Consider the following 71,510-nt stretch of genomic DNA (forward strand, 5'->3'; position numbering starts at 1 on the left):
GTGAGATACAAAGCTCGATTGGTCGTCAAAGGCTTTACTCAAAAGAAAGGTATTGACTTTGATGAGATTTTTTCACCAGTTGTGAAAATGAGTTCTATTCGAGTTGTGCTAGATCTAGTAGCCAACTTAAATCTTGAGTTAGAACAGCTTGATGTAAAGACCGCATTCTTGCATGGGGATCCAGGGGAAGAAATTTATATGGAACAACCAGAAGGTTTCAAGGTCAAGGGAAGAGAGGACATGGTTTGTCGCTTAAAGAAGAGCTTGTACGGGCTGACACAAGCGCCGCGACAATGGTATAAAAAGTTTGATTTTTTCATGGTGAATCAAGGATACAAAAGGACAGATGCAGATCCTTGTGTATATGTCCAGAAATTCTCTGATGGTAAATTTATCATTCTTCTCTTATATGTTGATGATATGCTAATCGTTGGACCAAATGCACATATGATTAGCAAGTTAAAGAGTGATTTGTCAAAAGCATTTGACATGAAGGATTTGGGATCGACAAGGTAAATTCTCGGAATGGAGATTATCCGAGACAGAAAGTCCTGCAGGTTATGGTTATCGCAGGAAAAATATATTGAACGAGTTCTAGAGAGGTTCAATATGAAGAATGCTAAACCAGTTAGCACTCCGCTTGCCGCTCACTTCAAGTTGAGTAAGAAATCTAACCCATCAACAGAGAAGAAAAAAGAGATATGTCAAATGTTCCATATTCTTCAGCGGTCGGAAGTTTGATGTACGCAATGGTGTGTACAAGACCAGATATCGCTCATGCAGTTGGCGTTGTGAGCCGATTTCTGTCAAATCCCTAGAAGACAAATTGGGAAGCAGTGAAGTGGATTTTTAGATACCTGAGAGGAATTTCAAAGTTATGTTTAACTTTTAGAGGTGAAAAGCCTGCACTTATTGGTTACACAGATGCAGATATGTCCGGTGATCTTGATAAAAGAAAATCTACATCAGGATAACTATTTACATTCTCAGGAGGAGCTATTTCATGGCAATCAAGATTACAAAAATGTGTTTCGTTATCAACTACCGAAGCAGAGTACGTTGCAGCAACGAAAGCAGGAAAGGCAATGCTTTGGTTAAAGCGATCCTTTCAAGAATTGGATATGCAGCAGGAAGAATAAATTGTTTATTGTGATAGTCAAAGTGCGTTAGACTTGAGCAAAAATACTATGTATCATGCACGAACGAAGCACATTGATGTAAGATATCATTGGCTTAGACTTGCCATTGAAGAGAAGTAGTTCCAATTGCGAAAAATCCACACAGACAGAAATGTTGCGGATATATTGACAAAGGTCGTTCCGAAGGAGAAGTTCGAATTGTGTGTCAAAGTAGCAGGAATGGAGAGTCCCACCATGTAGTCGGGAGAGGGAGAATTGTTGTGGGATCCCTCCAACATGTGGGACCCACACAAGTTTGAAGAAAGAAAAAAAAAGAAGCAACAAACACGTTTTGTTTTGGGCAGCCAAAGAAGACTATGAAAGAAAGAAAAAACGAAGAAGAAAAAAGGAAAATGTGTACGCACGTTTTTTTTGAAGAAAAAAATTTTTTCAACAAAGATGGCTTGAAGGCGGTGGATGTGTTGATTACGCGTCTTTCATTCTTTATTTATAGAGAATGAATTGCAGCTCACAATGTACAAAAACAAAAGAATAGAAATACATAGAGTGTATAGAATTTTGGGAAATGGTTCCTAAAATCAAATGGTTCCTAAAATTGGGAAAGAAAGAAAATATTGAGGATTATAATTTTTGGGGTGTTTTTGGGAAACACTTAGAGTACTACTATTTTTGTAATCTCTTTTGTACCTACTATTTTTAGTGGAAGAATTATTCGGAGTTTTTGTCCCGTGGACGTAGCCCATAACACAAGTTTGAAGAAAGAAAAAAAAAAAAGCAACAAACACGTTTTGTTTTGGGCAGCCAAAGAAGACTGTGAAAGAAAGAAAAAACGAAGAAGAAAAAAGGAAAATGTGTACGCACGTTTTTTTTGAAGAAAAAAATTTTTTCAACAAAGATGGCTTGAAGGCGGTGGATGTGTTGATTACGCGTCTTTCATTCTTTATTTATAGAGAATGAATTACAGCTCACAATGTACAAAAACAAAAGAATAGAAATACATAGAGTGTATAGAATTTTGGGAAATGGTTCCTAAAATTGGGAAAGAGAGAAAATATTGAGGATTATAATTTTTGGGGTGTTTTTGGGAAACACTTAGAGTACCACTATTTTTGTAATCTCTTTTGTACCTACTATTTTTAGTGGAAGAATTATTCGGAGTTTTTGTCCCGTGGACGTAGCCCATAACAGTTGAAGGGTGAACCGCGTAAATCTCGGTGTCCTTATTTTTCATTTGGCATTTACGGTAATTATTTAATTTTTACCGTAGTCATTATTTCTGGTGGATTTGATCGTCAATATCCAATACGTAATTATTAGAGTATTTTTCCGTGGGCCCACTCAGAATCAATTATAATCCCAACTCGAAGTGTATTTATTTAAAATCATTTAATTTTTTTCCTTAATGCATAACCATCGTTAAACTGAAAAAGTTACTGTACCACAATATTCATCAAGTAATCATTATAGGTCACCATTAATATTAATATCAAGAATATAAAAACATTCAATAAATTATCGTTTTAACAATACTCACTACTAATATTTTACTAAACACAATATTTATCGCGTAATTATTATCACTCATTAGCTAATGGCTATCAACAATTATTATCGGCTATCAATTGATATAAATAACTAAATCAAAAATCAATTTTAATTTACATAATGCTGGAAATTAAAAATATGAATTTTTTTAGAGCGATAATAATTAATAGAATTGCTTTTTACGATCGAGATTTTATTTTTGCTAATAATGAATAAATAGTACGCAAAACTTTTCTTACTTAACTATAAAAAAAATGGAGGATATAGTCTGATATTATTATATATAATATAAAAAGAGAAAAATAATTTATAAAAAAAAAAAGTGTAAAATTTTAGCTGGGTGTATAGCATATGCTGGCACGAGACTGCGCAGAAGAGAATCATATACTTATAAGTTATGCATTCAAAGTGTACGTCTGCATGCACTCCGCGTGAGACACGTCCATTGTCTTCCTGATTGCCTAAAAATCAGCCAATTACCACCAACTCTCCTGTGGTTTCCTCAAAACCACAGGTTGTAGTCAAATTTATGATCAAAAGCTTTGCTCGTGGTTTTCCAGTACTGCTACGCAGTCGTTTTTGGTTACTAACAACCGCCAGCGACGGCTACCAGTTGCCAAACGCGGGTTTTTAAAAAACCGGGGCGGAGCTGGGCGACACAGCCCACTTTTTTTACATCTTGACTTCACCCTTTTTATTTTCTTTCAATTCACAAATGAAATATTCTTAGGTCTCAAAATATAAATTTTTGTTTAAAAATATTAAATGTTTTGAATATTTTTTATTTAAAAAATAATAAATGAGATTTTCATAATTTTTCCTTATCAACATTATACAATAATTATTTTAACAAGTTATCTTTTGTGTTGAGATAAAAGTTAATTCCATGAAGTTACCTTTTACTTTTATTAGTATAATTTAAAAATTTATTATGTTTTTCATTATTGTGAAAAATTTTAAACAATTATATTTCGGGAAATAAACACCCGTGGGTCCTGATTGCATAAAATTTTGGTTTTCCACTTTTTTTTTTTTTATTTTTAATTGAGAAAAGGAAGGATTCTAGAATCTAATCTGCTTAACAAACTCAATTTTTAAAAATATTAATTAAATTAAAATTTTGTTAACAAGTAACCTTTTTAATAGATGATTACATTTTCAAATGTTTATATAGTTGATAAGACCATTAGGCTGAACTTAATTGGTCACACTGGTTATCTCATTTTCATTAACTTTGACATTTTTATTTTTTAATTTTTACTCAATTAGTTTATGATTGTGCATTTTAAATGTGAATTGTACAACCAATTGACTAGTTTATGTTGTTTATCACGTGTATTAGGACCCAAGTGGGAGAAGTGGCAAGGATTGCAATAGATTGCTCTACGTAATACTGTGGACGATGGTTGGCTTTGAACAAATAAACCAACAACTAGATTCAGAAAAAGGAGGAGAAATGAAGGGAAAAAAAATATTATTAGAGGCAAATTTTTAATGACCACTTGCTTAATTAGGCTTTGAGTGATAATATTCTTCTACATTTTCATGTTCCAATACCCTAAAATCAATGGCTAATTAACTTGTTGATTCATTTTCAAAAAAAAAAAAAAATGTGAGTTGTGCTTAACAACTTGCTTTTTGCCTTTTCCAACCAAAAACTATTGCAGCACCTGACATGACACACTAATGTCTACACGGTCTCTCTTTTTCTTTAGCAACTGCCGACTGTGTGGCGTCGCTGACTAAAACGTTTTAATATCTTTTGTGACTATAAGGGCGTTCATAAACGGTTTAAGTCGTCATAATCAATTGGTATCGTCATTTTGAAAAATTGACCGTTTAATTGAGAATTAAAAAGGGAAAGGGCTACACGTCAATGTAGAGACAGGTGATAAATATATATATGACTTGACAATTAATTTAAATTTGAATCTAGTCTTATAATGGTTAAAAAAAAGTGAAAGACTTCTCCAATTCTTTTTCAATCAATTTAGTGTCGTTGTATTAGGTGTAGATAAATTTTATGTTAAACAACTAAATTTTTTTATTTTTTTTATTTATTCTCCACACAAAATTCACATTCAAAACGTGTTAAGTTTAAGCATAAAAAAAAATATATATATAAAATTTGATACAAAATATTTTAACCTTTCTTGGATAATGTAATGAGTTTTGATAGTGAATGATTTCCCAAAAAAAAAAAAAAAAGATTACATTTTAAATCGAGAACCGAAATGTGAATTGAATCAAACCATATTCATAAATTGAATTAACTTTGAATCTCTTACGTGATTTTATAGGTTTGAATTTTTTTATAAATTACAATTGTAAATCTAGTTTTTATAAATATTTAAAATCCAACTGTGAATACTGATATTGACTACTATTGACTACTTCTAATTTATAGAACCCTAATTTAATCATATAATATTCAAACATTATTTAAATTTAATATTCAATTCATAGTACTTGATGATATCATGAAAAATTTACTTAGTCAGCAGTTGTTTTATAGTGGATTCTCAGTGTTTGAATATACGCTTGACACTATATTAAATATAGAGAATAAACATAAGTAATGTTAAAAAAACAATTGAATGATTTAAAATTCAGTTTTCTATTTTAGGCCATGTTTTTTTAGTAAAAAACAAAAAACTTGATGGCTACTCATACGTAATTATGTTTGCTATTTCGTTTTGGATTCTAATTAAAAATGAAAATAACCCTCATTAAATGAAAATTGTACTACTAGTTTAGAAAAAAGAAATCCGATTTCTAAAATATATTTAAGATTAATACTAGTAATTAATAATTATAATAATCTAATTATAAATAAAAAATTTTAATGAGGAAAAGAATTACTTGCGCAACATTTTTTCTTTCCAGTAGTTTCAGTCCGAGAGAAATATGGATCTTCGTACAACTACCATCCACTGAGCACCGCCATTTCCCAGAAAACTTTCTTCCAAAACCGCCCCCGGTATCTTCCCTCTCCACTCTCACTAGACCCATATATAAAACCCTTCCATTCCCTCTTTGTCACTCACAATTCACTAACAAACAAAAATTCCAATTTCACGTCAAGCCACAGAACACTTTCTCCTTTTCTGCCTCCTTCGTTAACAAAAGATTCTCTTCCTTCTCCTTTTCTATGGACACCAAGATTGGATCTCTTGACACCTGCAAGCCTACGAACGGTGACCTGTGTAGTCCACCAAACAGTACCGTTTCCACTATCCAAGGCTCTGTTTCGCCTACCTTTCACACCCCTCCTGATTCCACTCTCGGTCGCCACCTTGCTCGCCGGCTTGTGCAAATCGGTGTCAGTGATGTTTTCTCTGTTCCCGGTGACTTTAACCTTACTCTTCTTGATCATCTGATCGCTGAGCCTGGGTTGAACCTCATCGGATGTTGTAATGAGCTCAATGCAGGATATGCTGCCGACGGTTATGCTCGATCGCGTGGCGTTGGCGCGTGTGTTGTTACGTTTACTGTTGGTGGGCTTAGTGTTCTCAATGCGATTGCTGGAGCTTATAGTGAAAATTTACCGGTGATATGTATCGTTGGTGGACCTAACTCCAATGATTATGGGACTAACAGGATTCTCCATCATACTATTGGGTTGCCTGATTTTAGCCAGGAACTAAGGTGTTTCCAGACTGTTACCTGCTTCCAGGTAAATAATTCTCATATTTCTTTCTTTTTTTTTTTTTTTGTGCTTTTCTTTAATACTGGCTTTGGAGATACAATGGAGACAATATCTGTGCCGTGATTTTCTTGTTAGTTTTTGATGATTATTTATGGTTTATGTGAAATGATCTTTTTTTAACATGCAAAAAGATTTTTGTAGATGTTGTTCTGTCTCGTTCTTTATTAGTTATTGATAGGAGTTATAGGTTTTGGTTGTTTTTGATAGGCTGTGGTGAATAACTTGGAAGATGCTCATGAACAAATTGATACTGCTATATCGACTGCTTTGAAAGAAAGCAAGCCTGTTTATCTCAGTGTTAGCTGTAATTTGCCTGGGATCCCTCATCCTACTTTTAGCCGAGAGCCTGTTCCATTTTCACTCTCTCCCAGGTAGTTTTTTCGCATTCTTTATTTCTATGTAGCGGTTAGTTAGTGATAAACAAGTATCATATTGATGGTTAAATATTGAGTAATAAATAGGTTTTTCTTGTAATAGATTGAGTGATAAATTGATTTTTCTTTCTTGGTACAGATTGAGTAATAAATTGGGTTTGGAGGCTGCAGTTGAAGCAGCAGCAGAGTTCTTGAACAAGGCTGTGAAACCAGTTTTGGTGGGTGGGCCTAAATTGAGGGTTGCAAAGGCAACTGAGGCCTTTGTGGAATTAGCTGATGCTTCTGGTTATGCCCTGGCTGTTATGCCATCAGCTAAAGGGTTTGTGCCGGAGCACCATCCCCACTTCATTGGGACTTATTGGGGTGCTGTGAGCACTGCTTTCTGTGCTGAGATCGTGGAATCTGCTGATGCTTACTTGTTTGCTGGACCTATTTTTAATGACTATAGCTCTGTTGGATACTCTCTCCTTCTCAAGAAAGAGAAGGCAATCATTGTGCAGCCTGACCGTGTGGTGATTGGAAATGGACCTGCATTTGGATGTGTTCTAATGAAGGACTTTCTCAAAGCCCTTGCAAAGAAGCTCAAGCTCAATAATACTGCTTATGAGAACTACCGTAGGATTTTTGTTCCTGATGGACATCCTTTGAAGAGTGATCCTAAAGAACCATTGAGGGTTAATATTCTGTTCCAACATATACAGAATATGTTGTCTAGTGAAACTGCTGTGATTGCTGAGACTGGGGACTCATGGTTTAACTGCCAGAAGCTGAAATTGCCAAAGGGATGCGGGTAAGAAAACAAAATGTTTGTTTTTGATGTGTATAGTTATATGATTTTTGTTCATTAATTTAACCAATAATCTGAAATCAAATTTGCAGGTATGAGTTCCAAATGCAATATGGATCAATTGGATGGTCAGTCGGTGCAACTCTTGGGTATGCTCAGGCTGTGCCAGAGAAGCGTGTGATTGCTTGTATTGGTGATGGTAGCTTTCAGGTATATAACAACTCCTGAATTCTAATCTTCTAATCATGATCCACATTTTTTATTCTGATGTCTTTCGTCATATTCATTCAAAAAACACAATTGATTGCATTGCACCAATACACTTACAAAATTTTTGGATGCCTTATCTAGTATGAGTTATGATTTGAGTCTCATGACAAATTTTTTTACGTTTGTACATTACTTGCTAAATACCTAATAGGTGACTGCTCAAGATATTTCAACAATGCTGCGATGTGGACAGAGGACTATCATCTTCTTGATCAACAATGGTGGATACACCATTGAGGTTGAGATCCATGATGGCCCATACAATGTGATCAAGAACTGGAACTACACTGGCTTGATTGATGCAATCCACAATGGTGAAGGCAAATGCTGGACAACTAAGGTGAGTTTGCCAACCTGGGTAACTTTTTGCATTTTCAAAACCCCATAAATTCCTAATGGGAGTTCAAAATACAAATTTTGATCCTATTTCTGAATACTGTGATTACAGGTTCTATGTGAGGAAGAACTCATAGAAGCAATTGAGACTGCAACAGGGTCGAAGAAAGATTGCTTGTGCTTCATTGAAGTCGTTGTTCACAAGGATGATACTAGCAAAGAACTCTTGGAGTGGGGCTCCAGGGTCTCCGCTGCCAATAGCCGACCACCAAACCCTCAGTAGACTTGAAAATGTGATTGATTGATTCATGATGATTTTTAGTTCCAAAAGTTGATAGTCTATCCTTCATCCTTTTAATCTCTAAGTACAAGAGTTGAGCTTATGATCTTAAATCAGTTAAGCGAATTCTGGAATGTTTTGCTGATGTCTGTGTATATTCAAATTTCAATTTGATGTTCTATATTTTTAATCCTTGTGCTTCTATTTTTCCTTGCTTTCTGTTTATGGATAAAAAGTCTCGAAACATGAATGAAAGACGAAAGACGGATAACGCGCATTATTATAATACCCTGATTTGACATTTGACAATGAAATTTATCGGAAAAACTCCAATAGCCTCTTCTTTGGCTGGTTCTGCCTCTGTCCTTGGATATATGGAGCGGTGGAATTTGTTATCGGAAAAATTCCAATAGCCTCACTGCACAAGTGTCTTTTCGGTTGCATTCGGAGAATGCTACACCAACATTTTAGGTTGCAATTTGTTTCTTAAAAAGTGGGTGCTGCAAGGCATGTTCCTTTCAATCCCTTGGCCCGTTTCTTATAAACATAATATGATAAATATCTTGCTGGATTTTGGCTGTATAGAGTTCCATTCCAGCAAAAGTTTTTGACTAAGATTGGAATTTGTTAATTTTGGAATTTAGCGATGAGGTATTGGATGTCCCCATAATCATAATACATTCAATTGATACATATTTTCTAATTTTATTTACTATCCCTTTTTATCTAGTTTTCAGGCTTCAGATGTTCAAATCCATGAACCAAATTACTGAAATTAGATCCTCAACTGTAGGAAGTTTATTTTGTAATTTCGTTTTATTATTTAACAAAATAAAAACATGAAATTTGAATTAGTTAAAAAACAATACAGCATTGAAAAACTCTAGTTTAATTAGGCTGAAACCTTTTTACCTAAATTTATAATATTTTCAACTTTTACTTTAATTTATTAGACAGTTTAATTTATAAAATTATATGTATATTCAATTTGTAAAATTAAATCAATTAAATACTTATTAAATTATTGAAAATTATAAAATCAAATTAATATTTTATATTATAAAAATGAAAAACACCTAACAATAATAGACTATTACTGTTAGTGAAAAAATATTATCAAATTTTGCAAAAATGTACTAGATAAGCCATTAAACAAATTTAGATTATCACAATATTGAAATTGTGAAATTTAGAGTTAGACTTTATGTGTTATTAACTGGGGACAATGTTAAATTAGGATTAGACGTCCCATAATCTCCATTCACCTCAAACTCCATCTAACGTAACCGTGTCCATAGGTTCTACTTTTCCGATTAGTGGGGAACAGAAAACTCTAGAAAAAATAGCCTTTTTAGGTCATATAACTCCAGGGAAAAAACATTCATGCACCCAACATAAAGAAATGTAAATGTTGATAGCCTCCTCTAAAGTCTAACAGGCTAAAATATCCAAAATAATTTGAAATTCCTCCCCATTTTAATTACCCTAAATTGTAACTTTGTTGTTGAAAAATGGATCGCAGTTTGAGTTAAACGCAAGCATATGCAACGGACTAAAAAAAGAAAGGCCATGCTTTTCTTCTCAGCTTTTTCTCTTGCATCCAAACACAACAAATCCAAAAATCATACACCATGGCTAATATATTAATTTAACAACCATAAACAGAACATATCCATAAAATTTGATAATTTGAAATTTTATTTACTCCTCTTAAATTCTGCAAAATTTTTGAAATTCATTTATAAATCTAACTTTTGGTGTTTAAGAAGAAAAAAAAAATTTGAATTTTACAGACATTAATTATATGAAATTGAATATAATTAAATCTAGTTCTATTAAACTAGCTTAAATTTTTAAATGCTTTTTATAAAGCCAAACAATCCGAATTTTTATAACAAATCCTCTAACGTAATTATATATTTCCATATATTGTATTATTACTGTATTTGTTTTATTTATTTATTATTAATAATAAAACATCATTATATTATTAATGAAAAAAAAGTATATTGAAGGAAAATAAAATTAAAATACACATTGGGTTAATTTTAATTGGTATAAGTGGGTTAAGCTAAGTTTAACCCATGTTAAGATCCTCAAATTGCAATTAAAGATCAAAATTGGGATGAAATTGACAAAAGATTCAAAATAGAGTGCAATTGAGAAGCTCGTAAAGTTCAAGATATTATGATACATTAGGTGAATTTAGGGTATACATGTCAAAAAGAAAATAAGATACAATTTAGTAGATAGCAAAATTCAGGGCTCGCATAAAATTGGGAAAGTATCTAATGCAGCTCATGCTCAAAAAGCCAAATTGTGAAGAAGTAAACTCTAGATGTGTTGAGACAAAGTACGGACTTCTCTACACTGCCTTCTTTGAGCTAGAAAATAAAACAACTGTTATATACAGCAAAATTTTGACAAAGAATGGTTCACGGTGACGTAGTATCACTCCTTGCAATCTTGATTAAGCACTAGACGGCAGTTTTCAAGTAGAATGGGAGGAAAGGGGGCTCGGCAGTTCTTAATATGTGATTTCAGCCTTGGTATGTTAGGGTGTGCACTTCTACATCGGTGGCAGCGCAACTCCGTTGACAAATAGCTGTCATCATCTTTTAGTGTTGCTTTCCCATGATTCCTAATTTCTTCAATCACATCAACTGAATCTCTAAAAAAAGCGGTAGTAAAAGAGTTCCAGTGTTTCTTGTTCTTAAGATTGTCTGAATTGAAATCCTGGCTAATAACATGCAAGTGAAGCTGTCGCATGGAAGGGGCCTACAGAAGAGACGATCCAAAATACTAATTAGAATATCCCCTTTCCTGCATTCAGTGGTCAGAGAAGTTTTTTGGCAGAAAATAAGCAAAAAAAAGGGGAAAGATAGGTGAATAAGTTGAAAGGCTGTGGCTGTTGTGGTTGATATTAAATAATATATAAAATTGGTGAAGATTCACAAACACAATTATGTGCAAGTAATAAAATGCAACAAAAGTCTCCCCAGCATAACAGGTCCCTAAAGATGTCATATATTACTCCCACTTAACTATTGTCACAGCTGGAACTAAGAGAAGCAATTTCCAACACCAAATTTTCAATCTAGCACTAGGAGAAGCAGCTGAGTTCAGTACTTCAGTTAATTAATGGAGATATAGAAAGGAAAATGAATAAAATTGGCTAACAGCTGAGTGAGACTGCATACCGAGTGATATCCAAGGCGAAAGATCATTGACAAGTCTTCACACAAGAATTTTTCAGCCCATTTCAATCCCACAGCATGCATTGTTGTTAACAATTGAAGGTGTTCTTGATTCACATCAGCTAGTCTATCAAGACCTTCATATCGTGCCACAACCAGGAGATGCTTTTTTGCCTGTAAAGGCTTCAACTTAGTCAAAGAAAGACAGTGATGAACCCAAAAGAGGAGACATTTACCTTGGGGTAAAGATCATTCAATACAACAGCATCATCTGATATCTCTAGCAATTCACCTTTATGCCTCTCAGGATGCATGGCAATGTGATAAAGAGCTTGAGCCCATGAACTCCAGCTCTTTGCAGGGCTTTCATCAATCTTACTGTTGTCTCCGCATGCATTTCCATGTGTAGAGCCAGAACAAGTACTCTCAACTCCAATCCCATTATGAGATTCCTTGCACTTTTTGCTTCTCTCAGATACACAATCACCATCTCTCTTAATCTTTTGATCACCATTTGTCAAACGATTCCCAAGGACAACATGAGAGGTATCTTGCAAAGATTGCTCTGAAACAAGGTTTTCGCTACTTCTAGTCATTAAATTTGGTAGTTCCCTCAAAATAGATACAAAACCATCAAAAAGTGATGTGTAAGCATCACGGAGAATTTTGCAGCCTTTAGTATAGTCACCATTAAGACAATTAGGTCTACGTGGATTCATATTTGGGCCAAGAACATGTATGACATGGGATACCCCTTCTCTGCTATACAACGGAGAATTTGAAGGAAGGGGTACAACCACAGCATGTCCAGGCATGAGAGATGATGCTCGTTCCTTGGTTGCCATCTCTAGGGCTGGACCTGCAGCACTGAAAATTGCAGCATTTACACCTCCACCACCAGGTTTCAGTCGCCTGCATAATCAATTACATAATCAGAATACCAATCGTCCAGGGAAGGATTGAAAAAGCACAGACAGAACTCACCATTGCAATATGAAAGTTTATGAAAATTGCATCAACACATTTATGTTGTCCCAAAGTTGGAAGTTGGAACAACCAAACCAGTAGGTTATTAATGCTTCAATAACACACCTTATAAACATGGTTCAGAATGTACAAATTTTTAAACTGTAATTTCATTAAATGACATTTATGAGTCGCCAGAAAACTAAATTTAGATAGACTCATTGAAATACCCATTCCGATGCAGATCCCACAGATATATCAGAATGACGAGTTTAAAGGAAAATGTATGGATTCCAATGCAGTTTCCTGATTGAATATTTTAAGCCTCTGTGCTGGCTTCTTATTGAATGCTTTCACTTTGTATAATAAATCTTTTACTAATAATAATAATAATAATAATAATAATAAGGTACAAAGCAACTATACAACTAACAAAATCATAGAGTTTACCAATTGGCAGCATTAGCTATTACATTGCAGCGTAAACCTCCTTGTGAATAAAGCTGTGTTATATCTCCAACAAATGTGAAGAACTTCTTCATGTCAATGTTCCTTTGTATAGCTTTAGTCCTAACCAAAGATAAAATCTTTGATCCATGACTCAAATCCACAAGAACAAGCCTGGCATTTCCAGGCTTGTTCAGAAATTCTTCAACTTTTTCAACAATGATATTAGATGCCTTCTCATTGTTGAACTGAAAATCTGCTGTTGAAATAGATGGAAATGCAAGAGTGGGAATGCTGTCAGGGGAAACATCATCTCCAATGGAGCCTTTAGGCTGGTTTTCACTTCCTTTTACCTCCTTACAAGCTGTAGACGATGATGACGACACATTATCTAGCCCCCTGCAGGAAGGATTCTTTTCCTCACCAATTTGAGGACACACAGCATCTTGAGTGCTACCTGAATTTGATACAGAATTGGATGGAGCATCTACTTTCTTTAAGAACTTCATAATACCGAGTTGGACCTTAGCATCTGATTTCTTCTGACCAAAAGAACCATTTGGAAGGGTGTCCGATGGACCAAGCGCGGTATAAGTGTTAATTGCAGCTTGAACATCACTCTCACTCTGGCAAAACATGATTCGGGAGAAACCTTCAGAAAGCTTAGGCAATTCTTTCTTTTGAAGCATTTTATTGACAACAGCAGCAGCCTTTCCACCTTGTAAATTTCCTTCATGTGCAGTACGCTTCACAGAACGGGATATACAAAGCTGAGCAGGAAGATCAAGCACCACAGCATGCACATCTATTTCAGAACCACCAAGCTTCACAAAGTCTGCACGCTGTTCTTTGTCAAGATTGCATCTGTCAATAAACACACTTTTACCCTCTTTGAGCGCACTGGCTGCACTCTTTAGGCACTGAGGCTTAGTTCCAGATTTACCATTATTAATAGTATCCTGCAAGCCAAAGTAAAACTCCATGATACACAAAAGTAAGTTGCAATATCATGGCCTAAATACAACAATCATCATAGAAAAACCCAATATAAAATACAATTAATTTGTACTTCCAGCATAAAAATATCAGAAAGTGATAAATGCAGGAAATTTTCCTTTAGGATGTGATTTCCAATCAAAAAACCATTAACCATATTGCAATTCTTCAGGGGAAGTGGCGAGTCCATGATCAGAAGACAATAACGAAAATCAATGAGCATATAGTTTCTGCCATTTGTTATCTCAGTCACATTTACATTTCAATTTTAGGTTATAAGAAGTCGTAATTCCTCCAATTCTCACTTATGAACTTGAAGGCCACAAGGCATTGCAACAAACAGGTCCATTATATTGAAATACAGAGAGTGAGAGAGAGAGACCTGACAGATACGAGCCCAGAGACGAGAAGAGGCTCGTATAACGTGGTCGCAGAAAGTGGACTTTCCACTGCCCGGTGCACCCACCAATATGACCACGATTGGCTTTCCCTTCTCTGCTGCACCTGTTTGTTTACCAAAGACACCCCCAAAAAAAAACCCCATGATATTAAGAATGAGGCAAAATTGGAAACCCTAAGACAGAGATTGGATTTAATTATACGAAAGTGAATACCTTGAGGTTTTGAAGTGTCGTCAAAATCCATGTCCATTCTTTCTATTCACCGCCAGTATTGCGTTAGTGACCTGTAAGGGAGGCAGCCTATTTAAGTCTCGTTTTTTGGCTCTTTGTAACATGAGAAGGGGGAAAAGAGACGGTTACTCTTGAGAGCAAATGAAGTTAAACCCTTGCGGTTAGCTCCACCAGTGCGTTTGCTCCCATGAGTGTTTTGCAAAACAGTGAACAAATCGAACCAGTTAGAGGATCGGCTCCATAAAAGTCCATTCGAATTCATTCAATAATCTTATCAAACTGCCCATCTGAAACTCTAATATTTTGAGACCAATTTAATAAAAAATAATTCAAGATTAAGAGCTCAAAATTTTTTATTCACGTTTGATTTGTTTAATTTTCAAGCGAGCTTAATTTATTTATTCAAGAACTTATTATATTAATTAAAATCATAGGTTTTGATATTATTTTTTTTCTGTCTAATAATAATAATTTTTATCTCTATATTACCTGTTATAACTATTTTGTATATTAAAATTTATTTTATAATTTTGATTCTTGTATTTGGAATCACGATAATTAATTTGTATTTCATAATAAATTTTATAAGATAAAAAATTACTTTTATAATATTACTCTATTAATTTTTTTTAAGTTGTTCACAATCTTCCCAAACAAATATATGAATAATCGGTTTTGTTCATGAAAAGTAGTCGAATTTCAATTTATATTTAAACTTAATTTATTTTGTTAATGGATAGGTTTCTATCAAACTTTTATTTAATTAAATTGAAGCGAATTTCTAGCAGCTTGGATTGTTCTACATTTCTGTATTTTGATATTTAGTTCTAATATTTACTAAATTTTTATATTTAGCGTTAGCATTTAAGAAATTTTCTCATTTAATAGCGTTGAATTTATAATATTTTTATTCTAAGGAGTAAATTTTGAACATTTTGATTTCATTAATTGAGCGTAACATCGCCTAAGAAAAAATTAATTAATTTTCATAAAAAAGCAAACTGTCATTAGGATATTTCTTATAAGCTTTATTCAAAAGCAATTTCGTGAGATTCTTCTTTTATTATTTTCAATTGGAAAAATAGAAAGCAAATCCTAGTTATAACAAGGAACATTTAGATTCTTGAATTGTAGATGGAGGTAATTTTTGAAATTTCACAAATTTGCATATAAAATTACACAATTAAATATCTATTAGTATTAAAAATTATCAACTAGGATTGCTTTAATTAATTATTAAATATACTAACAAATTATTTTGTAGTAGCAAATCGATTAAGTGAAGAGGATAAAATAATCAAACGGGTTATAAACGGGTTAGATTGGGAATGAGTTCAATGTAAATCTATGGGTCAAATAAATGATAATAATCAAAATATTTTTAAACAAAATACAACTCTTTAAGAGGATAAAAAAATTAAATATACTTAAAACTTAATTATACAATAATTTTCACAAACTACAGATATATTCCAACAGTAAAATTAAAAATACTTAGTAACATAATTATATAATATGTTTTAAAGTACAATATACTCCAACACCAAATGTAATACTTATTAAATATGTAAATAATTTAGTATTTATATTCAAAATTGCAAATAAAATCAAATTAACTAAATAATGCATAATTTATTTATGGGTTAGATCGGGTTTGTGAGTTTATCTAGAGAATCTGTGACTCAATCCAATCCGTGAATTATAAAGATTACCCACCCAATCCAACCCATTATATCTTCAAACTCGCTGGGCTGGGTTGGGTTGAGTTTGATCATTCGGGATTGAATCGGATTATAACAGGCCATATGAAGCCTGTTATTGATGGAGCCTGTTGTTGATGGAGCCTAGTGAAGCATATTAGTGCGACTGTTCTTTTATTAAAATTTATATTTTAAATTCTTCTGTGATTATCAGATTTGACAAATTTCCTATTCTAAGAAGGATCAGTCTTTATAAGGAAGATTAATTTATTCTGCCTATTGGAGATAATAACAGATTGAGATATTCTTGACTAGAGTTTATTACGTTGGAATGAGTTTGTATTTATGTAATCCCTGAGTTTTAGGGACTAACTATGTATATATATATATATATATATATATATATATATATATATATGTTGTATTTCTTTACTGGGATAGATACAAAAACACTTTTCTATCTCCTTCAATTTGGTATCAGAGCCATCTAACATCTCACGATGGCCACTACCCAACAAACCACTGATTCTATCTCTTCCTCTCTTCAATCTCCACTATCAGCTATTTCTCTTCAAGCTCCAAATCTTTTTTCTGCACCACCTCACGCACAACTTTCTTTCTCCTTAAAGTTGAAAGAAATAAATTATTTAGCTTGGAAAACCCAGTTTTTACCTATCATCAAATGCTATAATCTAAAACGGCATATTGATGGAACACCACCTCCTGCTCCTTTTGTTACCAATTCAACAACGCAGCAGTCGGATCCTAATCCAGATTATTTCAAATGGGAGCAAGAGGACCAACTCCTTCTTAGCTGGATCTGTTCTTCCTTGACTGAGGAAGTTATGCCCTATGTTACTGGAATTGACACTGCTTGTGCGGCTTGGGAATCTCTGTCTGATGTGTTTGGAACAACCAACAGTGCCAAACAAGTACAGCTTCACATTTCTCTACAGAATCTGACCTTAGGAGACAAACCTATCTCCCAATTTCTGCGTGAAGCTAAAGCAATTGCTGATGAGTTAGTTGTTGCTGGAACGCCTATTTCTACCGATGAGTTCAACGCCACTATTTTTCGATTGTTAACTCCGGAATATCATCCGGTTATTGCGACTCTCTCTGCAAGCAAAACGAAGGTATCCTTCTCTGAACTTTCTGGTCAGCTATTGGCTCATGAGATTCTTCTGCAGGGATCCAATCGCACATTGCCGATTCATGCCAATGTCGCACGGCAAAGCAATTCTGGATCAAAATCTTATAATCAACAGCGAGGGAACAATTCCCGCAATTTCACTTCTGCTTCAAAGGGTTCGAAAAAGTGGTACCCTAATCCTTGCCAAATTTGTGGCCTTAACAATCATCAAGCCAAATGGTGTCGAAAGCGTTATGATAAAGATGAACAACAGATTTTCGCTAATACAGCTCATGTTTCAGCCTCTTCAGATTCAAACACTTGGTTTGCTGACTCTGCAGCTTCTCATCACATGACGCCAGATTTATCCGCTCTTGAACTTTCAGATGAGTATAAAGGACCTGATAAAGTTACTATAGGTAATGGTTCTGGTTTACATATAACTCATGTTGGTACACGGACCATTCCCACTTCTGTTGCACAAATTAAAATGAATAAAATTTTGCATGTTCCTGCTTTGGAAAATCAATTACTTTCTGTTCACAAGTTTGCTACAGACAATGATTGTACTTTTGAATTTGACTCTGTTGGGTTTATTGTGAAGCACAAGCCAAGTAAGAGGATTCTTTTTCGAGGGCCAGCTTGATAAGGATCCGGGATCGGGAATCAAAAGAATGGGATATAAGTTCGCCTCTATGGCACCCCACGTTTATAAGGAAACGGAAACACCAATAATCGAGATTAAAACGCTCTATGGCACCCCACGTTTATAAGGAAACGGTAACACCAATAATCGAGCAAAGAACAAGATAAACGCCACAACGAGTTGATAAGTTTACCTTAATTCTTGATGCAATTAGAGGATAGCAAATTCTCACAATCACTCTAATTAAGAAGAACATGCAAGAGCATGAGCAATTCTGCCTTTGATTCAAATTATGCCAAAAATCTCCGTTTTACATCTTAAGGAGGCTATTTATATGCCTTAAACAAACATAACCCTAAAGAAGAGCATCTAACTAGGCTGCCCTAGGGCCAAAACACATGGGCTTAACTCTAAAACACAAAATAAAGTCATTTCCAGCCCAAAACAAACAACTTAATATTGGGCAGATTGCATGCATCATAAAACCAACCCAAAACAACTTAAATAAACACTATGAGCCCATATCCCTTACATATTAATTAGACCAAAACAAGCAACAAGGGATAAGAACACATCCAAGCCCACTAGGAAGCACCAATGGATCCATATCACAGCTGAGGATGGGATTTACAAGTTTTCTTTGTCACCGGTTGATACGACTAAAAGAGCATTGCATTCTGTTTGTAAACAACCAACAGATTGGCATTCAAGGCTTGGTCATCCTCAACAAGCTACAATTTCATTTATTACTTCTAAGTTTAATTTGTCTGGTTCGTCAATAAAACCAACATCAAGTCTTTGTGAAGCTTGCTGTTTAGGAAAACATAGTCAAATTCATTTACCTCTTACTGGTTCCATTGCCTCCAAACCATTAGAACTAGTTCATGGTGATGTATGGGGCCCTGCTCCAGAATTGTCTTTTTATGGAGATCGTTATTTTGTTCTTTTTGTCGATGACTTTTCTCATTTTTGTTGGTTATATCCGATTAAGCAGAAAAGTGATGTGCAATCAGTTTTTTCTCAGTTTCATAAACTTGTTGAACGACAATTAAATTCCAAGTTGCTTCAGTTTCAATCCGACTGGGGTGGTGAATTTAGACCGGTTCATACTTATCTACAGGAACATGGTATTCATCATCGTATAACCTGTCCACATACGCATCAACAGAATGGCACTGTAGAACGGAAAATTAGACATGTGGTTGATACTTGTTTATCTTTGCTATCTCATTCTTTGGTACCTAAACGGTTTTGGAATTTTGCAATGACAACAGCTACGTACTTGATTAATCGGCTTCCTACCACTGTTTTGCAGAATTGTTCTCCATTTCAGAGGTTGTATGGTAAACCTCCAGATTATGAGTTCCTTCGGGTATTTGGGTGTACCATGTATCCTTTGCTTCGGCCATATAATCGGCACAAGTTTTCTTATCGTACGGCAGCTTGTGTTTTTCTGGGTTATTCTACTAATCATCTTGGTTACATATGTTTTAATCCTGCAGATAACAAGATTTATCTTAGTCGTCATGTTCGTGTGGATGAAACACGGTTTTTATATAAGGATGCCCATTCTACAGGAGGCTCAATCCTTGGTCAGCCACAACAACAATCTGATCTTACTCCTTGGTTGGTTTTGACCGCTGCTGCACCTTCAGTTCATGCTTCTGGTCTTCCACAAATTTCTGTTCCTACTGTTGCCACAGCCTGTACTAATGTGATACACCATTCTGGTTCAGCCACAACCTCCTTCGTTCAGCCCACATCGGCTTCCACTCCTGCACCTGACCAACAGATTGTACCCGTTTTGACAACAGCTTCTCACCAATAAATAATACCGGTTTCTTCAAATCAACAGCCGGTAGAAATCACTGCTCCGCGTCGTACACATCCTATGCAACTTTGGACAAATCCAAAGAAGAACTTTGCTTTTACATCTGTTGTACGTGCAGTTGAACCCACTTGTTACACGCAAGCCATGAAACAATCGGTTTGGCATGAAGCAATGAGCAACGAAATTACTGCATTAATTCTCCATGGAACGTGGGATCTTGTGCCAAAACCACGTAATACCAACATTGTTGGTTGTAAATGGATCTTCAAAATTAAATATAATCCAGACGGCAATATCGAGCGATGTAAAGCACGGTTGGTGGCAAAGGGGTATAATCAAGTTGAAGGTGTTGATTACGCAGCGACGTTCAGTCCTGTTATCAAACCAACTACGATCCGAATTGTATTATCATTGGCAGTTACAAAGAAGTGGACCATTCGGCAGTTGGATATTTCTAATGCCTTTCTTAATGGGTATTTAGAGGAGCCTGTCTACATGCAACAACCATCAGGTTTTGCAGATTCTAGATGCCCGGATTACGTATGCCGATTGCGAAAATCAATTTATGGGCTTAAGCAGGCTCCTCGTGCATGGTTTCAGCGGCTAAATTCATATTTATTTAAAATTGGTTTTGCAAGCTCTCATACAGATTCCTCTCTTTTCATTAAAGAAACGGCTGGTGATGTTCTTTACATCTTGCTTTATGTTGATGATATTGTTATTACTGGAAGTAGTTCAGTAGCAATTCAAAAGTGTGTTCAGCAACTTTCAACTGAATTCAAGCTTCGTGATCTTGGGAAGTTGAGTTATTTTCTTGGTGTTGAAGTCTCTTATCACTCCAAAGGTATTTTACTTTCTCAACAAAAGTATTTGAGTGATTTACTTGCTGCCACTCATATGGATCAAGCTACAGAAGTTACCACACCTATGGCTACTATATGTCAATTGACCAATAATGATGGTGAACCGATGGCTGATCCTAATTTGTATCGTAGAACTGTTGGTGCTTTGCGATACGCTTGTTTAACCCGTCCAGATTTAGCATTTGCGGTGAACAGATTATGTCAGTTTATGTCCACTCCAACAATAGCTCATTGGACAGCCTGCAAATGTGTTCTACGCTATGTTAAATGCACGCTAGCACATGGTCTCTTTATTGGGTCTGCGCCAAGTTCTCAATTACAAGCATTTTGCGATGCTGATTGGGCGGGGAATGCTTTAGATCGTCGTTCAACAGGTGGTTTTGCAATTTATTTGGGTTCCAATCTGATCTTGTGGTCGGCAAAGAAGCAACCAACTGTTGCTCGATCATCGACAGAGGCAGAATACCGTGCTGTGGCTAACACAACTGCAGAGATAATATGGATTAGATCATTGCTGAAAGAATTAAAGCAACCAGTTCAGAATCCTACAATCATTTGGTGTGATAATATTGGAGCTTCCTATTTGGCGGTGAATCCGTGTTTCAAAGCAAGAACAAAACATATCGAAGTCGACTTCCATTTTGTACGCGAGTAGGTTAAAGCTGGCCACATTAGTGTACAGCATATATCCACGATGGATCAAATTGCGGATATTTTTACCAAACCTTTGAGTTCTCACAGGTTTGCTCAGCACAAGAACAAGCTCTGAATTCTTACACGAAATTCATAGCTTGAGCGGGAGTATTGGAGATAATAACAGATTGAGATATTCTTGGCTAGAGTTTATTAAGTTTGAATGAGTTTGTATCTATGTAATCCCTGAGTTTTAGGGACTAACTATGTATATATATATATGTTGTATTTCTTTATTGGGATAGATACAAAAACACTTTTCTATCTCCTTCAATTCTGCCAAAATTATCTCCGAATATAAAAGTTTAATTTCTATATTTCTATATCATATGATGATTCTCAAAAAATAAGAAATATCATATGATGGGCTCAAGTCATATTTTTAAACATCATATTTACATCAAAAGTTGTTGTTGACCCACGAGCCTTAGACATTGAATAGATATTGCCATTCTTATGGCCCTACGTTCTTAATTTTCTCCGTTGACTCTTTGTTGACACGAGTAATGGCCGCCTGAAAGTTTCCACAACGCGCAACGACGACTTGACAAGGCACTCATAATTTTCTGACAAAATTTTCCATGCCCCACCCTGACCTGACATCTTTCGGACAAAACATCAAAGAAAAGTTTTTCTTTACTTATTTAATTATTTTGGGAGTAGCAGCTCGTGATCCAATCAAATTAACAATCTTCTCAGAAATCTAAAATGGAATACTACTTGTCATCATTCTACTCATTTACTTTGCTTTTTGGTCATTCTGTCAAGTTTCCTTCAGATTGGTATGACTTCAATTAATGGCCAATGCCTCAAAGATGAGCAATTATCATTGCTTCATTTGAAGCAGAGCCTCAAATTCAATCCTAATACTTCCACCAAACTAACGACATGGAATTCTAGCATCGATTGCTGTGGTTGGCGTGGTGTAACGTGCGGTGGTGGCCGAGTAATTGGTCTCGACCTCAGTAACGAATCAATAGCAGGAGGAATTGATGATTCAAGCAGACTTTTTGACCTCCAGCGTCTCGAAAGCTTGAATCTGGCTTTTAACTACTTCCACGGTAGAAATATTCCGTCAAGATTTGGCAAGCTTATTTATTTAAGGTACCTAAATATGTCTAATAGTGGCTATGCCGGCCAAATTCCTACTGAGATATCTCGTTTGGTAAATTTGGTATTTCTTGATTTGTCATCTAACAAATATTTTTCTGGAGATAAATCAATGAAACTTGAGAATCCAAATCTTGCAACACTCGTTCAAAATCTAACACTGCTTAAAGAACTCCATCTGGATGGTTTAAATTTATCAGCTCAAGGGAATGAGTGGTGCCAAGCTTTATCAACTTCACTGCCTAATCTACAAGTATTGAGCTTGTCCAACTGTTTTCTTTCGGGTCCCATTCATCCTTCCCTTGCGAAGCTTCAGTCTCTCTCAATAATTCGTTTGGACAATAACAATTTGTCTGCTCCAGTTCCAGATTTTTTTGCAAATTTCTCCAATTTAAGAATCTTGCTCTTCAGTTCTTGTGATTTGCAGGGGACATTTCCTGCAAATGTATTCAAGGTATCAACATTAGAGATTCTTGACTTATCATATAACCAAGAACTTGAAGGCAACTTACCTGATAGTCTTCATAATTCCTCTCTTAAGACTCTGGTGCTCAGCAATACAAAATTTTCGGGAAGCCTGCCAGAGTCTGTTGGTGCGCTTGTGAATCTGTCAAGAATAGAGCTTGGATCTTGCAGTTTTACTGGAGTAATTCCGAGTTCAATGGCAAATCTCACTCAACTTATTTATCTTGACTTCTCTTCCAACATGTTCACTGGCCAAATCCCATCGTTTCAGAAGTCCAAGAATATTTTCTATGTAGACCTATCTCACAATCGACTGTCTGGTGAGATTCCATCCACTCATTGTGAAGGCCATCAGAATCTCTCTTACATTGACTTAAGGAATAATTCACTCAGTGGAAGCATTCCTTCATCTCTATTTGCAATCCCATCGCTGCAGAAGGTTCAGCTTTCCTTAAACCAACTCGGAGGACAGTTTCCTGATTTTTCAAATGTATCTCTCTCTTTGTTGGATACCCTGGATTTGAGTAGCAACAATCTGGAAGGTCTGATTCCCAATCGTGTCTTTGACCTCAAAAGACTCAATGTTCTCTTACTTTCGTCCAACAAGTTCAATGGCACCATACAGCTAGACAGGATTCAGAAGCTCAGTAATCTCACTAGGCTTGATCTTTCATACAACTACGTGACAGTAGAAAGTGCTGCCAGTTCTAGCTTGTCCTCGTATCCCCAGCTCAACACATTAAATTTAGCTTCTTGCAATCTGACTAAGTTTCCTGATCTAAGCAACCAATCACAATTGACCATGTTAGACTTGTCAGAAAACCAAATTACTGGGTTAGTACCTAGATGGATTTGGAACGTTGGTAATGGGCATCTTGTCAATCTGAATCTTTCACATAATCACTTGGATGGTCTAGAACAACCTTACTCTGTTCCCAGCCTTAATATCCTGGACCTACATAGCAATCGGCTCAAAGGGAGGATTCCAAATCCTCCACCATTCGTTACATATGTGGATTACTCAAACAATAATTTTGCTTCTGTCATACCAGATGATATAGGTAAGGACCTCCTTGTGGCCATTTTTTTCTCCCTTTCAAACAATGGCCTTACTGGTGTTATACCCAAGTCGATATGCAATGCTACGAGTCTTCAAGTTCTCGACTTGTCCAATAATGATTTAAATGGTGAACTACCAGCTTGTTTAATTGAGAGGAGTGAGAATCTTGGTGTTCTGAACTTAAGGAGAAACAGGTTCAATAGCAGTATTCCTAACAATTTCCCAAGACATTGCAAACTGAAAACTCTAGATGTGAGTGGAAATCTATTGGAGGGCCCGGTGCCACAATCTCTGATCAATTGCAACATATTAGAGGTTTTAGACCTTGGAAGTAATAAAATCAATGATGGTTTCCCATGCCTTTTGAGAAACATTTTCAGTTTGCGAGCGCTTGTTCTGCGAAATAACGCATTTCAGGGGAGCGTACACTGTCTACAGAAAGCTGTCAAATGGACAAAGCTTCAGATTGTTGACATAGCCTCCAACGAATTCAGTGGTCTACTACCAAATACTGTCTTGACTAAATGGAAGGCAATGATGCAAGATGGAAATGAAACCCATGACCACCTCAAATTCGAGGTCCTACATCTTGATCATCTATATTACCAGGATTCAATAAAAGTTGTCAACAAAGGCCTTGAAATGAACCTGGTGAAGATCCTAACAGCCTTCACTATCATTGATTTCTCCAACAACAAGTTTGAAGGGCCAATACCAGACTCCATTGGACAACTCAGAGCGCTTTATGTCCTCAACTTGTCACATAATGCTCTCACAGGCCAAATCCCCTCATCTTTTGGGAATTTGAAACATGTGGAGTCCTTAGACCTATCTGTGAACAACCTGGACGGGATGATTCCATTGCAGATTGCAAGCCTGACATTTCTGTCATTCTTGAATCTCTCCATCAATCACCTGCATGGAAGAATCCCAACTAGTACTCAACTGCAATCGTTTTCGCGGGAATCTTTCATAGGTAATCGAGGATTATATGGACCTCCTTTAACGGACACAGATTATAAAGTGCCAACTTCAGAGGATACTGATTCAGATTCTTCTAGTATTCTTACTAGCAGGGGTTTCATAATAAGTGCAGAATTGGGTTTTATTTTCGGCTTAGGAATTGTGATTGGACCTCTTATATATTGGAAAAGGTGGAGGAAATGGTATTACAAACAAGTTGCTCGTGTTCTTTGCAATATCTTCACTCGGCTAAATATAGAAAGTAGGAATAATAGAAGAAGAGCCCATGCAAATCGGACACGAAGGCATTGACAAGAGGAAGACATAAAGAAATAAAAGAGGTTGCTATGTATTATATATAATTTTCCTTCATTTTCTTCTTTTCTATTTTAAACTGTTCCCTTCTGAACTTTGAATGGGTTAACCATTTCAAGAACAGTAGAAATGCTTGTAAATTTGTGACTGTATGTTGTTGCATAATATTTGGAAAATATTACAATATAAAGAAAATGAAGCGGTTAACAGTTAACTGATTCGACCTTCAAGAGAAATCCAATTTGTAGTGCTCTTTGTCTCGTTTTTTCACCCAAAAGAGAGAGAGAGAGAGAGAGAGAGAGAGAGAAAAAAAAAAAAAAAAAAAAAAAAAAAACAGAACTGCAGCAAAGTTGCTGAGCTGGTTGAGGTTGACTGCTGCTGGGCTGGATCCCCGTGGGCTCTAGCTGACTTAGTTTTCGGCCTAGTCGAGTCCAAAACGGCAATCTAAAACAATTCTAGTCCACAAAAATTTAATTAAATATTTTCGTTTTAGGTATACCAACTATTAAAAATTAAAGAAGGAAAGAAGCAAAATCGCCGGCCCAACCCAACAACTCAATTTAAATACCATAAATTAGAATCAATAAGAATGAATTAAAATTTTGAAATTGATTAAATTTTAAATCCATTCTGCTTGATTGATTTGAAAATTTAATGTTAATATATTATTTTAATTTTAAAATGGATACTCCATATTTCTTTTCAGGCCACCTCTTCTGTTAGAAACAACAGAAATTATTGACAATAAATTGGGCTCAGTTGAATACTTGAGCAGGTTCATATTAAATAATTTTGTCCAAAATGGCAAAACTATTTTTAGGTTTTTTCTTTTTTACATTTGATAAGGAAATATAATGTCAATTTTAAATTAATGCTCAATTCAAATCTAAATGGATACTGATGATTTTATATTAAGATTTCAATTTTTACAATTATTGACTTTTCAATTTTTAAATCATAGGTTTCCTTGTAATTTCCCATTTTTTAATTTCTTAATTTACAAAAAAAAAAAAAAAGTTAATCTCTTATTTGCACTATTCAAATTCAATTTACAAATTGCAGATTGTTTCTAATTCACGTCTTTTTGGACGAACTTTAAATTTAACTGGATTTAATTTTACTTGCAAATTTAATGAAATAGAAAATTATAAATTATAAATTGTAATAGAAGCAAAATCCAATAGTGGTCAATGATAGCTATTTATTGCCAATTACCCAAGTTTTAAGGTCAATGATTTTTGGCACTTTTTCTACAAGTTGTGCCAATTGCCAAGCCCCAAGACTTACGGGCTCCAAAGAAGTCCATGTTTGATGTCACTGTTTGGTTGAGTTGGTTGCCTCCATTTATTTATTTATTTAGCTGTTTTTGGGTACATCATGAATATATATATTATGAAAATTCAACCTCTTCTTAGCCTCATCTCATAGATACTGTCAAATATTAAATTATTTAATCTAATGGCAACTTTATAAATTATAACAATAATAATAATTAGGTTCATGGTTTTTAAGAATATTTTTTTTTAGTTTTTTATAAAAATAAAAGATTGTATTTATAGTTAACTATTTTAAATTTATAATAAAATAATATCTTTTTTAAATATGGTTTTTATTGTAACTAGTAATTACTTTATATTTTAAAACACAACTAAAACATAATTTTCTTTTTAGTTGATAATTTTTTTTAAAATTTAAGCAATTATTGTCTTTCTAATATTCAAATTGATCCACAATAAATGCTCTGAATTATTCAAAGATGAGGACACTAGATTGTTCTCATTTTATATTCATAGAATTTCAAGTCTACACATATATTCTATATTCTTCTTTTTGTTTTTCTTCCTTATTCATTGGTATGTATATAATCATATATTCTTCCTCTTTATAATAATAATAATAATAATAATAATAATAACAACGATATTTTTTATCATTCATTGGTTAAAAAAAATGAGAAAAGTGGAAATAATTTTAAAATATCTATATCGTAATTGATTTGATCCGTAAATAAATCCATAGACAGAATCTATGCGAGTTTTATTCACGAGGAAGAAGTTATTATCAAGACAGAAGTTATTATCAAGACAGAAGCACTGTAATGATGCCTAAAACGAAAAGACTTGCTGTTTTTCTTTTTTCATTTGGGTCTTCACAGTATTGTTACTATTATCCTTGAAGTCGACAATTTATATATCTATGGCGGACAATGGGGTAGTTAAAGTTCCACAGTTTTCCTTTCTTCCTTTGTTTCTTTTTTCTAACCTTTTACTACTGAAATTTGAAATTTCTTTTGTGAAGGACTTCTTTTTTCTTTTTGAGAAAGCATTGTTAAGGACTTTGAAGTTGAACCCTCCTTCCCAGGCATTATTAAGACTAAAGAATACTAAAAAGTACTAATTTATTTTTTTTATCACTAATTACTGTTACAATTGCATTTTATTTTTTTCATTTTTTTATTATTTTACTTACTTAGTAGCTTTTAAATTAATTGATTTTAAGAAAAATTTTACTTCATATTGATCTCAACTATTTCAATTCTATTTAATTAAATTCAATTTTTAATTTAGGGCAAAATTAAGGTGCTGTTTGTTTTATATTAAATCTTTTGTTTTTCGTTTTTTTCCTTAAAAAATGAACAAAATTTACTTGTTTAAATTTGTTTTTTTTTTTCCTTTACTTTTTTAAAAAAAAAATTTTAAAACAAAAAATAAATTTTACGAAATCACAAATTGAAACAACCCGAATTTTTATTTTCAAAAATTTTCCAATTAAATTTAATGAACCAACAGCCTGGAAATTAATATTAATATTTTAGTGCAACTACTATGAGAAACTGAACCAAAAACCGATTGAAAAATTCGAAAACCAGTTGAAAATCGATGATTTGGGCCGAATCGAACCGAATCGAACCGGTTCGACTCAAACCATCTAGAAAATTCTCTTTTTCTTTTATCTCCAACGCTAAACTCACTCCCCCTCACCAGCGCACCTCCACTCCATCGCCACTGTCACCACAGCGCCACCGCCACTCCTCCCTCTTCTTCTTCTTTTTCTTCTCCTTCTTCTTCTTCTTCTCCTTCTTCTTTCCTTTCTTCCTTTTTCTTTCTTTTTCTTTCCTTGTGCCTGCGTTCTTGGCGAGACAGAGGCAACGCAGCAGAGCCGCGCGCCACTGCCACTCGGCCACCGCCCCTACTGCAGCTCGGCAACGCAGCAGCTCCGCCAGCAGCTCCTCGTCTCCTCGGCCAGATCGCGTTGCTGCTCCTCTGTCGCGCCTACAGCAGCAGCACAGCCTTGTCAAGCCGTCGCTGCCACTGCAGATCGGGCCTCCGCCGGCGTCACAGCAGCTCTGCCGTCTTTCCAGCACGCCGATCGGTCGTCTCCACCTCTCTCCGCCACTGCCAGTCGAGTTCGACCTCCGGCAGTTACTGCTTTTTAACCCGACACGCGTAAGAATTTTCGATCTAGCAATAATTAATTAATTAATGTTAATTTAGTTAATGTTATTTAGTTAATGTTATTAGTAGTTAATTAATTAACATTAATTGTGTTAATGTTAATGTTATTTAGATAATGAAATATTAGTTAATTAAATTAAATTAAATTAACTAATATTAGATAATGAAATTAATTTTATTATTTGTAATTAATTAATCTAGCTAAGTTAATGTTAGAAATGTTAGTTAATTAAATTAATCTTATTATTTGTAGTTAATTAATGTAGTTAATTTAATTTGGTAAATGTGAGTAGTTAATAGCTTTATAATTTTATTATTGATTTAATTAAGGTAGCCTAGATATAATGTTATTGTAATGTATAAATTGGATTGTGTGGTGATGTTGAGATTAAGGAGGATGGGAAACTGTTGTTTGATTAATTGCCCGACGGATGGGCCGTATGGATTGAATAATTGTGAAATTGTTGATATTTTAACAGGTAGATAGTCCAATTTTTAGGGGAGATGCTGCCGAAATTTCGGTAGAAAAATAAAATAAATTCGGTATAAAAAAATAAAATAAAATAAATAAAATAGAAGTCAGAAGAAAATAAAGAAAATAGTGTTCGGTAGAAAAATAAATTTATTATAGAAAATAAATTAAATCTCGAGATTAAATTACGTAGAAGAGTTATAATATAAAATAAAAATTTTAGAGTGGTAAAGAAATATTTTGTCTGATAGAATTATTTTCTGCCGTGTCGTTCTTCTTTTTCTTAGATCGCCCGGGTCCATCTAGTGCTCCTCCAGGACAACATCAAAGCTAGAATTTCGCTCTCCATCACTGTGAGTAATAATAAATAATGCATATCAACATGCATTTGCATAGCATTTATATATATATATATATATATATATATGTATATTTATATATTTTTATATTAAAGCTCATATTTATTTTGTTGCATAATTGTATATTTGGATGTATTTGGTGTAGTACGTTGAAGGAATTGTTTGAATAATTGTGTTGTGCATATATTGTGAATTGTTTGTGTGGAATTGGGATGAAGTGGGTCACCATGGGACTGTGAGACCGTACCGTTATATGGATCCAATATGATTACCGTTAGCCGGGTAAATGGGAGATCGGCGCCCCCGTGTGCACCTACTGTTACCGTTACCGTTAACCACGGGTTAACTTCTCGTCGTTGCGCACCGGACAGTCTAGATTTGATCGCAGCCCGCAGGGTGGCCTCCTGTTGTGAGCGCTTGATGATCTAGATTGGATGGAGACCACCGGGTTGCCTCCTGTTGGTATGAAAAAGAAAAGAGAGGATAGAAAAACAATGAGAGGGCTGGTCAAGTGAGGATTAGACCGGTCGGCCAGTATGGGGGATTGGCTCCCTGGTGCACATGTGAGAGGATGAGCCATGTGGGAGGACGGCTCATCGGGGGTTCGGTGACTCCACTGACTAATTTCCACGTGATGTGATTATTTGAAGGTGATATTGTTTGTGGGTGCTGATGTAATGTCATCTGATTGACTGTTGTGTGTTCATTCAGTACACTAGGGTGCATTTTGCTTGACTGTATGTGGTGTGTATTATTTATTATTATTCACCGAGTTGCAAAACTCACCCCCCCCCCCAACAAACCTCCCAGGTACTAGGAAGCAGCTGATTCGACTGGAGCTCTGCAATCTTCTCCGCAGAGTTATAAATGTAAACTTTATATTCCTGTTATTTAATTTTGGATGTATAAATTATTCTGTTATCAGATTATTCTTGGACTCCGCAGTTATAGGGTTGTGTATGAATATTGGATCTATTGTTAGCATTACACTATAAATTATATATTATGCAACTAGCCACAGGTGAACCAGTAAGCCCATAATGTGATTATAATTTATTGTGAATAGGCCCCAGGTTATATATTATGTGTTAATCGAGATTGGGCCATATGTTTGTATAGAGGCTTACTGTTTTGATGAAATTGAGACAGATTGGATAATTTAGGCTTACTACGGGCCTCGGGGGCCTTAAGCTTACCTAGGCCCTAGTGCCGGTCCGGCCCACGGAAACGGGTCGTGACAAAGGTGGTATCAGAGCATAAGTTTATAAGTTAGATGTAACTGCGGAGTAATTCCTGTCATGTCTTGACATTGTCTTCCTTGCTTTTCCCTTCAGCGTTGTTCGCAACCAGACTAAAGTCAAGTTGTTCAATGATTAAAATTTGCATCCTTGTTCATTAGAGATGTGATTTAGTTACTGATGCTAGGAGATGGTTTAAACAAAAATCCTTCTATGGAATAAATAATAGTCATATATAATTTAAGTATGTAAGAAGATAAGTTGCATATGAATAATAAGTTGAAGTCAAATACTGTAAGTGTACTATTTTATTTAATATGTGTTGAATGTAGAATACATACAAAAAAAAGATGCATGAGTGCGTGTATATGTGTGCCTGCAGAATTGAGAATTAGTTGCTAGTTTTATTTAATAAGAGAACCAAACGATTCGGATTTGAGGACATTAGAATATATTTAACTGGTGCCTTGAATTAATATATGTATTTGGTGACATTTACATGATGTTGGTTGTTGGAATTTATTATAGTTATTGGGGTAAATATTTTCTGGATGGAATAATTACATTAATTAGTATAAGTACATAACTGATTTTTATAAGGTTTAAATATTGAAGGATTTGGTGTGATTTGCTATAATAATTGGTAATGAGTATTTTTCATAAAGAATAATATTGGTGGAATTATTATACCAAGTGATTTTTAATTATGAGAAGTAATTACTGCTTGGTGGAGTAAAGTGTATTGTGGCATTCATCAACTATTTCTTTTCAAGTGTATGAATATAGCGAATAATATAAATTATTGTGGTTAAAAGAAAAGTAAATCGCGATTTTTAGTAAGAGATAAATTACTCTAATCTTTATGTACTTAGTGGTGGATATTGTGTGGCTTGTGGAATCTTATGGTTGATCTAATGGTATTTAGCCTTTTGATATTTAAAATAATTGTTGCACACTCGATGGTATGTGAATTACAAACAATGATTTTTGTTTAATGAGCGATTCTATGATCCGAGGAACGACTCTATAAGGGAATTAAGGTACTTATGTTATGTAAATAGTGGGCTCTGATGATTAAGTGTATTGGTGAATGACATCGGACATGGAGAGATAATTGTCCAATTATTGAATTGATATAATACTAATGAATTAGATAAGTAAGGATGGATCTAGTCCTGTTATTGTATGGATATTAAGAAAAGAATCAATTACAGAAATGTGAAGGGTATAAATTAATATGATTTAAATGAGGATAGTCAGTAATTAGAGGTTTAATAAATTAGGGATTATGGGTAATAAGATTCGATGAAAATAAAAATAATGATATATCAGCGGATTTAAGATAAAGACCTCTATATTTTGGGATTTCATGAGTGTAGAAAAATTGTGATTTACAGTCATGAAAGAGTTATGGATCCATGTGTGATATAATTAAGATCCTAGTACATGTAGAATGTTTAATAAGCCAGACTAAGCGTATGGACCAAGTATAATAAAATAAAAGTAAAAGATAGCAAAGGAAATTAGTGGTTTTGGGATTGAAATGCTATTATATTCGATGATAATTATATTAGGAAAATTATAGCTTGAATATAATTTGAATATAAAGAATAGAGGAGAATAATGTTTGTATAATTAAACAGTTTCTTGTTATCTCTTGGAGTATAGAGAGAATGTGAATGTTAAGAAATTAAATGATCATGAAGAGTAATTTTATGATGTAATTAAATTAAGATAAAAAAAAAAAAAAAAAGAAGAGTTGTGAAAGTTCAAAAGATGCTTTAGAATAAGTAGTTAAGAATAGGTAGTTAGACAAAAAGAAGTGAAATATTATTAAAAGTAGAAAGATGGAACATGTATACTATTGAAGGTAGGGAAATGGCTTTGAGGTTTAAAATAGTCATCACTATCGGTGATAATTCTAATAGAATATTAAATAAATAATTGATAATGTTATAAACCAACCTTATGAGTTGAGTTAATCGGGTCCTTGCAAGGTGAGTTTTGAGAACTTTGTGGTTCATATATAGTAAATTCATATTCTAAAAAGAGATCAAAGGTAGGAAGTTATTGAATGTCTGGTGGTATACAAATAGATAATGATTTAAGGATTGTAATCCCGATGACAAAAGAACTTAGTACTTATATTCAGAAAGAAAGATAGATTTCTTGCTTGAGAGAAAGAGATAAGAAAATTTTGACTTCTGTAATTTGATAAGTGTATTATGTTTTATCAGTTATATTAATTGAACCCATATATTGAGCTTATAAATGTATCATGTACAAGTGATATGTGTTATTAATAGTAATAACTGGGAATAAGAGTTGATAAAAGGTCATGGGATATAGCTTGAGATGACAATGAATGTGAATAAATGTAACTTGTTGGTGGAAAGTACATACATAAGGACTTTCTATTACTTAGTGCATATTTTGAAAGTTACTTATTTTATTGAATGGAGAAGAAAAGTTAACAATTATGACCCTAGTAGAACATAAAGGTATTTGGAATATTGGCATTTGGTAACAAACTAGCTGAGTTTTAATTTACTATTCGTTTGGAACAGTGAAACTTGGTATAAGAAATAAATAGGTGAATTTGGGATAGTTTTAACAATTTTAGTGAAGAGACTACATGCCAATATTTGAAGACTGATAATATAAGTTGTAAGATTATTGGATGTGATAACTAGATAAGACTATATCTTAATTATCTTGGAGTGCCACTTCATGTGTGTCAATCAAATCATTAATAAATGAAAATTGCTCATGGAATGATTGAGATACCAATTAGGATGAGAATTAGTAAGACATGAAGTGGAGTCAGTGTAAACCTGTTTTGAATTCCTTAGTAATTGATGCAATTGCGGATAAATGAATAAAATTGTTATAAATGGCAGTTTGCGATATAACTTGCTGTTTAAAGGATTTAATGAGGTATTAACCTTGTTTAGAGTACAGGATATAGAGAGAACATAATTAAGGTTGAGGATATTCCTAGATCGTATTAGGAATAAATTTTACAAAATTTGGAGGTGATAGACTTGGAGAAAAGGAATAACCCAATGATATTATTATCTGAATATTCATAGGTATTCATGGGATTAAGAATAAACATAAAACAAGGACATAGGTAATTAGGAGTTGGATTATAGGTTTAACATCCTTAATCTCTTACTTAACTAGAGCAAAAAAAAAAAAAAAGGGCACTACTTGTTTAGGATTCGTGATTTCTAGATACATAAACTTAGGTTTAAAACATTGATTAAAGACAGAAGAAATAAGCTTGTAGTAGTGGCAATAATTTGTTCTCTTTAATTGGAAATGATTTAAATAGCACTTAATGGCAAAATTTGATAATAATCGAAAACTTTCTTGAGTTGGCAGCAATCATTTTATTTAATTATGAACAACTTCAATGATTATGAGGGCAAATATATGGAATTGGAATTGATGGAAAATGATTGAGTCGGCATGTAGGTTTTGAATTTTAAAATAAGGAGTCCAAATTGAGATACGGATTCTTATATCAGTAAGATTAAATACTTGGTTTGTGTATGAGTTTCTTATGGAGCGATGATCTTTGCCTATGATAGTTAGTGAGAGAATAAATGACGATACATCAATGTAAGGACACATGATTTAGAGCTAATGAGATTAATAACCCTTACTTAAGCAGAGGTTATTAGTGATTAAAATTCTTACGCGTAAAGGTGAATACTAGTATCGAATCTGTGCCTTGGGTTATGAATAGTTTATTTGATTTGACGACTTGTAGATATAACTATAGTGATAAGGTAGATATCTAACTGTTCATCAGAACAAGTATTCTCCTGAGTGTGAATGTCATAACTTTTAGCAGTTGCAGCATTATGTGTGAGAAGCACAACCACCATTGTAGTAAACAACTGTTGCATCGTAGTTTCTTGTTAGCTTTAAAATTCGAGGACGAATTTTTTTTTAAGGTGAGAAGACTGAAACAACCCGAATTTTTATTTTCAAAAATTTTCCAATTAAATTTAATGAACCAACAGCCTGGAAATTAATATTAATATTTTAGTGCAACTACTATGAGAAACCGAACCAAAAACCGATTGAAAAATTCGAAAACCAGTTGAAAATCGATGATTTGGGCCGAATCGAACCGAATCGAACCGGTTCGACTCAAACCATCTAGAAAATTCTCTTTTTCTTTTATCTCCAACGCTAAACTCACTCCCCCTCACCAGCGCACCTCCACTCCATCGCCACTGTCACCACAGCGCCACCGCCACTCCTCCCTCTTCTTCTTCTTTTTCTTCTCCTTCTTCTTCTTCTTCTCCTTCTTCTTTCCTTTCTTCCTTTTTCTTTCTTTTTCTTTCCTTGTGCCTGCGTTCTTGGCGAGACAGAGGCAACGCAGCAGAGCCGCGCGCCACTGCCACTCGGCCACCGCCCCTACTGCAGCTCGGCAACGCAGCAGCTCCGCCAGCAGCTCCTCGTCTCCTCGGCCAGATCGCGTTGCTGCTCCTCTGTCGCGCCTACAGCAGCAGCACAGCCTTGTCAAGCCGTCGCTGCCACTGCAGATCGGGCCTCCGCCGGCGTCACAGCAGCTCTGCCGTCTTTCCAGCACGTCGATCGGTCGTCTCCACCTCTCTCCGCCACTGCCAGTCGAGTTCGACCTCCGGCAGTTACTGCTTTTTAACCCGACACGCGTAAGAATTTTCGATCTAGCAATAATTAATTAATTAATGTTAATTTAGTTAATGTTATTTAGTTAATGTTATTAGTAGTTAATTAATTAACATTAATTGTGTTAATGTTAATGTTATTTAGATAATGAAATATTAGTTAATTAAATTAAATTAAATTAACTAATATTAGATAATGAAATTAATTTTATTATTTGTAATTAATTAATCTAGCTAAGTTAATGTTAGAAATGTTAGTTAATTAAATTAATCTTATTATTTGTAGTTAATTAATGTAGTTAATTTAATTTGGTAAATGTGAGTAGTTAATAGCTTTATAATTTTATTGTTGATTTAATTAAGGTAGCCTAGATATAATGTTATTGTAATGTATAAATTGGATTGTGTGGTGATGTTGAGATTAAGGAGGATGGGAAACTGTTGTTTGATTAATTGCCCGACGGATGGGCCGTATGGATTGAATAATTGTGAAATTGTTGATATTTTAACAGGTAGATAGTCCAATTTTTAGGGGAGATGCTGCCGAAATTTCGGTAGAAAAATAAAATAAATTCGGTATAAAAAAATAAAATAAAATAAATAAAATAGAAGTCAGAAGAAAATAAAGAAAATAGTGTTCGGTAGAAAAATAAATTTATTATAGAAAATAAATTAAATCTCGAGATTAAATTACGTAGAAGAGTTATAATATAAAATAAAAATTTTAGAGTGGTAAAGAAATATTTTGTCTGATAGAATTATTTTCTGCTGTGTCGTTCTTCTTTTTCTTAGATCGCCCGGGTCCATCTAGTGCTCCTCCAGGACAACATCAAAGCTAGAATTTCGCTCTCCATCACTGTGAGTAATAATAAATAATGCATATCAACATGCATTTGCATAGCATTTATATATATATATATATATATATATATATATATATATGTATATTTATATATTTTTATATTAAAGCTCATATTTATTTTGTTGCATAATTGTATATTTGGATGTATTTGGTGTAGTACGTTGAAGGAATTGTTTGAATAATTGTGTTGTGCATATATTGTGAATTGTTTGTGTGGAATTGGGATGAAGTGGGTCACCATGGGACTGTGAGACCGTACCGTTATATGGATCCAATATGATTACCGTTAGCCGGGTAAATGGGAGATCGGCGCCCCCATGTGCACCTACTGTTACCGTTACCGTTAACCACGGGTTGGCTTCTCGTCGTTGCGCACCGGACAGTCTAGATTTGATCGCAGCCCGCAGGGTGGCCTCCTGTTGTGAGCGCTTGATGATCTAGATTGGATGGAGACCACCGGGTTGCCTCCTGTTGGTATGAAAAAGAAAAGAGAGGATAGAAAAACAATGAGAGGGCTGGTCAAGTGAGGATTAGACCGGTCGGCCAGTATGGGGGATCGGCTCCCTGGTGCACATGTGAGAGGATGAGCCATGTGGGAGGACGGCTCATCGGGGGTTCGGTGACTCCACTGACTAATTTCCACGTGATGTGATTATTTGAAGGTGATATTGTTTGTGGGTGCTGATGTAATGTCATCTGATTGACTGTTGTGTGTTCATTCAGTACACTAGGGTGCATTTTGCTTGACTGTATGTGGTGTGTATTATTTATTATTATTCACCGAGTTGCAAAACTCACCCCCCCCAACAAACCTCCCAGGTACTAGGAAGCAGCTGATTCGACTGGAGCTCTGCAATCTTCTCCGCAGAGTTATAAATGTAAACTTTATATTCCTGTTATTTAATTTTGGATGTATAAATTATTCTGTTATCAGATTATTCTTGGACTCCGCAGTTATAGGGTTGTGTATGAATATTGGATCTATTGTTAGCATTACACTATAAATTATATATTATGCAACTAGCCACAGGTGAATCAGTAAACCCATAATGTGATTATAATTTATTGTGAATAGGCCCCAGGTTATATATTATGTGTTAATCGAGATTGGGCCATATGTTTGTATAGAGGCTTACTGTTTTGATGAAATTGAGACAGATTGGATAATTTAGGCTTACTACGGGCCTCGGGGGCCTTAAGCTTACCTAGGCCCTAGTGCCGGTCCGGCCCACGGAAACGGGTCGTGACACAAATAATGATTTCTGTAATTGTTCTTTCTTCATTTATTCTAAATTTCTTTTTTTTTCATTTTTTTATAAGACTTGTCCCCATAAAGTATTATTATTATTATTATTATTATTATTATTATTATTATTATTATTTTCTCTATCCATATAAATCTAATGTCATCTATTTATCCAAAATACATAAGCATTATTTTTATTATCTCTATTTTCTCTATCCATACAAGTCTAATATCATCTATTTTTTTCCATCTCTTCTTTATTTAGTATTATTTTTATATTTATTATTATTTTCTCTATCCACATAAATCTAATATCATTTAGTATTATTTATTTATTATAATACTTGGATATCATATTTTTATTCAATTGATTGTATATATAATAATTAATATTTAATTTAACTTTGAATTTAAAAATTAGAGTGTGAAATATTTTTAATTATTTTGTCTTAGATTTTATATTTTTAAATTTTTTATTATTAACTAAAACCTTTAATAGCTTAATAAGGGAGAGATTTGATAATTGAAAGAATTTTTCACATCATGAACTAAAAGAAATGAAAAATAATTTTAGAAAAAAAAAACAGTTTTGAGAAACAAGTAACCAAAAAGTGAAAACATTTTATGTTTCTAATAAATAAAAAACTAAAAACAAACAATTATAACAAATAGGGCCTAAGATAATACTTTTATTTTTTAGTCAAACTGACTTAAAATTTTTTTGAACAAAATAAATAAGTATATGCACATTTTTCTAAAATTAAAAAATAAAAAATTGAAAATTGAAAACATAAAATAAATTATAAAAAATGAAATTCATGAATCAAAAGCTTATTTTGATTTTTTTTTTTTAACTTTTACCTTTTGAAATAATAAGCAATTTTATTTTGCTTGAATGAAAATTGGATTTCAATTAACCTAAATACGAAAGTATTGTCTTAATTTTTAATCTTAAGCTTAAAATTAGACTTTAATTGAATACAAATAATAATTAGGGACCGACTTGCAGTAATTGTTTTTTAAAAATCCCTTTTAGGATGCAGTTAATCTCAAACTTACAAATTGGACTATTATAGTAGTAATAGAATTAGAAACCATGAATTTGGAGTACATAAGTTTTTTTCTTTAGGTTCATTAAATAAGTGAATTATGTTGAGGGATTTGTCAATAATTTTTATTTTATTTTATTAATTTGTTTTATTAAATTTACAATTTCATTCTCCTGAAACCAAACTCTAAATATTTCAGTATCATAAATCAAAAATTCATTTATTTGGGAGTCTCCAGTTTTCTTTTTTATGTTCCAATTTCAGATTTTTTTTTTCACTTATTAAAAGTTTTGATTAGATCGGATGTTTATTTTAAATTTTTCTTAGCTTTTATTAATTAAGTTATAAATTTCAAAAAGGAAAATTCAAATTGTTGAAAAATGATGCACAATGATGAAGTAGACACTATTAGATTGAGTGCGGGCTTGTTGAACAAGATCTAAATTTTCAAAAGTCTAGTCCAACCAACTTATAAGTTTTAGGTGACTGAGTTGCTTCAAGTCAAGGAAACTGCCAACGGCAACATTGAATTCAAATGGGCCAAAAAGACCAACACTATTTTCCAAAACGAATTTTTCAAATATTTTTATTATTTTATCACTTTTTTCTAATAAATAGTCAAATATAGCCTCATTTAAATTAAAAAAAAAAAATTATTTTTAATTGGTTTAATGTATGGGTGGACTTATACATCAAGCATGAGTAAGTTCTTTCAACTAATATATATATATAAAAAGTGGGTGTTAAAGATAGTTTTAGAGTCTATTCAGTAAAATACATGTTTTGGTAGCTATTATCTAATATTTAGTTGTTTAATTATTTTTTCATAAAATATTAAAAGTTGAAAGGTTATCATTTTATAAAAAGCTACCATAATTTCTATAAACTAATTCAAAACATTAAAAGTTATTTAGATAATTATTGCCAAACACAGCTTCTAGAGCCTGTTCGGCAATAGCATTTTAGGAGCTTTCAATATTTTGATTAGAGTCAAACCACTATATCTATCAATTAGATTGTTAAGTAATTTAATATTTTTAACAACTATTAGAGGTTAGGGAGCGTTTCATTGAACATTAAATCCCTTAACATTTAGGATTTTAAATTTTATTTGTTGGTACCCTTATCCATTTGTATTGTTTTTTTTATATTCTTAAGGCTTATAATTGTACGTGCAGTAACACTCTTTTGAATTTGATACTTTTTGTTATTTATTTAATTTTTCTATCTCAAAGCTCAAAGGAATATATGTCATTTTAATTATTTAATTATTTTATTTCTATTTTTTTAAAACAAGGATAAGAGCATATTGTCAAAATTAAATAACATTAGAAAAAAATATCTCGTCTTTTCATTTTAATTTTATAAGAAATAATCTTTTATTATAGAAAAAAATTAAAAAAAATGATAATAATTTGGAAAAAAAAACACTTATTTTATATATATATCTCTTTTTTTTTTTTATCAATTAGTCCATTTCAGTTATATGGCTATAATTTAAAATTTTAAGTCAATATTATAATGTCCTTTTTTGTCATTTTAATTTTAACAATTAATCGAATATCCATTTTTACTGAATACGTATGTTTTAAACCACTACATAAACACTTAACAGTTAACAACTAATATCTAACAGTTAAAAACTATTAAAACAGCTAACAATTACTACAATAGCTCGTATTACCGACCAGATTCTTACACTCGATAATAATTATTATATTGTGGGAAAAGAATCAATAAAAATTGAAAAAAAAAAAAAACAAGGATCAAAGAGTCGTTTGCATATTTTTTATGGTTCAAAATGAATCATTTATAAAATACTATAATCATTAAAATTTTTGTTTTTCATGGGTACGGGTCCCATGTATTATGCCAAAAGCACGAAAATCATGTATGTTGTGTTTATTTTAAATATAAGATAATCCACATTTCGGCACAACACCATCCAGTTTTAGGGCAACCAGTACACTACAGCGCCAATAAAACCTTAAACACACTCAATATGTACCTGACCAATTAGACACCTCTACCTCTACTGCAGGAGTCCAACATGGAGCTAGGGCTTTTTCATAGAATGCATTCACACTTTTATCTTTTTTTTTTTTTTTTTTTTCGTATAATCAAAAGGTTTTAATCCACTCAGGCCATAGAGTTTAAATGTTTTTAACCCTCTAGCAAAGTGCATTTTCTGAGATCGAACTTATATTTTCACCCTTATAAAAATTGACGTTACTTACTACTTCAATAAACACCATATTAGTCTTTTTACAGTTTCTTTAATCATTATTATTATCTCAGATGAGTTAGGTTTCTAAGTTTTTTTCAAATTTTCGTGACAAGGACGAAAATGTAACATCAAAATCAAATATTAATTTCTCTCCTCAGAATTCAACTGACAGTGTGTGTATGTTAATTAGCATATCAATGTCCTTTTCTGGTGAATGGATAGCGCAGACCCACCAAACCAATATATATATGACTTGCTTCTTTCTTGAAAAACGTGGTAAGCCTTTCACTAAGTCAACGAATCCTAATCGCTGTTCACGCATTGCTTTTCTACCTGAAAAATTGATGTTATCGTTAGAAATCACGACCGCACCACCTAACTTTGCAGGCAGTGACAGTCAGGCAGTAATAAAAACCCTATAAAAAAAATATATAATAATAAGAATAGGAATAAGAACCCAACAACAAAAGCTTAATTATTTATGAATTTTTGTGTTAAGAGTTGTTTAAATCTAAATTTGAAATACGCCACGTGTTACACAGCTGAACAGAAATCTATTTGAATGGATAAAAATTGAATTCAACTGATTAATTTAATTCAGTTTAATTTTTAAAATATTGAGCTAGAATTTAAATAGAAAAAATTGAATTTTTTTTTTTTTGGTTGGGTTTGATTTCACTAAAATTGAAAACTAAAAAAATTAAATTTAAAATAGTCAAAATTTGCGAATTAAGTTGAACCACTTTAAATTGATTCAATTCAATTTACATATTTAGTCTGTTTAATAAAATTACTGATAAAATTACATGTTTGATATCGTAAATATTTAAGAACAAAAATTATATTGCATATAATAAAGTCAAGTATATAAATTTATTTATTATTCAATAATCAATTATAAATAAATGATACATTCTTAACAATAATATAATTTTCAACAATATAATTTATTTAGATATATGAATGCATGAAAATTTTTATGAAAAAGTTATTTGACTTATAATTACACATTAAATTTATATTATAAGAGGTTAATTTTGTCTTTTTATATTAAGGAATAATGATGTTATATCATTTTTTTCAATTATAAATAAGTAATTTTGTTTTTTCATGTAAGGGAAGATGGTATACGATGTATTTTTTAATTACAAAAGACAATTCTGTTTTGGAAAACTTGCACTGTGATTCATGTGGTTTGCGAAATACAATTAGTCCGTCTCTGTCTTTTTTAAAATATATTGATTTGTCCATATGTTTTGCTATGTTACATTATTAGCTTATTCTGTCCAATTTTTGTATCTTTTCCGTTAAGTCAATGAGAAAATACAGAGGTCAAATGAGAGATAGTAAAATATAATAGCAGAAAAATCACAGTACAATCCCTATGGGTTGAAATATACAACTAGTTCGTCTCTATGTTTTTGAAAATACAAGGAGTGTTTTCGTCATTTAATAAGGTACTTAATAGAAGAGATGCAAGAATTGAACGAAAGAACTTCATAGTCTAATGGGAGTAAACTATAAGGACATTTTAGTCTATTTCCTAAAAGATAAGGACGAACTAGTTGTATTTTACAAAACTACATGAATCTTACTATAATTTTTCCTTTTATTTTTTAATCTAATAATCTATATAGCTTATTAAATAAACTATAAAAAAGTTTTTTTCTATTCCAGTAAAATTTAGATTGCAAATTTAGATAATAACTTATGAATTTAATTAATATAAACAAGTTTATTTTAGTTTATTTAAATGTTGTTTGTATGAAGAAGCTTGCTATTATTCTTATTTCTGAATCTGTGGCTGCTCTTTTATATAAGTGGTTTTTTTTTAATTGATTGAGCCTCTGATCTTGTAGAGATTTATATCTATCTACCTTTTTATCTATATTTTATATATAAAAAGCCAAGCAAGTTTGTTTATATGCATGATATTGTGAAACTTAAATGGTGATTTGGAATTTTGATATATTAAAAATTTTAACATTTTTTATTTATTATTTAATTTGAAGAAATTAAATTATAAAACTTTTCATTTTCTTTATTCAATAACTAATAACCATATAAATAAATTTATTTCATTAATAAAAAACTCTTTGGTTTCGTTCTTTTGCAGTAATTAATAATCCAAATAATAAAATTTTTTGCATTAACAATAAAAATTAATTAGTTTGCAATAATTAATAACCACACTATAAATTGGTGTAACATTTTGTTATTTTATAATTTAATTATTCTCTAATTTTTTTCTGAATTTTATTTCCTTTTGAGTAGTATGTATATGAGTATTACATTTACTAAATTTGTTATGCAAATTCTTTTTTTTTTTTTTTTTTTTTTGGATAGTGATAGAGATTAATACCTTGCACAAATGACACCTAATAGCTAATGGTTCATGAATTTTTTTTTTTTTTTTTTCATTCAAGTAATTTTTTGTGTTTGAGTAAAATGAATTGCTTCAATTTGTAAAATGATATTTACGTTCATTGTTTTTAATTTAGTTAAGAAAATAAGTTTATTATTTTTAATTTTTCATGGTAGGGTGCTTTTATTATTTTTAAATTTATAGGAAAAATGGATTAGGAGTTTTTGTTATAATAGCCAAGACTAAAAAAGGACTTCTAAAAAAAATATATAAATTTCTTTCAATTATATTAATTTATTTAACTTTTCGGTAAAACTTAATTCTTGTCAATTATTTATATATTTTTAAATTATTATTTATTTTTTATCATATTTTATGAATCTTTTAATTTATAAAAAAATAAATATATTAATAAATTAAATAAGTCAATTTTTTATAACATACAGATGAAATATGATAAATAATCAATAAAATAAATATAAAAAATTAAAAATAATATAACTCTTTCATAATAAATCATTTATAAGCATTAACTTACACAACATAAGATATACAATTAATTTTTTATTAAATTTAAATATGTCTTACCACTTAAACCAGTAATTATAAATATATCTAAAAATGAGTTACTCAACTTTAAACTTAACACTTATTACAGTAATATTAATGAAATTAAATAAAAATTCTTTTGACCAAATGAATCACCATTATAACTCATAAATGTATTTTGTCACAGACTTTTCATAGTTAATAAATTAATTTTCTTTAATTCTATAAATTTGTATAGAATATCCACAGTTTTATATTTCTTCTTTTACCCCATCGTATCTCACATTTTAAAAAAGAAGATATAAATAAAAAATAGTTAGTCAAATATTATGTATTTTATGCATTCTTGTAATTTATTATTTATGATTGCACCTCAAACTAAAACTGAAGAAATTAATTATATCTCACAAACCAATTAGAGAACCAACTAATCTTAAAAAAATATATATTAAAAAAGAAATCCACAACTAAACTTGAGTTGGGATGACTTAATTGCGTGATCCCTTAAAAGTCACAACTCACGAGTTAATAAAGAAAATCGGCGACTTTACCCCTAAAATCTAACGGAATACTATGACTTAACGGCATGATTCACTTGGAATCGCCTGTGCAGCAAGCGTGCCCATGTGAAGGAAAATTAATTTATTATTGTAAATAAAAAATGAGAATCCGAGTCGTTGGTTTGGTTTGAATTTTCTAAACTAAAGGCAATCCAAAGTCTACAAAGAAACGCGTCCAATGATATCACAGAATACTACATTTTTTTTTATTATATACCAAACGGACTGCACCTATAAATTTATGTGCCCTTTAAATTACTCATGTGGTGATTGGTTTATTATCTTTCATCTATTTACTCGCTGCGTTTCAAAATAAATATTTTGTTTTAGCTCTGCACATTGATGAAGAACGTAATTAATGGTCTAAATTTTATAAATATTAATTTATAAAATATCTATCTTACCTTTCAATTAAATTAAATAAAATTAGTTAATTAAATTACTTTTTTACTTTTCTATCCCACAATTCTCTCTATTCCATTAATAGAATATGAAAAATGCGATCACGTTGTTTAAAAGTGTTGAGAATCTGGGCCCTAGGAGCAATTAATCAAATCAAATTCAATTATTTATTTAATATTGGGCTTATAATGAGTTGGGCTTACCTTTAACACAAAATGACCTAAGCCATTTTGGTTGATTCACCCTTCACATTATATGCCCTTTTACTTATTTGTATTTATCCGATGTGGGATTACCCACATACTCCAACAAAAAGATAATTTTATAATAGAGGGAGTAATTGAGAGATAATTATATTATGAGTATAATTCTAAATAAATAAGGTTAGATTAGAAAGGAAAATTTTAATGAAGGCTTGAAATTATAAAAATAATACTTATTCAAAAAGAATAGCAAAGAATTGATATTTATTTTGGAACGGAGGAAGTATTATATGAATGGTAAATTTTCTACAATTTTTTTATGTTTATAGTTATATATTTATTCTTTTTTTGTTTTATTACTCCCATAGAATTCTCAATGAAAGGAGGAAGTATTATACGAAGGAAAGTTTTCTATAATTTTTTTATGTTTATAGTTATATATTTAGTAATTTTTTTTTTTATTACTCCCGTGGAATTCCCAATATCACCTTCATCAAAGGTAAATTTATTGTTAGCTGAAAATACTTTTTTTCAATTGTTGTTAAAATATAAAATGAAAAATAAATTTGAGCGAATTTGGGTATAGCATAATTTTCACCACACAAATCAATCCATTAAACTTGTTGAAAGTATTATGAATAATTTAATGAGACTGTACCAAACACAAAATTATTTCGGTAGCATTTAATATAAAATTGCTATTTTTATTTATATAATATATTGTATAATTAATTTGAAATAATATTTAATAGAAATATATTATTTTTAAATCATAATAAGTGAAAATGACAAAAAATATTAATTTGAAAAAAGATTAGTTATTATTTTTGTAAGGTTAATGTAATTTAAACATAATATAAATACAAATCAATAATAAGCTGATACGAAAAAATTACAAAATATAGTGGACAGAATTAGTAAGCTTCTATTAGCTATAAATTACTGATTATAATTCGTTCAAAACACCTACAATCTAATTATTGAATATGAATCAACTATTAGTTACATGAATAACTAAAAGAAATGCCCTCTAAATCTTGAACTCATCCAATCAGATAAACAATAATAAAATAAATTTATTTATTTAAGTTGAACCAATAAATTATTTATCAGAATTTGCTAAAATTTGTATCAATCAAGATATTTCTTTTCAAAATTGATTCAATAAACTATGTAACTTATTGGATAAAAAAAAAAAATCAAAATTGCTCTATGATTATAAAATAATACTATGTCCACCTCTTCATTATCGAACATTATCGCGCTTATCATGTAATAAATTCGAATTGAATTTTGTAATATTCATATCCAACCTACCAATAAAAGTAAAAATATTCATCGAATACTCGCACATTGTTACGTTTGAATTGAGTTAAAGTTCAAATCATATCAGATTAATATATATACAAAAAATAATTGAATCAAAATCGGGAAGGTCCATATCAAATTGATACATACTCAGTCATTCTATCTTTAAACAAATCGAATTTCACCTGCTCTATACTGTTTCGGGTCAAATACCTACACAAAGTGGGTAAAATAAGTATCTTTAAGCTACGGAGGTTGTTGATTCATATTTAACATTTTGAATTCAATCTAACAAACAACACCTTCATTTCAATTTAAAAAAAAAAAAAATTGAATAGGACATTTAAATCGATTAATCGATAAATTTATTTGGTATCTCATAATTTATTTGTGGGACCCCTATTCCCGAACTTTAACTTACTAGGACCACAGTAAAAAATTTCACCATTTGTCTTCGTTTTATTCTTCTATCCTTATCAATAGACATAATTTGAAATAACAGAATGTCAAAATTGAAACAAATCCATGCGATAATTGCGCATTTTGTTTTTTTTTTTTTCTTTTTTAAGTCTCACTAATTATTATTTTTCATTGTTATACGAATTCAAAGTCGTAATTTTAACTTTGAATATGATATTAATACCACTAAATCAAAAATCATCAATATGTTATAATTTTAGGATAAATTAACCCTTAGATCTTTGATATAATATAATTTTAATATTTTAAAGACTAAAAAAAATGATGTTTTTTAATATAATTTTTATTTATATTATATATAATAATTATTTTCACAAATTACGTTATCCTTGATTTTGAAATACTAACGATTTTCTTGAGGTAATTGATCATAAATAAAATAAAACTAATAAAACTTACTAACATAAATAGAATTTTACGAAACAAAAAGACAACTAAAGTACTTGCTGTGTGTTACTTTTGAAGGCGCTCCTTTGCTGACCAAACCATAATTTTCATCCATCTTCTCGCTTGTCCTTCTCCACCTTGTTCTTCTTCTGTGTCTCATCCTACGCTTTAGGTCACCGTCCTTTGCGAACCCCAGAAACAGTCCTTTTTAGGTCCGGCACCACTTGAGCACAAAAAAATCAAAAAGGTTAATACACGAACGTTCTTACTTATTCACCTGTACCACCCAAATCTCAAATTAATCTCCTCCTCTTCCATTTTCCCTTACATGGGTTTCCCGTGATTCTCTCCAAATGAAAGTTCCATTCTTTACATGGTTTCTACTGTTATCTCTTTTAACAATACTGTTTGAAATCGATGTAGCTTTGGTTTCTGGCGTATGCCAGAGCGATCAACAATCTCTGTTAGTCCAATTAAGCAAAAGTCTTTCATTCAATCAAACTAAGTCTTCGAAGCTGGTGAATTGGAATTCTAGCGCAGATTGTTGTGACTGGGCTGGTGTAACCTGTGATGAAGACGGTCTAGGTCGTGTTATTGGCTTAAACTTGAGCAACGAATCAATTTCAGGTGGACTTGACACAGCAAATGCACTTTTTAGCCTTGAATATCTGCAGCATCTAGATCTGTCTTACAACAATTTCAATACATCTTTGCCGGAGAGGTTTGCTAATCTTACAAGTGTATCTTCTTTGAATTTGTCCAACGCTGGTTTTGTGGGTCAAATTCCAGAGGCAATTTCACGCATGATATCTTTGGTATTTCTTGATTTGTCATCTAACATTTATTTTTCTGGAAATAAATCAATGAAACTTGAGAATCCAAATCTTGCAACACTCGTTCAAGGTCTAACACTGCTAAAAGAACTCCATCTGGATGGTTTAAATTTATCAGCTCAAGGGGATGAGTGGTGCCAAGCTTTATCAACTTCATTGCCTCATCTACAAGTATTGAGCTTGTCCAACTGTTTTCTTTCGGGTCCCATTCATCCTTCCCTTGCGAAGCTTCAGTCTCTCTCAATAATCCGTTTGGACAATAACAATTTGTCTGCGCCAGTTCCAGATTTTTTTGCAAATTTCTCCAATTTAAGAATCTTGCGCTTCAGTTCTTGTGATTTGCAGGGGACATTTCCTGCAAATGTATTCAAGGTATCAACATTAGAGATTCTTGACTTATCATATAACCAAGAACTTGAAGGCAACTTACCTGATAGTCTTCATAATTCCTCTCTTAAGACTCTAGTGCTCAGCAATACAAAATTTTCGGGAAGCCTGCCAGAGTCTGTTGGTGCGCTTGTGAATCTGTCAAGAATAGAGCTTGGATCTTGCAGTTTTACTGGAGCAATTCCAAGTTCAATGGCAAATCTTACTCAACTTATTTATCTTGACTTCTCTTCCAACATGTTCACTGGCCAAATCCCATCGTTTCAGAAGTCCAAGAATATTTTCTATGTAGACCTATCTCACAATCGACTGTCTGGTGAGATTCCATTCACTCATTGGGAAGGCCATCAGAATCTCTCTTACATTGACTTAAGGAATAATTCACTCAGTGGAAGCATCCCTTCATCTCTATTTGCAATCCCATCGCTGCAGAAGGTTCAGCTTTCCTTAAACCAACTCGGAGGACAGCTTCCTGATCTTTCAAATGTATCTCTCTCCTTGTTGGATACCCTGGATTTGAGTAGCAACAAACTGGAAGGTCTGATTCCCAATCGTTTCTTTGACCTCAAAAGACTCAATGTTCTCTTACTTTCGTCCAACAAGTTCAATGGCACTATACAGCTAGACAGGATTCAGAAGCTCAGTAATCTCACTAGGCTTGATCTTTCATACAACTACGTGACAGTAGAAAGTGCTGCCAGTTCTAGCTTGTCCTCATATCCCCAGCTCAACACATTAAAATTAGCTTCTTGCAATCTCAGTAAGTTTCCTGATCTAAGCAACCAATCAAAATTGATCATGTTAGACTTGTCAGAAAACCAAATTACTGGGTTAGTACCTAGATGGATTTGGAAGGTTGGTAATGGTTCTCCCGTCTATCTGAATCTTTCACATAATCACTTGGATGGTCTAGAACGACCTTACTCTATTCCCAGCCTTGCTGTCCTGGACCTACATAGCAATCGGCTCAAAGGGAGGATCCCAAATCCTCCACCATTTGTTACATATGTGGATTACTCAAACAATAAATTTGCTTCTGTCATACCAGATGATATAGGTAAGAACCTCCTTGTGGCTATTTTTTTCTCCCTTTCAAACAATCGCCTTACTGGTGTTATACCCAAGTCGATATGCAATGCTACCAGTCTTCAAGTTCTTGACTTGTCCAATAATGATTTAAATGGTGAACTACCAGCTTGTTTAATTGAGAGGAGTGAGAATCTTGGTGTTCTGAACTTAAGGAGAAACAGGTTCAATAGCAGTATTCCTAACAATTTCCCAAGAAATTGCAAACTGAAAACTCTAGATGTGAGTGGAAATCTATTGGAGGGCCCGGTACCACAATCTCTGATCAATTGCGCCATATTAGAGGTTTTAGATCTTGGAAGTAATAAAATCAATGATGGTTTCCCATGCCTTTTGAGAAACATTTCCAGTTTGCGAGCGCTTGTTCTGCGAAATAACGCATTTCAGGGGAGCCTACACTGTCCACAGAAAGCTGTCAAATGGTCAAAGCTTCAGATTGTTGACATAGCCTCCAACAAATTTAGTGGTCCACTACCAAATACTGTCTTAACAAAATGGAAGGCAATGATGCAAGATGGAAATGAAACCCATGACCACCTCAAATTCGAGGTCCTACGGCTTGATCATCTATATTACCAAGATTCAATAACAGTCACCAGCAAAGGCCTTGAAATGAACCTGGTGAAGATCCTTACAGTCTTCACATGCATTGATGTCTCCAACAACAAATTTGAAGGGAGAATACCAGAAAAATTAGGACAACTCAATGCACTTTACGTTCTCAACTTGTCACGCAATGCTCTTGAAGGCCAAATCCCTCCATCTTTAGGGAACATCTCACATCTTGAGTCTCTAGACCTTTCAGATAACAACCTTACTGGAGTCATTCCTGAGCAGCTTGCGAACCTTAATTTTCTTTCAGTTCTGAACCTCTCACACAACATGTTATTTGGAAAAATCCCTCGAAGTACTCAGCTCCAAACATTTTCAGAAGATTCTTTTGCAGATAATGCAGGATTATGTGGCGCTCCTTTGTCCGACAATTGCTCAGATACTAATGCATCACCAACTGAGCAGCAAAAGAATCCAAGAAATGAATTTGATTGGCAGTTCATAGTCCCTGGAATAGGGTTTGGACTGGGAGCTGGAGCTGTTGTTGCGCCCTTAATGTTCTCAAAGAAATTAAATAAATGTTATGATAGACAGATAGATAAAATTCTTAAGGTGCTTCTTCCAATGTTGGGGTTGATTTACTATGCAAGTGATGACTGGAGGATTGCACCTGAAGAAACTTTTGAGGAAGATGCGACTGATGATGATGACGATGATGAAGAGGAATATGATTTTGGAGGAAGGTACTGTGTGTTCTGTACAAAACTTGATATCACAAGGAAGCGGGCCATTCATGATCCGAAATGTACTTGTCATCATTCATCCCCTATATCTTTTACTTCTTCTTCTTCCCTCTCTTCTTCTGCTTCTTCATAGGTACATAATTCAGTAAGGTAGGAGAGCAAAGGTGTGTCTTTTTTTGTTTTTCCCGCTTCTTTTCTTGAAGGTTCTTTTTTCTTGTTCTGTAATTTGTAAATAATACAAAAAGCATCAACCCTAAAATAGGGGTGATAAGAACAATTGCAATTCTTGTTGTCTTGGTTCCACAAGCCGCTTTGTTAGCTTGGCTCTTTGAGGAATTTCATCAAATAGTTTGTGATATCATTTTCTATACCTCAGGGCTAATTCAACGCAGTCCAAGATGAATTAGAATTTTCGATCTCTTGAGGGGCAATTCAACAACAGTAAAAAGTAAAAACCTGATTCTGTCAAAGACAATCACCATCGCAACCAACCTTCTTTCTTTCTTAATTGTCTCAGTTTTACACTTCCACGATCCAAAGCTGCCTAACGTCTTAAAATTGAAGCGACCTAAGATCTTCCATTTCTGATATTCTTAATATGCATACTCCTCTTAATCATAGCCGCTATCTGGGGATTCCAATAAAAAAAGAGGTTTTTAGCTTTATTCGGGATCGAATGTGGAAGAGAATTAATAGCTGGAGTGATCGTTTTCCGTCGAAAGCTGGTAAGGAGATCCTTATTAAGTGTGTAGCCCAGTCTATTCTTACGCATAGTATGAGTGTGTTTTTAATTTCAGTTTCAACTTGTACGGAGTTGGAACAAATGCTTAATTCCTTTTGGTGGGGCTCTAAGCAGGATGAACGAAGAAATATTCATTGGCTGGCATGAGAGAGAATGTGTAGTAGTAAATGGAATGGAGGTTTGGGTTTTCGTCACTTCCAAAGCTTTGATTTGGCGCTCTTGGGGAAGCAAGGTCGGAGAATTCTAAACAACCAATGTACTCTTCTTTATTAGATTCTCAAAGCTAAATACTTCTCAAATGGAGACTTTTATAATGCTGTGTTAGGGCATAACCCGAGTTATACTTGGAGGAGTCTTTTGTTGGCTCAAGCGGTGCTAAAGGAAGGGCTTCGGTGGGGGACTGGGAATGGTTTGAATATCAATGTTTGGACACAACCATGGCTAATTTAATGATGTTTCTTCTTTTGTTCATTGGAATATTTTACCAGGTTTCGAAGATTGCAAAGTAGTAGATTTGATTAAATATGAGTCCAGGGTGTGGACTGCTGATTTTGTGAGGGGGCTATTTCTGCGAAATGAGGCTGCTTCAATCTTGCAGATTCCATGGAGCTTTCGAAATTTGCCGGACAGAATGATATTGCATTTCACGAAAAGATGGGTGTTATACGGTGCAATCTGCTTACTTTATCGCACTCAAACTTGCTAATTTGCTGCCTAATGGTCCTTTGGATCAGTTCTGGAATCAGTTGTGGAGGCTCAAAATTCCTCCTAAAATTCAAAACTTTGTTTGGCGGTTGTGTCGCGATATTCTGCCCTCAGAACTCAAGCTACTGCAACGTGGTGTTCCTGTTGATCCTAAATGCTTTTATTGTCATGCACGTGAGTCGACTGTACATGTCCTTTTCACCTGTCCACGATTGACAAAGTGCTGGAGAGAGTTAGATGTGTCAATTATAGATGTGTCTCAGCAGAATATTGTTTCTTGGTTCTCGCGGCAACTGCAAACCTAGGGACAGGAGCATACTAAGTTTCTGTGTGTTATTCTATGGTACCTGTGGTACCATCGTAATATTTTTCTTTGGCAAGAGGTGCAAATTGATGTTCTTTCAACAATCTCTTTTTCGGAAATCCATAATGGAATGGCAACAAGCGCAAGGTCCGCTTGCATCTCAGTCCACACCCCAGTTACAGGGGACTTTAATGTGATGGAATTCATCGGTGTTGGGCTTCATAAAGTGTAGTGTTGATGCTGCCATTTTTCCTAATTGCAAGTCTGCTGGTTATGGGGCTGTGTTCAGGGGTTCTTATGGTCAGCTTGTTTATGGTTTTAGTGGTACTTTTCATGGCATTCTGGATCCAAAGATGCTAGAAGCTCTTGGCCTTAGGGAAGTGATTTCATGGATTAAGGCCCACCATCTTGCAAATGTTACTATGGAGATTGATGCTCAAGCTATTTGTATTGAAATGAAAGGGCAACCATCTTCATTAACTGAATGGCATGTGATTATAGCAGACTGTTGAGCTTTGTAATAGCAGTGTTAATTGGGTACAGAGATCAGTGAATAGATCCGCTCACGCTTTGGCTACTGTATCCCATTCGTATGCTCGTTTTTATGTTTGGTTTCAGCTTCCTTCAAATATTGAAGCTATTTTTGTTTCTGATTTGATTTAATAACATCTTCCGTTCCTAAAAAGAAAAAAGTCTTAAAATTGAAAGACCACCCTTCTGGGCTTTTCCTTCATTGAATGTGCTTTAAACTGGAGAACAATGGGAGGCCCAAAGCCCATAATTAAATTTCAATTCATGTTTCCATCGGTAAAGCTGTGCTGGGCTTGTGGGCTTTAAACGTGTTAAAATAGAGAGGGCCATTAGTTTGAGTAATATTGAGCCTTCCGCTTATGACTATTTGATGAAGACGCTTTCACATTTGTTCAAATACGCTGTCTGCAACCTCAATCGTTGAAAGGAAAACGAGCATTTGGTACTTTATTGTAAACTAATCTTTTTACAAGTGTTTATTTTTTATTAATATAATTTAATAAATTTAAAAATTAAAAATTACTTTTATATATCAATTAAAATGATATAAATATAATTATTTGCTTAAATATCGTTTATTATTAAATGAAAAGTTTTTAATTTTTATTGTAGTAGGAACAATCTAAAATATATAAACAATCTTAATTTAAAAGTCCAGTTATATGATGTTAATCAAATTCCTTAAAGCTTACGAAAGTAATTGCATCAAATAAACACAAAAGCTAGCTTTAAAAATATGTTAGTCGTATTTATGGATAGATAAGAAAAATAAAATAAATTTCAAATGACTAATAATGATGATGGGAAAAAATGTGTCAAAACAAAAGAATTTCACATACCTAAATATGTTTTTGTTATTATGCATGCATGGATAATCTTGAAAACAAGTATCTTGTTGCACTTGTAAGGACTCAATTTAATTAATTATTAATAAATTAAAAATATTTTTAGTTAAGAACTAATTAGTTATGAAATCAACAAAAATAAACAAAAAATTAAAAATATTATTAATTCAGATTTTTTTTTTGTTCATTAGGAAAAAACATACAGTATAATGACTAGAATTTAATTAATTTAAATTTATTAAATATGAATTATACCAATATTTTTCAAGTCAGTCAATTTATTTCTCCATATTCAAACATTGATATAGACTAATTAGGTTAGCAGGTGATAACACATAAATTATATGATTGTATATCAAAGAGTGTAAATGAGTATTGTATTAGTGAATTTTATTTTGGAAATAATTATTTTAAATCAATTGACTAATTAAAAAGAAAATCTGAAATGCTGATGAAACTTGTTAATGTATATAATATGCCAGAATAGATTCTCTAGATTAATTTTTTGCTGATAATTCCTTGTTTAGTTTGATTTTATTATAATAATTAATCAATTTTAATAATTCAGCCAAAAAAAAAAATTTAACGATTATGTTAACCGTTGATGATCCATATATTTATGCTATTCTCTAGCCAATCCAACGTGCAATTGCTAAGTCGTTTGTCTATGCTATGATATTCTGTTTTTATGCCCAATTTTTGTTTTTTTGTCCAAATAAAATATTTGCATTATTGTGTTTTGGTCAAGGTTCATAATGAATCTAACTCTTGGAAGATGGCCACAATAATATTAATTAATCAGCAAAAGTATTTTTTTTAGATAAATTAATTAATTTAAATCATATAAAAGATAGGATATAGCATCTCAAGAATTAATTTAGATTTTTTTACACAGATTAATTTAGTAGTAATAATAGTAACAATACGTTTTCATATTCTTAACCCCTCCATTACAAAAGCTAATAATTACCCTTCTTCATCACTTACCAATACAACAATAATCCTTGCAGTAAGAGAGTGTAGCTAGTAATTCTTATCAAATGGGTGATGACGCATTGTCTGCTGGCCGTGAAAGAAAGAATCCGGCAATGGTAATAAAGAAGTATTCGTCGGTTGCAGTCCAGCATCAACAAGATTACCATCCAAGTTTAACGGTAATTGTTGCTGAGGAGGAATTGAAGTAATACAAGGAGGATTATTATTAAGATAAAGTAGTAGATCATCATCCATATAATTCATTATAGTTTGGTGAAGCAATATTTGAGTTTTCAAGAACTTGACATAGTTAATAGCCTCCTCTAACATGGAAACAGTATCCATTTTACTTCCACCTGGAACCAAACTCTGCAAAATCTTGAATCTATCGCTAATACGGTGTCGTCTTTCTCTAGCAGCAACACTTTGAGGATCAGTTGATAGCTTGACGCCATTGTTGCCTCTTTTGCTACCCTTTTGCTTCTTCTCTGTGGCATTATGGTTTGGAGGAAGTGAAGAGGAGGCAGATGAGCTATAATTAGGGTTTGTAGTATAAAAATAGTCCTCCATAAGGGAATTCAGAGTTAGTTTTTTCAGTGTAGATTGAAGTGTTAAGAGGGTGTATATATACTGAGAAAAAGAGGAATAGAAAGGGGGCAAGAGAGTTTTGCTACGCCTATTTGAAAAGAGTAAAAGGACGTTTGGTCACATGAGTCAGCTAATCTTTGGCGCAGGATACGGGTGTTCACAGTAGGGGCCTAGCCCACGCAAAGGTATTTACTTAGCTTTCCCTTTTCTTTGTGCCCTTGTTTGTTTGCTCTTACTTTATTTAGTAGATAGATGCTAATTCTTGAGTCTGCATGAGTGTATTTGACCCACCATAAGAGGACCCTATAGTCACACTTACATTAGAACCGATGGGGATCGGTATAAGTAAAAACAAAAAGACCAAGTTTCATAAAAATAAATAAATAAAAAAAAATCTAAGCATTGGATACTTATAATCGAAGAAAATTTCTCTAAAAGTGTTTTTTTTTTTGAGCTTGACACGGCGTAAATTTAGTTTATAGTTGTGTAAGGATATAAATTTTTTCTACATTATAGAAATAGAAACTAAATAAAAAATTCATTCTAGATAGATAAATGTATGGCAGGAATCTCATGATTATGGGTGTTATGAATATCAGAAATGGTTATGGCCCATATGGGCTATCAAAGAAACAAAACCTAGATTAGAGGGAGAGTGGAATTGTCTTTGTGAATGGTCAGGTAGGTACATGAATGAAGAGAGAAGAAAAAGTGGAACGGGGAGAGGGGAGGAGGGTCCTGCCTCTGAAATCGAAGTGAATATAGAGATTGTCAAAATCTCCGACAAGGACCAAATCCGTTGCTGGGCTTTTCTAGTGTACGAAGGATGCAAAAATTTTCCTGAGGTTAGACACTGTTTGGTGAAAGAGTAACTGTTGGTGTCCCCTTCATTACTAATCTTTGTGAAGCAAAGAAAAGAGGTTAAAGTCTTATCAGCAGCTCTTCTTTTCAAGTGATGTCTTAAGCAAATTTTGAGATTCAAGCTAATTAAAGATGAATCTTTACCTCTTTAAAAGCATCATTGGGATCCCACCATTTTAATACCAACTTATTCTTCTCCTGTTTAGGAATCCCGCCTCAATTTTCCCATCCTATTTGCTTGGAAATAGCTTTCTCCTTCTCTTGTAATTGCTAGATTCCATATATATTTTTAATTAATATTCAAATACAATTTTATTATATTTATTTGGTTAAATTTCAATTGGAAATATCAACTTATAATCTCTTTCAAAAAAAAAAAACTTATAATCTCATAACCTGAAAATTAATTTTAAAATAAATTCAATTAACAAAATCAGCTTACTTTTCAACTGGTTGTGTAGTGTGATTCCTGGTTCCGACACTAGCAGGTAAGGAAATAGCCATATGTATAATTAAAAAATCATAAAAAATGGAATTGTCTAGATATAGTCTATGACACCTCAATATACTAAATTAATGAAAATTATTTTTTTTTATTGAAACAAGCTTATTTTTTTGACTAAAAAAAATAAAGTGTGAATAATTTTTTATAAATTTTTATTTTTATTGATTTGGTCTATAAGCAAATTTATTTTTATTGAAACAAGTTTTTTTCTATTATTCTATAAATTTAGACAAAATTACTATCATAATATTATATCGAATCATATTATGTTTCTAGCTTTTGGAGTACAAAATATAATTAAAAAAAAGTATGAAGTGACACTTACACTATATCTGGACGATAGTGAAAAATGGAAGGAAAGAAAATGATTAAAGAAAATAATAAGTTAGAATTCCTTTTTTGGGAAGGATAAGGAAAATAAATAAGTTATTTTTCTAAAATTTTCACTCCAAAATGAAGAGAAAAAAGAAAATACAATAGTGGATTAGTGTGACCCAAAATAATTTGTTTGTTCTTCTGTATTCAAACACACAAAAAAAGGAGAGAGAATTACTTCTTTTTCCAAAGTTTTTCTTTCCTTCTGATTTTTCTTCTTTATTTTCTCTCCTCTCTAAGCCAAACATAATGTTGAAGATGAACTACAAAGAAAGGTTGCATACTCATCGTGCGTCTTTCTTTGTTCCATCTATATGCAACTTGCAAGAGTGGGTCAAAAATAAAATCTAAAGCTACAGAAATGTCTTGTAGTAAAATAGATCTAACAAAATTTGCTATTCTGCCTCCACATTACATACACATGCATACCTTTTCTTTTCCTATTTTCAATATTTTTCTATTTTTAAAGTTGTTGAAGGGCCCTTATCAAGGCATAGCTCCAATTCCAAAATGATCCTTGTGTGTAGGGACGAGTTTAAGGAGACACAAAATCTTTTTAAAATTCTGAGATTTTTTTTATTTTTTAAATATTTTTGAAAAAAATAAATAGATTTTCTAGCTGTAGGAATTAAATTGTCTCAAATAATAAAAGATTTATTACAAAAACTTTTATATTTTACACCTGGTATATTTTATAAAGATATACTTTATTTTTTGGTCAAAATTAACAAATGATATTATATTTTAATTTTAAGGTGAACAATGATTTTATCCCATTCAATTTCAATAAAAATCCAAAATCAATCAATCAATGGTATGAGAAATAAAATCACAATCAACTTATAACTACCAGTCACAGTTAAAACATAGGATTAAAATTTAAACAAAAGGCCAAAATAAAAAAATAAAAAAAAGGAGACAAGCAGGGGCAAATGCACGTGGCTCCGGATTTTACGAAGGGTGGGTAACCCTAATTATGCTTACTTGCTGAACTAAATTTACCTGTCCGTTCCCTTCTCCTGTTAGTCATCAAAACCCACACACATCAGTCAAAAAAACTTGCAGGCACTGATGTGTATGTGACACTGGAAACTCGAATCATTACTATATGTATTTAACTAAACAAATCAACCCATTTTCAAGTAAATATTAAAGAAAAAGAGTTTTTGTTTATGCTTTTGACTTGACTGATTAACAAAACCATATCAAAAGAAGATAAAACTATAACGAGTCCTCTATCTAACATGTACTTACAGTGCTTGCTTGGGACACGAGCAGGTAGCCTTTTACGTTAGTATTACCCATTTTCAGACCTTAGCTGGGTCCCAATTATTATGGGGTACGTACAATGTTGGAAGAAAGGGTTTGTTTGCACTTACAACAAGATATCATCAATTTTGTGTTAAGTCAAGTTCTGTACTCTAAACTCGACGTCTTTTTTATTTATTATATACGATTTTTTACTTTATGTTTTGAATCTTTTAACTGTTTGTAATGAATGTTGAATATAGATAAGTAACTGTTCGTTGCAGTTTTTGAGTAACAGAAACGTTACGAAATGTCACGGACTGTTAGTTCTTTTTCTTATTTATGGCCTGTCCACTTTTGTTGTTTTGCTGATGTAAAAACGTTAACATTTGCCGGCTGTTCAACCGGTATTTTGCTTTTCTCCGGTATTTATGAAAATGAAAATGATTGGAAGTGCGCACTGCGGATTGCATCTTAAACGGATTATATTGCTTTTAAGATACTAAAAATAAAAACTTTTGATCTCTTAAATTTTTTTAAGGATGGACTAAAAGTTGCTTGATTTGACAAAAAATATTATTTATGTAATAGAAAGAGAAGCTAAAACAAAAATCAAGGATTAAAAAATTTAAAAAGTAAAGTGCAATTTGACAATTCACTTTATAAAAAAAAAAAAAAAGCAAAAGTTAATTAGGAGTACATTTCGACTACTTTGATTCTCCTCCATTTCCATTCAAACTTTGATTTGAGAATTAACGATCCAAAAAATGAAGGATATATGTAGTTTTTTCAATTATAGCAATTTATTTTAAAAATATTAATAGTGTCCATAAATTTTAATTAAAAAAATTATTTTCTTTCTTTTGTTTTTTTGGCAAAGGAGGAGAAGAGAACCCCAAAGAACGGAATTACTAACTACAATGCATTTTTTCCTGACGAAGCTATACCTTGGCTATCCCATGTCAACAAATCAGAGAAGACTGGAGGAGATTTATCAAGAGCATATGACAGCCCAAATCACTAGTAACAACAACATTTATAAGTTTATTCGCAACTTGATTGCCCTCTCTATAACAGTGCTGAAATCCAACCATCCAAGACCGTTGTAAACTTATTCATAATATTTTGTAATTGTGGTGAAAGTTTAAGAAGTAAATTGTATAAAAAGTTAATTTTTGGACAAATTATGATTTGTGTCCAAATTCAGGGGACAAATTGAATTTTATTCTTTTTTTTTCACGATTATTTCTACATTATTTTGGATATAACACTAATCTCGTTTGAATTTCTAATTTTACTGATATTGTCCGCTTGATCTAAAATCTATTTAATTGAGCTGCTCCTTATGGTAAACTAAAATTCAGTTTGAAAAAATAAACTTTCTTTTGTTCCTTTTACCGACCAATCAAATTGTTACCGTTTGATGATGACGATGGTTACCGTCTTTAATGCCTTGCACTTAGACATGTTCGCGGGCTGGGCCACAAATTTCAATTTATAAAGAAAAATACGGGTTGAGTGGACCAAATTCAGCGGCAATCCATTGTTGACTGTCCAGGCCCAACAGGAATCTACTCTTTTGCATTACGCTTCTGGGCTATTAAGCCCATCAGTGACTCCGGCAAAAATGAAAAAAAAAAAACTATGCCCCGACTATCCAGAATCCTCTTCGATTTTCCACGTGTCCTTCCACGTATCAAAATCCTTAAGCCCTTGTACGTTCTTTGGACAGCACGAAACTTCTTTGCCCACGTGTCCCCATTCGGACGAAGACTCAAGAATTTCTCTACTTCGTACAAATTATAAACAAGCTTTGTTCCGAACAAGAATTTAGCAGGAAAAGGAAAATCGGTGGACCCAGTCTATCTTAAGCCATGGCAGATCAGTTCAGGTTAGTTTCACCGGATATAAACCAAGAAGGAAGAATGCCAAGGAAGTACACAGGCGAAGGTCAAGGTGCTCAAAAGAATATATCGCCGCCATTAGAATGGTACAACGTACCAGAAGGAACAAAGAGCCTGGCTTTGGTGGTGCAAGACATAGATGCACCTGACCCAGATGGTCCCATTGTTCCTTGGACCCATTGGGTTGTGGTTAATATACCACCTACGTTGAATAGAATACCAGAAGGGTTTTCAGGGAAAGAAGAGGAAATAGGTGGTGAATATGCTGGAATCAAAGAAGGAAATAATGACTGGAAAGTTCCAGGTTGGCGCGGCCCCAAGCTTCCTAATCATGGACATAGGTTTGAGTTCAAGCTTTTTGCCTTGGATGAGGAATTGAATCTGGGAAATAAGGTACGTGTTATGTAATTACTGTTATGCTATCAGTGTTGTGTTTTGTGTGTGTACCTGTATATATGTCTATATGTATGTTTTGCCCAAACCATAATGGAATGGAATATTGCAGGTAACAAAAGAGAAGCTGTTGGAAGCAATTGAAGGGCATGTTCTAGGAGAAGCAGTGCTGATGTGCAAGTTTTGAACTTTGATTGTTTCTTTTCTTTTCTTTTCTTTTCTTTTTTCTTTGTTTTTTGTTTTCTTTTTGGTATAAAGTTTTGAAGTTCGATTTGATACATCGAGTGCTGTTTGGTAAAAGTGAAGAATCAACATATGTAATGTATATTCGGTTCATGGAAATGGATTCTCTTCGTTTCATGTTGCATTATTAATCAAAAAGTTCATAATACGCGCCCGTTTTTTTTTTTTTTTTTTCGAATTAATAAAAAATGAAAAAAAATGAATTTTGAGGATAAAATTCGATATCAAGTTGATTTCAATTTAATTTTGAATTGAGAATAAAAAAATTAACATTGTGTTTGTTTAAAATAATTTTTTTAGATATAGAATGAAAATTACTTTTTTTTATTTACAATTCAAAGGAAAAGTTTGTAATATATATGGGAAAATTTTTTTTTCCTTTATTACTACTATTATTATTATTTTCGTGCATAATGAGGACATTGACTGATTATAACAAGGCTCATCTATAAAATGATTTCAAATATGAAAATATATGATGGACATTGAATATGAATATCAGTTACAATAATAAAACATGATAAATAACTAATATATATGTACAGTGTAGGGAGAGCCAAACAATTGCGCCATGGTAGAATATGAGCTTAAATGCCACATTTAGAAAAGGGTACGTATATATTCTAATTAACAGATGGGAAAGAAAATCATAGAAGCATAAGATTTAATGCATGGTTCTAAGAATTAAGAAACATTATTCGCAGCTAATGTGCTTAAGCATCATGAATAGTTCGCTTAAGGGTACTCTGCGGATGTTAATTTGTTATAACTGAAGGTCTGCTATCCTAGCCAAATATCATGAAACTTTCGCCCATTTTTATCAATTTTGAGGGGAGGCATATTTAGTGAGACTGAGGAAAAGTGAGGAATTTACAGGAGCTGTAATGTATGTCGTAAGTATAGTGTATTTTAAAAGATTCCATCTTGCTTATTTGAGAGATTTTAAAGTTGTTTATGTATAAGTGTTTAATATTAAATTGAAAGATATTTAGTGAAGTTTATTTATTTTATTTAGTTTTTATTTTATTTGTTTTATTCATACTTTAATTTATCTCTTTTTGTACTTAAAATAAAATTGAAGTAGGCCAAATAATATCATTAACATTAATATATATATATATATGAGAATTATAGATACTGATGTTGCGCTTTTTGGAAAGTAAAACTCTCTAAAAATTGAGAATTTAATTTTAACCTCATTAGAAAAATTTGAAGATTTTGGAGATTTTGGAAAAGAAAAATGGCTCCATTAATTTTCTATAATTTTTTTGCTTTAATTAAAATAAAAAATTAATTTTTTATGATACTTTTAAACCATAATTGTATATATGTATATCATTTTTTTAGCATTTTAATTGATATATATATTTTATATCTAAGAAAAAAAACACAATACAGCCATGCGAAGTACATTAGATCCATCACGGAGAATTATTCATTGCTGACGTGACATCCTTTTCATAGAATAAATTTTCTAAAATTTGAGTATTTAGTTTTAATTTAACTAGGAAAAGCTGAAAATTTAGAGAGCTATCATTTCCTCTCTATAATTTATAAGTTTTATGGATTTTACATATAGCTCTTTAAAAATTATTTTCTTATTAATAACTTTGAAAACAACTTACTTTTAAAATAACTTACTTTTAGAAAGTATTTTCTAAGGAAAATGTTTTCTATGAAAAATATTTTCCAAATGACTTTTTTTTCCGTTATTTGGTTGTATTATTAAAAATTAGTTAAAAATATTAAAATTATTAACTCCTAAGACAATAATAATAATAGTATAAATTTCATATTTAAAAAAAAAATTATTGTTAAATATGACAATAATGCAAAAAAAAAGTAAATTATAAAAATTATTAGTGACCAGTGGTGGTAGTTGGTGGTGAGCGGAAGAGTGATAGTGGTTACCAATGATTAATAAATTAAAAAATAAATTTATAAATTTATAATAAGTTTGTTAAATTTTGAAAAATGTTTTATGCTCTTAACAATAAAAAAATCATTTTCTTTGGAAATGACTTAATTTTTCTTTAATTAGTAAAATATTTTGCATTGACTTATTTTTTTGAACACCGCAAATAACGGAAAATTATGAAAAAATATTTTCCTACAATTTATTTTATCGAAATAAATGGAGCCTTAATGTTTTCTTATGATTTAATTTCTTTTTATTTTTCTTCACATACTATTTTAAGAGTGATATTTCATTTTAATTAGAATAAAAATTTTAATTATACATAATACATTTAAATTATATTATACATGTATCATATTGTCACGACCCGATTCCATGGGCCGGACCGGCACTAGGGCCCAGGTAAGCTTAAGGCCCCCGAGGCCCGTAGTAAGCCTGAAACACTACAAATTTGCTATCTCAATATAATTTTAAACATTTATAAATTTTCCTGCTTACAATATACTATATTTATAATACAGGCTCACCGAATTATTCCATCTATAATAATACACAACTTAAAAAGTATACAAATACTACAACTGCGGAGTTCACTGACGGATGTATACATATAAGTCTTCGGACATTTATCTATTTAATTGATCAATACTAAAAAGTGAAGAGCAGAGTTATAGCTGGGATTTTAAAAAAAAAAAACTACTTCCTGAAAGATTTAAACAAAAGAGATGTGAGTTTATTAATGAATCATAATCATTGCACAACACACACATTCACACAATTGTATAAATATATTAACCTAGTCATCCGACTAGGTATATGCTCACACAGCCAGTCACACAAATGGTATATCACCAGCACTCACAATTATTAACATCTTCACATAATCACATCACGTGGAAATTGGTCTGTGGCGTCACTGAAAACCCCCGATGAGCCGTCCTCCCACATGGCCCATCCTCTCATAACGTGTGCACCGGGGAGCCGATCCCCCATACTGGCCGACCGATCTAATCCTCACTTGACCAGCCCTCTCATTGTTTTTCCATTCTCTCTTTTCTTTTCCCATACCAACAGGAGGCAACCCGGTCGTCTCCATCAAATCTAGATCATCAGGCGCTCACAACAGGAGGCCACCCTGCGGGCTGCGATCAAACCTAGATTATCAGGTGCGCCCAATAAAGAAGCCAACCTGTGGTTTTTCATATCATACAAATCACAACAGTAGGTACACACGGGGGCGCCGATCTCCCATTTACCCGGCCGACGGTCCAACCGTCCTCACAACCCATAGTGACCCACTTCATCCCAATTCCACACACAAAGCACAATAATATCACAACACAATTAATCACGTATTGCAATTAAATGCAAGCATATTAATCAATTAAACATCATAATGCAATGTACAATTAGACATCTAAAATCAAATGCAAATAAATAAGTAATAGTGTTAACAATAAACAATAATAATAAAATAAATAATAATAATAAACAGTGATAATGAAAATAAATAAATAAATAATTAGAGCACTTTATTTATTATGTATCGAATTATAAGATTTATCTACATAAGCTTAATTATTATGTTCTATTGAAATTTCGGCAGCACCTCCCCCAAAAATTGGACTATCTACCTGCTCAAATATCACAATATTATATATATTTATCAATCAGCACACACAGCCCATCCGTCGGGCGATCAAACAGTTAAATTTCCCTTCCTCTTTTTAAAACAATAATATTGACATTCAACCATTAATTTTTACAAGCTTACAGTGATCTTTAGTCATATTCCAAAGATATCATTAATTAGTCTTTGCTTCGCATATACATAATTAGCCTCTCTAGCTTATTTTCACAAAATGAAATATTTTATACATATGCATATAAACAAAGCTCACATCACTAAATGATTTCAATTACTTTCATTTAATAGTTTCTTAGCCTCTAACTACAAATAAGCTCCTTATCAAACCTTTGTCTCATCATCTTTGGTCGAGGTATAAACCCCATATTTACAACTTTATTAAAATTCTATACTAGCTACTAAGAACCAACAGTTAAATTTGAACTTAATGACTAAATCTATTAAGCAAATCAATCCACAACCTAAGCAAGTTTCAACTAAAACTCATAAATTCTTACCCTATTCGAGTACAAAAAAAAAAATAATAATAAATATATAATCCAAAAAAAAAAAAAATGAACTCAATCATATTTGCCCAAAACTCATGTCTCCCTCCCTCCTCAACAACACAAAACTAAAAGTTCCATGATTTAGCTTATTATTCCTTAAATTACTATCAATATTAAGCAATAATATAATTAATGACCTCACTTTAACTTGTTGAGAATTCAAATACATTCATGACCAATATTAATTAATCAGAAACTCAGTTTACAACATAATAAACTTCTTATCAAGATAACAGCTCATATCAATAATTAAAGTAATTGCTGCCATACCAAAATGTCTTTATCTTTCTTTATTAAGATCCATGATAAATTAAATAATCTATTTGTTTTTTTTGTATGGTGTTCCAATTATACTTAAATTAATAATTCAACCCAAGGATTCCTTCCAGTTCTTCATAAAAATGGTACCTGATATCTAGCTAGCTCTTGTCATGCAAGAAAAATCCAGATTTTCTTGTTTAAACTCATACACTATATACCAATTACCTCACTTCCCAATATAAACTAGATTATTCACAAGAAAACTAAAATATCCTAAACTTTCCGATTAATTGCAAAATAAGCAAACAAATGATTTATAAAGGAATTAGAAGGGATAGTCAGCCGACCTCGTTGGTGTCAATCACCGGAATCGTTCGAGTGGCCGGAGTTGATTATCGCAAGCTCTCTGTCTCCCTTCCTCTTTCTGTCGTGCGAGAAGTAGGCCAAGAGCATGGAATGGGTCGGATAGTTGTAACGGTAGGGACTAGAGGCGAGATTCAGGTGGCGCGGAGGGCGTTCCTTGCCGTTGATCGGTCTGAAAATGCGGGAGGAGGGGCTGAGGGTGCTGCGATCACAGCTTCCTGCGACAGCCGCACTAGCTACGCTAGCCTGAGACAACAGAGGTGATGGCGATGGAGAGCGGCGCGGGAACGGCAGCGGGAGGCGAGAGAAACGGCGCTGGCTTCAGGTGACCGGAAAGGCAAAAGGGAAAGGGGGAGGGGGTGGAGGTCGCGCACATGGCGCTCCCGCAAGGAAGGAGAAGGGAAAAGAAAAAGAAAAAAAAAAAAAAGAAAGAAAAAAAAAAAAAAAAGAAAAGAAAGAAAAATCTTGGCTTCTAGACCATTCCGGTTCGATTCGAACCGGTTTGGTCTAATTTAATGATTTGGCTCAATTTGCTTGGTTTTCGAGTTTTTCGCTTGGTTTTCGAAAAATCGAATTGGTTTACGGGTCCAGTTTAGCAATAATAAAATACTAGCAGGTATAATTTCATTGGTTGAAATAAAAAATTTAGTTTTTAAATGAAAATTCTACGAAATTAAATTTTCGGGTCGTTTCACATATGAACCTCAATTTTTCAACAACTTACTTAATTACATATATTTTACACCTGAAAAAAAAAAACATTATATAGTCGCATGAGATTAATTCATCTTTAATTTTTCTAGATAAATAATGATTATTTTTAATTAATTTATTTTAATTTTTCCATGACTATCCATTATCTAAATAAAAAAACAAGATGAATCTCATTTTGAAGTTTATAACAATGTTTTTTCATAAATTGTTAAACTTAAAGGGTATCTTATGAGTTACCCCAGTGGATCAATAAGTAAAATGTTGTGTTGTACCTTTTTTTTTTATAAAGAAAAAAGAAAAAAAAAAATCCCATTTACATCCATCTATCGTTTTTGTCTAACGACGTCGTTACTTTTGTCCTCGGCTCAAAGAACAAGACAGAGGCTAGAGTGGAGGAGCGCAACCCGGCAGCCGACTCACGATCTGGTTAGCGTCTAGGGTTTCGTTTCTATCTTCGCTCACCTCCCATTTGATTACTCAATAGAGCTTCAATTTTGACTTCTCCTGTCGCGGGTAGGATTTCATATCTGCTAGTATACTTTCTTTTCTTATTTCATACCTTCCAATATAGCTGAACAAAACAAGGAGAGGGGAAATGGCGAGAAAATACAGCGATTCCAGTGACGACGATAGGAGTGTACATCGTCGTCGCGAGAGGAGGAGTGGTGATAAGGATGGAGGGAGAAACGGGGACCAGGAAGTTAGGGATAGAGAGGAAAAGAGGGAAAAAGATGTCCGAGAACGAGAGGAACAGAACGGATTGCAGGAAAGTTCTGATGAAGAAGGAGAATTGGTGGAGAGAGAAAGGAACGGGAGAGATGGAGATAGAAGAAATAGTGAGCGTAGGGTTAAGGATAAAGAGGATAGCCGAAGAAGGGATGAGAGCGGGCGTCGAAGGCGAGAAACTGAGGATAGAAGAAGGGAACACCATCGTTCAGATGAGATAGATGAAGATAGTAGGGTACATAGTAAATCAGAACGAGAGAGGGATAGGCACAGTAGATCAGGAAGAGAAAGAGAAAGAGAAAGAGAAAGAGAGAAGGAAAGAGAAAGGTATGATGACAGGCACAGAAAGCATAGGAACAGAGAGGATGATAGGGAGACTAGAAGACATAAGGAGAAGAATGAAATACGAGAAGATGGTGGCGGTGCAAAGGTAACTGAGGATTCAAAACCTCAAAAGACAGTATTAGGAGAAGGAAATTTGAACAATGAAGCAACGAATTTGGGCCGCAGTGGAGGGGTTTACATTCCTCCTTTTAAGTTGGCTCGAATGATGAAAGAGGTTCAGGACAAAAGCAGTGTTGAATATCAGAGGTTGACATGGGATGCCCTTCGTAAGAGTATAAATGGGCTTGTGAATAAGGTTAATGCCACAAACATTAAGAACATTATCCCAGAATTGTTCTCTGAAAATCTGATTCGAGGAAGGGGTCTGTTTTGCCGGTCATGTATGAAGTCTCAAATGGCTTCTCCAGGTTTTACTGATGTGTTTGCTGCCTTGGTTGCTGTTGTGAACACTAAATTCCCTGAGGTGGGTGAGCTTTTGTTAAGAAGGATAGTTCTGCAGCTCAAAAGAGCATATAAAAGGAATGACAAGGTGGGTTAATGTTATTGATTTTTTGATCTTTAATTTATTTGTTGGTCCTGTTCTAAATATATTTTTTATTTTTGCTGTATGAACAGCCTCAATTGCTAGCTGCTGTTAAATTTATAGCTCATCTAGTGAACCAGCAAGTGGCTCATGAGATTATTGCTCTAGAACTCCTTGCTGTTTTGCTCGAGAATCCCACTGATGACAGTGTTGAGGTAGCTGTGGGCTTTGTCACAGAGTGTGGATCCATACTCCAGGATGTGTCACCAAAAGGCCTGGATGGTGATTATGCTATTCTTCTTATATATGCTTCTGCGAGAAGTATTATTATGGTTGTAAAGTTGTTTTATTGTTTTTATTTAATATTTGTATGATTACAAACTGTGTTCTGCATATATCATGTATATCTGCTTGTATTTACATCTTGTGACTATTGCTTTTAGTTCAGTTGTTTAGTTTGGTTAGGGCGTTTACAATTTTTTTTTTTCTCATTGGACGGTGGAATAGTGGATTAAAAATAATGGTATCATTGTGAATTTATGTAATGTAGATATTTGGAAAAAAGGCCTTTGTACTCTATGAAATGGAGGAGTGTTTTACTCATGGGTGTGGCATATTCATGGTAGCTAGTGGTTTTGTAATTGTTGGCGGTTCGGACTGTTGATGGATTGCGTGATAGTGTGATTACTTGCTTCTCAACTGAAAGCTGTACACAACATGGAACTGCAGATATTTTGGGTTTCTGTTTCCTCTTCTGAGAAATTAGGATAAATGGCTCTATTTTGTAATTTCTATTTGCTGCCTTCAAATTCTTGTTCTCAGTGTCCAATGGATTAATGCTGCACTTGGAGCAACTTACATCAGAAAAAATGCAGTTTCTTTTCTGCCATCCTTTTCTAATTTCTTGCGCTGTTATTTTCTTTTGTTGTTTTTTGACACATGATTTTTGCTTTTGCAGGAGCTTTTGAACGATTTCGTGGAATTCTTCATGAGGGAGAAATTGACAAGCGGGTGCAATTTTTGATTGAAGGCCTGTTTGCCATTAGAAAAGCCAAATTTCAGGTGCATTTTTTTTTCTCTTTAATGATTGTGTTTATGATGTTATATATATGTCATACAATACTTAAACTGCTTATATGAATGTATGCAACTTCAGGGGTATCCTGCGGTTCGTCCAGAGTTGGACCTTGTAGAGCTGGAAGACCAGCTAACACATGAGATATCGCTTCAAGAGGACATAGATCCTGAGATCAACCTTGGTATGCTTTAGAACGTAAATTTGCAGTTATCCAGTGTAAGTAATTAGGTATTGTTGTATAATGTGGTTAATGCATTTTGTTGTATTTGTTCAGATATCTTCAAACCAGATCCAAATTTCCTTGAGAATGAGAAACGCTATGAAGAATTAAGGAAAAGCATCCTTGGTGAGGAGTCTGAGGAGGAAGAAGGTTCTGATGCAGTTTCAGGTGATGAGGATGAGGATGATGAGGAGGAGGAAGATGAATCTGAGGAAGATGACGAAGAGCAGATGCAAATAAAAGACGAGACTGAAACTAATCTTGTAAATCTTCGGAGGACAATTTACCTAACCATTATGTCTAGTGTGGATTTTGAGGAGGCTGGCCACAAGTTACTGAAAATCAAACTTGAGCCTGGACAGGAGGTAAGTAATTAATCCTTAGGTTGCATGTAATGCTCTACAATCAATACCATCCATGTTAGGCATATAGTCTGATGGTAACTTAATATTTAATCATATTAATTGGAATCTAAATATAGACATTCATACTACTATAGTAAGTGCTGCCACTTGCTACTACAGCTTGTTCATGCTACAAGAGCATGAGTTTGGTCATTTTGCATTTTATTTTTAGTTTCTTTTTTGTTAGACGAAAGGGGTAGATTAATTCAAGGCTACATTAGATTGATCACTTGTAATATATTGAGGGGTTTTTAAATATTATCAGGTAGCAAGGGGATGCCACACAGTTTACAGTTTGTCAATCATTTTCAAGAGAGAGAAAAAAAAAAAAGTTTATGATAGCTTTTTACATGCACTAATTGCGATCTACTAAACCAAAAGTCAACATATTTAGCCATCTAACTTTTAGTGCTGAAAGCGGACTATTATCTGAAAGTTTGTTATTCTTTTCTTCAGTGAATTCCAATAGCTAGCATAATGGATTTAACCCAATACTTTTTTTTTCTGTACAAGAATATCCTTCCTGCCCCAGATGCACCTCATAGGAACCCTGAGAAATGCCTAGGACCAATAAGCTAATTCGCTTCATAATTCATTTTAGTAGAGCAAATTTACCAAATGGGAAATCTACCTTAAACACTGTAGTGTGAGTACAATTACTACTTTCTGTTGCTATGCAGTGGAAGTTTGCATTTTCTTTCTCATGTTCTTGCATGCTTCACTATTTCCTCCTTAGGTTTTTAGTTTGTTTTACCGGGTTTCTGGCATATGTTTTTATGGATGATCAGATTGGAATAATCTGATTTGACTTGACATAAGAATAGGTTTACATTCTGTTATGTCATTTAGCTTTCCGATGATTTTATGTTGGCCTTTTTTTAATATATTACTTGCCAACTGATCATTTTCTCCCATTGTCCTATGTAGATGGAACTATGCATTATGCTCTTGGAATGCTGCAGTCAAGAGAGAACTTACCTACGGTACTATGGTCTTTTGGGGCAGCGGTTTTGCATGATCAACAAAGTCTACCAGGAAAATTTTGAGAAGTGCTTTGTTCAGCAATATTCCATGATTCATCGGCTAGAAACAAATAAGTTGCGTAATGTTGCGAAGTTTTTTGCTCATTTACTTGGTACCGATGCCTTGCCTTGGCATGTGTTAGCCTATATCCGCTTAACTGAGGAGGACACCACTTCTTCCTCACGCATATTTATCAAGATTCTCTTCCAGGTAATTGAATAGAACTATTTTGATATCACATCTATTTCTTTTTCCTTTCGTGGTTTTACCATGCATGGTGTTCTTTATATGGCTTGTTATAACGAGGTGGGTTAAGTGTTGGGTCTTTCCAACTTTTTTCTGAAATTATAATCACAACCCAGATGATAAAACAATAGGTAGGAAAAGAATTTGTATGAGACATTTGAAATTTGTTGTGAAAGTCAAATATAGGATAGAAATTGCATGTGTGGTTTTAGAGAAAGAAGCATAGGGAAAGAGAAAGAGTTAAAGAGAGTGAAAACGGGGAAGAAAGAAGTTACAACTATAAAATAGATATTGAGGGGGTAGAAATTAATCCAATGATGATCCAAAGCAGCCTGGACGTGGTGGAGGGTACATGTTATACTGTTTATTATTGATGATGAGCCAGAGG

At 33.0% G+C, this 71,510-nt stretch overlaps 7 protein-coding genes and 3 long non-coding RNA genes across 11 annotated transcripts in view; 7 read left to right on the forward strand and 3 right to left on the reverse strand.

The window, feature by feature from the left end:
- Positions 1 to 5,578: 5,578 nt before the first annotated feature.
- LOC149498506 (pyruvate decarboxylase 2) lies at positions 5,579 to 8,630 on the forward strand. Its single transcript, XM_089717757.1, has 6 exons — positions 5,579 to 6,360; positions 6,601 to 6,764; positions 6,907 to 7,557; positions 7,647 to 7,764; positions 7,976 to 8,164; positions 8,273 to 8,630. Exons 1-6 carry the CDS (start codon positions 5,836 to 5,838, stop codon positions 8,441 to 8,443), a joined length of 1,818 nt encoding a protein of 605 aa, XP_089573883.1. The 5' UTR covers positions 5,579 to 5,835; the 3' UTR covers positions 8,444 to 8,630.
- A 1,969-nt stretch (positions 8,631 to 10,599) lies between these two features.
- APTX (APRATAXIN-like protein) lies at positions 10,600 to 14,893 on the reverse strand. 2 transcript variants are annotated; one of them, XM_089718215.1, is made up of 6 exons: positions 14,661 to 14,890; positions 14,429 to 14,550; positions 13,054 to 14,009; positions 11,874 to 12,549; positions 11,641 to 11,811; positions 10,600 to 11,218 (listed from the first exon to the last, which is right to left on the reverse strand). In XM_089718215.1, the coding sequence occupies exons 1-6, from the start codon at positions 14,695 to 14,697 to the stop codon at positions 10,892 to 10,894; spliced, it is 2,289 nt and encodes a 762-aa protein (XP_089574341.1). In that variant the 5' UTR covers positions 14,698 to 14,890; the 3' UTR covers positions 10,600 to 10,891. The 2 variants fall into 2 exon arrangements, with proteins under 2 accessions (XP_089574341.1, XP_089574342.1); XM_089718216.1 differs by lacking the exon at positions 10,600 to 11,218 and having other exon boundaries at positions 11,930 to 12,549; positions 14,661 to 14,893.
- A 7,306-nt stretch (positions 14,894 to 22,199) lies between these two features.
- Positions 22,200 to 25,795, forward strand: LOC149498508 (receptor-like protein 7). Its single transcript, XM_089718213.1, has one exon. It carries the CDS (start codon positions 22,328 to 22,330, stop codon positions 25,451 to 25,453), a length of 3,126 nt encoding a protein of 1,041 aa, XP_089574339.1. The 5' UTR covers positions 22,200 to 22,327; the 3' UTR covers positions 25,454 to 25,795.
- Positions 25,796 to 28,308: 2,513 nt separating this feature from the next.
- On the forward strand, positions 28,309 to 30,753 carry LOC149498509 (uncharacterized). Its single transcript, XR_016319672.1, has 3 exons — positions 28,309 to 28,902; positions 29,671 to 29,736; positions 30,553 to 30,753. It is a non-coding gene; the product is annotated as an uncharacterized LOC149498509 (long non-coding RNA).
- A 3,688-nt stretch (positions 30,754 to 34,441) lies between these two features.
- Positions 34,442 to 37,529, forward strand: LOC149498510 (uncharacterized). The gene is made up of 3 exons (XR_016319673.1): positions 34,442 to 35,671; positions 36,440 to 36,505; positions 37,329 to 37,529. It is a non-coding gene; the product is annotated as an uncharacterized LOC149498510 (long non-coding RNA).
- A 9,828-nt stretch (positions 37,530 to 47,357) lies between these two features.
- Positions 47,358 to 51,242, forward strand: LOC105648119 (receptor-like protein 6). Its single transcript, XM_089718212.1, has one exon. The coding sequence runs from the start codon at positions 47,639 to 47,641 to the stop codon at positions 51,017 to 51,019; it is 3,381 nt and encodes a 1,126-aa protein (XP_089574338.1). The 5' UTR covers positions 47,358 to 47,638; the 3' UTR covers positions 51,020 to 51,242.
- A 3,613-nt stretch (positions 51,243 to 54,855) lies between these two features.
- On the reverse strand, positions 54,856 to 55,604 carry LOC105648118 (transcription factor bHLH140-like protein). Its single transcript, XM_012234419.4, has one exon. It carries the CDS (start codon positions 55,556 to 55,558, stop codon positions 55,037 to 55,039), a length of 522 nt encoding a protein of 173 aa, XP_012089809.1. The 5' UTR covers positions 55,559 to 55,604; the 3' UTR covers positions 54,856 to 55,036.
- Positions 55,605 to 60,385: 4,781 nt separating this feature from the next.
- Positions 60,386 to 61,222, forward strand: PEBPL (PEBP (phosphatidylethanolamine-binding protein) family protein). Its single transcript, XM_012234418.4, has 2 exons — positions 60,386 to 60,862; positions 60,975 to 61,222. Exons 1-2 carry the CDS (start codon positions 60,440 to 60,442, stop codon positions 61,047 to 61,049), a joined length of 498 nt encoding a protein of 165 aa, XP_012089808.1. The 5' UTR covers positions 60,386 to 60,439; the 3' UTR covers positions 61,050 to 61,222.
- A 2,251-nt stretch (positions 61,223 to 63,473) lies between these two features.
- LOC149498511 (uncharacterized) lies at positions 63,474 to 66,282 on the reverse strand. Its single transcript, XR_016319515.1, has 2 exons — positions 65,828 to 66,282; positions 63,474 to 64,657 (listed from the first exon to the last, which is right to left on the reverse strand). It is a non-coding gene; the product is annotated as an uncharacterized LOC149498511 (long non-coding RNA).
- Positions 66,283 to 66,879: 597 nt separating this feature from the next.
- LOC105648116 (MIF4G domain-containing protein / MA3 domain-containing protein) overlaps positions 66,880 to 71,510 on the forward strand; it is a 5,680-nt gene continuing 1,049 nt past the window's right edge. The window contains exons 1-6 of the mRNA XM_012234417.3: positions 66,880 to 68,157; positions 68,244 to 68,433; positions 69,110 to 69,213; positions 69,308 to 69,410; positions 69,504 to 69,814; positions 70,781 to 71,086. Of these exons, the coding sequence (XP_012089807.1) occupies positions 67,153 to 68,157; positions 68,244 to 68,433; positions 69,110 to 69,213; positions 69,308 to 69,410; positions 69,504 to 69,814; positions 70,781 to 71,086 (2,019 nt within the window). The 5' untranslated portion in view covers positions 66,880 to 67,152. The remainder of the gene's footprint in view (positions 68,158 to 68,243; positions 68,434 to 69,109; positions 69,214 to 69,307; positions 69,411 to 69,503; positions 69,815 to 70,780; positions 71,087 to 71,510) is intronic.

The sequence above is a fragment of the Jatropha curcas genome, chromosome 2, assembly GCF_041381405.1.
Source record: "Jatropha curcas cultivar XTBG-Jc1 chromosome 2, XTBG_Jcur_1.0, whole genome shotgun sequence".
Lineage (NCBI taxonomy): Eukaryota > Viridiplantae > Streptophyta > Magnoliopsida > Malpighiales > Euphorbiaceae > Jatropha > Jatropha curcas.

Bases quoted from the DNA above. Each gene is read 5' to 3' on its own strand.
- LOC149498506 (XM_089717757.1), top strand. From the start codon at position 5,836: ATGGACACCAAGATTGGATCTCTTGACACCTGCAAGCCTACGAACGGT. The intron at 6,361-6,600 runs GTAAATAATTCT...TGTTTTTGATAG, and splicing joins AGACTGTTACCTGCTTCCAG to GCTGTGGTGAATAACTTGGA. The intron at 8,165-8,272 runs GTGAGTTTGCCA...CTGTGATTACAG, and splicing joins GCAAATGCTGGACAACTAAG to GTTCTATGTGAGGAAGAACT.
- APTX (XM_089718215.1), bottom strand. From the start codon at position 14,697: ATGGACATGGATTTTGACGACACTTCAAAACCTCAAG. The intron at 14,551-14,660 runs GTATTCACTTTC...GTAAACAAACAG, and splicing joins CGACACTTCAAAACCTCAAG to GTGCAGCAGAGAAGGGAAAG. The intron at 11,219-11,640 runs GTATGCAGTCTC...TCTCTTCTGTAG, and splicing joins TTCGCCTTGGATATCACTCG to GCCCCTTCCATGCGACAGCT.
- LOC149498508 (XM_089718213.1), top strand. From the start codon at position 22,328: ATGACTTCAATTAATGGCCAATGCCTCAAAGATGAGCAATTATCATTG.
- LOC105648119 (XM_089718212.1), top strand. From the start codon at position 47,639: ATGAAAGTTCCATTCTTTACATGGTTTCTACTGTTATCTCTTTTAACA.
- LOC105648118 (XM_012234419.4), bottom strand. From the start codon at position 55,558: ATGGAGGACTATTTTTATACTACAAACCCTAATTATAGCTCATCTGCC.
- PEBPL (XM_012234418.4), top strand. From the start codon at position 60,440: ATGGCAGATCAGTTCAGGTTAGTTTCACCGGATATAAACCAAGAAGGA. The intron at 60,863-60,974 runs GTACGTGTTATG...GGAATATTGCAG, and splicing joins AATTGAATCTGGGAAATAAG to GTAACAAAAGAGAAGCTGTT.